Consider the following 72089-nt stretch of genomic DNA (forward strand, 5'->3'; position numbering starts at 1 on the left):
CCTGTCATGCGCTGCTCCCATCCTGCGTCCCCATCCTGTGATGCGCTGCTCCCATCCTGTGATGCGCTGCTCCCATCCTGCGTCCCCATCCTGTCATGCGCTGCTCCATCCTGCGTCCCCATCCTGTCATGCGCTGCTCCATCATGCGTCCCCATCCTGTCATGCGCTGCTGCATCCTGCGTCCCCATCCTTATGTGCTGCTGCATCCTGCGTCCCCATCCTGTCATGCGCTGCTGCATCCTGCGTCCCCATCCTTATGTGCTGCTGCATCCTGCGTCCCCATCCTTATGTGCTGCTGCATCCTGCGTCCCCATCCTTATGTGCTGCTGCATCCTGCGTCCCCATCCTTATGTGCTGCTCCATCCTGCGTCCCCATCCTTATGTGCTGCTCCATCCTGCGTCCCCATTCTGTTATGTGCTGCTCCATCCTGCGTCCCCATCCTTATGTGCTGCTCCATCCTGCGTCCCCATCCTTATGTCCTGCTCCATCCTGCGTCCCCATACTGTTATGTGCTGCTCCATCCTGTGTCCCCATCCTTATGTGCTGCTCCATCCTGCGTCCCCATCCTTATGTCCTGCTCCATCCTGCGTCCCCATACTGTTATGTGCTGCTCCATCCTGTGTCCCCATCCTTATGTGCTGCTCCATCCTGCGTCCCCATCCTTATGTGCTGCTCCATCCTGCGTCCCCATCCTTATGTCCTGCTCCATCCTGCGTCCCCATACTGTTATGTGCTGCTCCATCCTGCGTCCCCATCCTTATGTGCTGCTCCATCCTGCGTCCCCATCCTTATGTGCTGCTCCATCCTGCGTCCCCATCCTTATGTCCTGCTCCATCCTGCGTCCCCATACTGTTATGTGCTGCTCCATCCTGCGTCCCCATCCTTATGTGCTGCTGCATCCTGCGTCCCCATCCTTATGTGCTGCTCCATCCTGCGTCCCCATCCTTATGTGCTGCTCCATCCTGCGTCCCCATACTGTTATGTGCTGCTCCATCCTGCGTCCCCATCCTTATGTGCTGCTCCATCCTGCGTCCCCATCCTTATGTGCTGCTCCATCCTGCGTCCCCATCCTTATGTCCTGCTCCATCCTGCGTCCCCATCCTTATGTCCTGCTCCATCCTGCGTCCCCATCCTTATGTCCTGCTCCATCCTGCGTCCCCATCTTTATGTCCTGCTCCATCCTGCGTCCCCATCCTTATGTCCTGCTCCATCCTGCGTCCCCATCCTTATGTCCTGCTCCATCCTGCGTCCCCATACTGTTATGTGCTGCTCCATCCTGCGTCCCCATCCTTATGTGCTGCTCCATCCTGCGTCCCCATCCTTATGTGCTGCTCCATCCTGCGTCCCCATCCTTATGTGCTGCTCCATCCTGCGTCCCCATCCTTATGTGCTGCTCCATCCTGCGTCCCCATCCTTATGTGCTGCTCCATCCTGCGTCCCCATACTGCCTCTGACCCGCTCGGCGCCGAGTGCTGGGGGGCCTGAGCAGGCGGGGACACCGGCACGCTGTGGGGGTCAGGTGCCGGTATCGCCGCCAGCTCAGGCCCCCCAGCACTTACTATACTCACCTGTCCGGCGTTCCATCGCTGAGCGCCGCCATCTTCCCGGTCTCCTGGCTGTGACTGTTCAGTCAGAGGGCGGCGCCGGCGCGCATTAAGCGCGTCATCGCGCCCTCTGAACTGAAGGCCACAGACCGAAGACCGGGAAAATGGCGCCGCTCAGCGATGGAACGGGGACAGGTGAATATAGGCCGATACTCACCCTCCTGGCGGTCCCTGCTTCTGCGGTGGAGATCGCGGTGTGTGTTCAGTGTGAACGCACACCGCGATCTCCCGGGAGAGCGTCGCTCTGTGAGGCCCAGACTGCGCCGGCGCTTGCGCTTGCGCAGTCTATAGAGGCTTCGGACAGAGTGACGCTCCCAGCGTTATATTATAGATGGTGGCTCGATTCTAACACATCGGGTATTCTAGAATATGTATGTATGTATGTCGCGCTGCGAGTGGGGGTTAAATTCCGCACCAATAAGCGAAGCGTGGTTCAAATCTGGCGCCAATTCACGGCCGGACTGCGCCAGTTGCTGATTGGTCGCGACCGGCCGGGCACGACCAATGACCGAAGCGGTGTTTAAATACTGCGCCAATATCGCTGATTGGTCATGGCCGGCCGTGAGCTATCAATCACTGAAGCGGTGTTTAAATCCCTTGTCAATTGGCGGCTGGACTGCGTCTCTCGCTGATTGGTCGCTTGATCTCGGGAGCTCGGGGCGCTGGATGTCGGGGGTTCGGAGTGCGGGATATAGTACAGCCACGTAGTATATAACACAGCCACATAGTATATAGCACAGCCATGTAGTGTTTAGTATATAGCACAGCCGCATAGTGTATATAGCACATCCCATAGTATATAGCACAGCCACGTAGTATATATCAGCCACGTAGTATATAGCACAGCCCATAGTATATAGCACAGCCTTGTAGTATATAGCACAGCCACGTAGTATATAGCACAGCCACATAGTATATAACAACCACATAGTATATAACAGCCACATAGTATATAACACAGCCCACGCAGTATATAACACTGCCCAAGTAGTATATATCAGTCATGCAGTATATAACACAGCCCGCGTAGTATACAGCAGTGTGGGCACCATATCTCTGTTAAAAAAAAGAATTAAAATAAAAAATAGTTATATACTCACCCTCCGGCGTCCACAGAAGTTGTCCCGATGCGTGCGAGGCTGCCGCCAGCTTCCGATCGCAATGCATCTCTGGGAACGGAAGCTGGCGGCAGCCTCGCCGCTCGCACACAACGGCGGAAGGTGAGAATAGCACCATTTTTTTTAAATTATTTTTAACATTATATCTTTTTACTATTGATGCTGCATAGGCAACATCAATAGTAAAAAGTTTGTCACACAGTGTTAATAGCAGAGTTAACAGACTGCGTTACACCGCGTTATGCCGCGGTGTAACGCAGTCGGTTTAACGGACTGCTAAAACGCTAAGTGGGTGGCGGGCGCTGACTGGGGTGGGGGGGGGGGAGTACGGAGGGGCCACTGACTGCAGGGGAGTAGGGAGTGGCCATTTTGCGGCCGGACTATGCTCGTCACTGACCAATCAGCGACTTGGGATTTCCGTGACAGACAGACGGAAGTGCCCCTTGGACGATTATATATATAGATATATATATAGATATATATATATATATCTCTATATATAAAATACAATTAGAAATACAATTGGGAATAAAATATATATTGTGTTTTTTTTGGTCGAACTGTTGCAATAAAATTAATTAAATAAAAACAAAAGAAAAAATACAGAGAAAATATTTGTACAGACAAATGGCGATAAAGCTTTAAATAAATAAATTAGTTAAATAAAGATACAATTGAAAATACAAATAATGCAAATAAAACAAAACAAAAAACTACCGTGCTTAAAAAGTTGCAGTGCTTTTTACCCCCATATGAGAAGAAGTGATAAAAAATTGCTGATACTTCTGTCCTTTTGTCTGAATTCAAACAAGTGTAAAAAAATGGTCTGTTTTGCCTCCTAAAAAAACAACTACATATTTTTCATGTTTTATGCTACTGTTACATCGGTATGTGCTCTGGTTTCTCTGGTTTTACTTACAAATGGAAGATAAGTTTTATGTACTAGGAAAAAAAAAGATCAACTAGATCAACAAGATCAAAGATCAACAAGTTCAGTTAATAACCCTCTACTTCTGAGCTCAGGGCCGGACTGGGACTAAAATTCAGCCCTGGCATTTGCAGTCACACAGGGCCACTTGTCACATGGTGACTGTATAATATCTTTGTACACTTGTAGGTTACAAGAAGTGAGGGGAGAGTAACACGACTATATAACATATAATCACAGCTGTATCCAGCATTACAGATCAGTCCTATTTATTGCTTTTTACCAAGAAAAGCCGCTACTTTACCTCCATAATCGGATCTCGTAGATAATGAACGGATTGTGGAACCTCATTCTGATGCTCCATACTCTTTGCCTGCAGCCACTTTTGGTTCCGCTGCGCAGCACGAGACCCGGTGACTCTGAAGAGCGGTGACATCAGTAACGTCACCGCTCTTCAGATATTCCGGGTCTTGCGCTGAGCTTGGAGACTTTGAAGAGCAGTATTGTTACTACCGTCACCGCTCTTCAGAGTCGCTGGGTCTCGCCAGGTCTGGGCTAGTAGTGGGGGTGTCTGATAGACACCTCTCCATTACTTACACCAGGGATTGATAGCAGCTGACATTACACAGCTGACATCAACCCTAAACATCATTACACATACCAGAATTAAATGCTCTGGCGGCTGGGAAAAGCAGCAGAGTTAGTACCCGGCGCCTGGGAATAGCGCTAACTACAACTGTCATCATCCTTGCCTGGTCTCCCTGTGAAGTATTTCTGCTGTATTTACATGCGCTGATCTCAGGCCACTAAATGAGTGTGATTGACAATACTGAAGTCGTTCGCTTGTTTCCCGGCCTCTTTACACCAACTGAGAAAGAATGAAGGGAACAGAACAATCACAATTAGATCAATCTGTCCCCACACAGTATCATGTTATCAGCAGCACAACTACAGTTTACACCGGTGATGTGCTGCTGAGAACAAGGATTTCTGTTCCCACATAAACAATCCAATCACTCGATGAATAGGCAGCATTTTGCTTGTTTAGTATAATACACCCTCATAGTCCTCCACATATTATAATGTGCACCTCAGTCCTCCATATAGTATAATACGCTCCTCATAGTCCTCCATATAGTATAATACACTCCTCTGTCCTCCATATAGTATAATACACTCCTCATAGTCCTCCATATAGTATAATACACTCCTCATAGTCCTCCATATAGTATAATACAATCCTCAGTCCTCCATATAGTATAATACACTCCTCAGTCTTCCATATAGTATAATACACTCCTCAGTTCTCCATATAGTATAATACACTCCTCATAATCCTCCATATAGTATACTACACTCCTCATAGTCCTCCATATAGTATAATACACTCCTCATAGTCCTCCATATATTAAAATACACTGCAATTCCTCCATATAGTATAATACACTCCTCAGTCCTCCATAAAGTATAATGTACTGCCACAGTCCTCCATATAGTATAATACACTGCTCAGTCGTCCAAATAGTATAATACATTCCTCATAGTGCTCCATATAGTATAAAATAGTATAATGCCCCGCCATTGTCATCCATGTAGTACAATTCACTTCCCATAGTATAATGCACCCCATAGTTCTTAATATAGTATAATGTATTCCCCATAGTCCTCGATACAGTATAACACAGCCCACATATAGTATAATGATGCCACCCCAGAGTATAATGCAGCCACCACACAGAATATACTGTAGCCCCCTGAGTATAATGTAACCCCCCAGAGAATATAATGCAGCCCCTCTCATATAGTATAATGCAGCCCCTGCATATATAATATATGGTAGCCCCCTCATAGAGCATAATGCAGCCCCCCATAGAATATAATGTAGCCCCTCCATAGAATACAATGCAGCCCTCATTATATAGTATAATGCAGCTCCCCATAGAATATAATGTAGCCCCCTCATAGAATATGATGCAATCACCCCTCATAGAATATAATACAGCCCCCCATAGAATTCAATGTAGCCCCCAGAGAATGTGATACAGTCCCCCATAGAATATAATACAGCCCCCCATAGAATATAATACAGCCCCCCATAGAATATAATACAGCACCCCATAGAATATAATACAGCACCCCATAGAATATAATGTAGTCCCCAGAGAATGTAGCACAGCCCCCATAGAATGTAATACAGCCCTCCCCATAGAATGTAATACAGCCCGCTGCCCCCCATAGAATGTAATACAGCCCTCCCCTATAGAATGTAAGACAGCCCCCCATAGAATGTAACAGAGCACAGCCCCCATAGAATATAATACAGCACAGCCCCCATAGAATGTAATACAGCACAGCCCCCATAGAATGTAATAAGCCCTTCCCCATAGAATGTAATACAGCCCTTCCCCATAGAATGTAATACAGCCAGCCCCCATAGAATGTAATGCAGCCAGCCCCATAGAATGTAATGCAGCCAGCCCAATAGAATGTAATGCAGCCAGCACCCATAGAATGTAATGCAGCCAGCCCCCATAGAATGTAATGCAGCGAGCCCTATAGAATGTAATGCAGCCAGCACCCATAGAATGTAATGCAGCCAGCACCCATAGAATGTAATGCAGCCAGCCCCCATAGAATGTAATGCAGCCAGCCCCATAGAATGAAATGCAGCAAGCCCAATAGAATGTAATACAGCCCTCCCCATAGAATGTAATGCAGCCAGCCCCCATAGAATGTAATGCAGCCAGCCCCATAGAATGTAATGCAGCCAGCCCAATAGAATGTAATGCAGCCAGTACCCATAGAATGTAATGCAGCCAGCCCCCATAGAATGTAATGCAGCCAGCCCCATAGAATGTAATGCAGCCAGCCCAATAGAATGTAATGCAGCCAGCACCCATAGAATGTAATGCAGCCAGCCCCCATAGAATATAATGCAGCCAGCCCCCATAGAATGCAATGCAGCCAGCCCCCATAGAATGTAATACAGCACAGCCCCCATAGAATGTAATACAACACAGCCTCCATGGAATGTAATACAGCACAGCCTCCATGGAATGTAATACAGCACAGCTCCCATAGAATATAATACAGCACAGCCCCCATAGAATGTAATACAGCCCTTCCCCACATTCCCCATAGAATGTAATGTAGGCAGCCCCCATACAATGTAATGCAGCCAGCTTCCATAGAATGTAATACAGCCCCCCAATTGCCCCACAATCCAGTTATCACTCATTGATATATATTTAAAAAAAACAAACAAAAAACAAAAAAAAAACACTCTCCTCACCTCTCCTCGTACCCTGCACTGCTCCCGGCTCCGGTCTCAGCAGCCGCAGTCTGACCGCCTGACACACAGCAGGTGCGTGATGATATGACGTCATCGCGCACCCGCAGTGTCAGAGGCAGGCAGAGCGGGGAATGATGGGAGAGGGAGCGACAGCAGACGCTCTCTCCTCCATCATTGCATTCAACTGTACCGGCATCAATGACGCCGGTATAGTTGAATGCGGGGCGGGGAGTGTGTCGACAGCGGGGAGAGTGTGCTAACAGCAGGGGGAGTGTGCTGACAGCGGCACACTCGAGCGGCCCACTACTGCCACCGGCCCTTCTGGCATTTGCCAGAACTGCCCGATGGCCAGTCCGGCCCTGTCTGAGCTTCTTTCAGCTGATTTATGACCACAGATCACATAAAAGTTGAAAGTGCAGATAAACAAAGAGCCTGTAAAAGCCAAACGGTGCAAAATTTTTAATGAAACCCAATCGCAAAACAAATTAAACGGAAATTAAACGGTGGCCGACCCCTTTTGTGATCCTGTTTATTACAGTGTATTTCTAATATTATATTGATATGTTTCTATCACCAGGTTGGTCTAAATTTTCACTTTTGTGCTTCAGTGATCGATTTCATCCTTTCTATACACAAACAATGCAATCCAATCAATGACTAATTCCAGGCTTATAATATGTAAAAAAAAAATGTAAAAAAAGGGTATAAAATGTACTATCAATCCTATAGAAATACATTTCATTAGCACATAATAATTAAATCAGACAAGAGGTCTTTAAATTGGGTTTATAGTTATCAATACTCTCCCCGATTCATGAAGTCGGACAACCAAATGTTTAAAGGGATAGTCACATTAGGTTAGTATCTACATGGATACAGTGATAACAAGGACAATGGGTCTGATTGTAGCAAAATGAAGTCCCTTTATTATGGCGACTGCGCCTATTAATAATCATAATAGTATAATAATATTAATACCACTAATATTTCAGTATTTATTATTGATTTGTACAGGTGAAATGTGTGGGTAGACAAAGTGCCCTTGTACTACCAATTCATACTTTGAATATAATGCCACTGTCAAAGGGGTACATTGCAGCGGAAACTTTTGCACGCCACGCATATTTAACAATTTTTTTTCCAGTAATTATTGCAAAAATTGACACACAATTTGCAAATCACTAAATGCAAATATAAACTGAACGGCTCTCACTTAAAAAAAAAAATGTTTTATTATAGCGACGCAATTTTACCATAGAAATAGTGACACCTACAGGCCATTTTATGTACAACACAGTAAAAATATAATGATTTAGAACCTGTCCTGTTACAGTTTAATCGTCCTGATTTCATTGGATTTTACAAGTAAATATATATATAAATATATATAATATGTCGCAAAGGGGGCAATGAATGAAGCAACATGTAAAAGCAGTGTCATCACTTAAAAGGGTTTTCTCGATATCATAAATGGTTAAAATTGCAACGATCTTGTAAAACAAGCAACTATGCAATTCACGGTCTCAAAAATATAGGGATCTTTAATTTTATGGCTTACTGTCTAGGTTCCCAGTCACTGTGCACAGTTTATCAGCAGTGGTCGATTTCCTAAGCGAGGAGCACAGCGCTTACAAGCGCTTTCCAATAGAGCTTGTAAGCGCTGCTCTGAAGCTGGCAGGATCACGGCATCTGGCTGGCCTCGGTGCCCCTGTGCTCCAGAAACAAAGCTGCCTAATCTAGCAACATCAGAGCGCTCACAGCTAGGGCCTGTCGTGCCTCCATGTTATTGGGGCATAAAGACATCATAAAGGGGGCTCCTAGGGGCCATAAATAAGCATCTCCAGGACCCTTTGGACATCCATTCATCTGAATGGTCGCTATGTAATAATACAGTTCCCCTCCAGTGGCTGTCACAAGGGACATTCCTGGCTTTCCCATTGAAGGCGCTGGGATTCGCATTTTGACTCCCACTTTAAATAGGATTTTTAATGAAAGGTCTTGAATGAATCCAGGTCCCCGACTCGTCCCCATCTTCCCATATGTTGTCCTCACTCTTCCCCGGTGGTGTCAAATCCCATATTACTGTAGTGCGTCTTATAGAAGCTCAGATCCGGTTGGATCACCGGGAGACGCTTAGCCGGGTTGACCATGTTGTCATAAACGATGTCCTTGCTTGCGTGACTAATACGCCGGTAAATACTGGTGGTGTTCCACGTGGGTACAGGGACTTGTGTGGTCTCGGGTGCGTGACTCCTCTGTTCTCCCATGCAGCATATACATTTATTTCTGGAGAATAAAAATATATACGTTACGTTGAGGACGATCAGAAAGATGCTTAGCTAAGGTTTCTAATGAGAAACAGCGCCACCCTTGTGCAGAGGTTGTATGTGGTAATGCAGCTTAGCTCGTTTTATGTGATTGCAATACCATTCAAGACCCATCCATAAGGGTGGCGCTGTTTCAGGAAAAAAAAAAAAAGAACTGACGGTAATAAAGGAGCATTTTCTATTCTAATCCACCCTATTAACCTAAGCAAGGAGTAGCTCCGACCACCGGATGGAGCCGTGCAGGTTGTTCCTGCTACTCACCCTCTCATGAAGGCAGCGGCTAGAAGTAATATCACAAATATGAAGGCGATGATGCACCCGATGGCGATTTTCTTCCAGGCTGTAAATAACAAGAAGCAGAAGGGTGAGGAAGCGTCATCAATTACGCGGAAATGCAGAATTCTGCAGGTTTCCAATTCTCAGGGAGCAATGCATTGTGGGACTCTTGAGAACAGGGCTCTGTTCACATTGCATTGGATCCTTCCATTGGAGGTATATGAAGCGATCACTTTCTTGAACGAAAGTATGTGACCTGCACCACTTTATAGGCATACGATGGCATATGTTGCCCATAGGCTCCCGTTTTACACAGGGGCAATCTGTCAGCAACGTTTTAAGCGGCAGTCAGGAAGAGTGATGCATTGGTCACTGTTTAACGATTAAAACGATATCTATATCGTCCCGATCCGTTGTGTCGTTGCAGAGAAATCAGTATTTTTATCGATATGCAAATCAGACTGCAAGTGCACAAGACGTTGATAATGCACTTGCAGTCTATGACTCCTCCTCAGTTCTCCCTGTCCAGCGTCGTTCTCATCTGCTCGATCGGCAGCTGTTGTAAATAATATTATCTACAGAAAACATCATCGGTCTCTGCAGCCAATCGAGCAGCAATGCGTTGGCCAACTGCAGAGAAGCTGTGGACTGCAAGTGCACATGAAACGCCCAGTGCACTTGGAGTCCATGACTCCTCCTCAGTTCTCCCTGTCCAGCGTCGTTCTCATCTGCTCGATCGGCAGCTGTTGTAAATAATATTATCTACAGAAAACATCATCGGTCTCTGCAGCCAATCAAGCAGCAATGCGTTGGCCAACTGCAGAGAAGCTGTGGACTGCAAGTGCACATGAAACGCCCAGTGCAATTGGAGTCCATGACTCCTCCTCAGTTCTCCCTGTCCAGCGTCGTTCTCATCTGCTCGATCGGCAGCTGTTGTAAATAATATTATCTACAGAAATCATCATCTGTCTCTGCAGCCAATCGAGCAGCAATGCGATGGCCAACTGCAGAGAAGCTGTAGACTGCAAGTGCACATGAAACGCCCAGTGCACTTGCAGTTCATGACTCCTCCCCAGTTCTCCCTGTCCAGCGTCGTTCTCATCTGCTTGATCGGCAGCTGTTGTAAATATTATTATCTACAGAAAACATCATCTGTCTCTGCAGCCAATCGAGCAGCAATGCGTTGGCCAACTGCAGGGAAGCTGTGCACTGCAAGTGCACATGAGACGCCCAGTGCACTTGCAGTCCATGACTCATCCTCAGTTCTCCCTGTCCAGCGTCGTTCTCATCTGCTCGATCGGCAGCTGTTGTAAATATTATTATCTACAGAAAACATCATCTGTCTCTGCAGCCAATCGAGCAGCAATGCGATGGCCAACTGCAGAGAAGCTGTAGACTGCAAGTGCACATGAAACGCCCAGTGCACTTGCAGTTCATGACTCCTCCCCAGTTCTCCCTGTCCAGCGTCGTTCTCATCTGCTCGATCGGCAGCTGTTGTAAATATTATTATCTACAGAAAACATCATCTGTCTCTGCAGCCAATCGAGCAGCAATGCGTTGGCCAACTGCAGGGAAGCTGTGGACTGCAAGTGCACATGAAACGCCCAGTGCACTTGCAGTCAAATTTACATATGGATAAAAGTAAGGATTTCTCTGCAATAAAACAACCGATCGGGACGATATAGGCATCATTTTAATTGTCGAACAGAGACCAATTCATCCCTACCTTCCGTTGATGCTTCAAATACTTTATTGATACAAATAGAGAAAAGAAAAATAAAATAGATACAAATCGGTACAAAAACACCAACGTAAAATAATGAAAAAAAATAAAACTTTGAAGCTGATGTACTTGGCTGAATTATGGCGCTGGGCAGGTGGCATAGATTTAGTGCCAAGTTTAGTCCTAGATATACGGCCACACACTTGGTGTAATGTTTAATGTGGAATTATAATAACATAAATATATAAAATCACAACAAATAATAACAGGAACTTACTCCGGTTATCTTTTATTACGAGGACATCAGACACTGTAAGACAACAAAATGCATTACATGATGTTCCTTGCACAGGCTGCAAAAACGTACTAAGTCCATGTTCACACGATGCGTTCACGGTTTACTATACATTTCTGAAATTGATGCAAAAACTATTAATTTTTTTACAGCAATTTTACAAAATTGCATACAAAGCCTTATTCACATGATACTTATTTTTGTTTTACGAGATTCTTTAGCCTGCGTTCTCACGTTGTGATCTAAAATCACATTCACACATTTTATTTTTTTTACCATTTTTTTTTTATCTGCAGCATAGCCAATTCTTTTATCATTTTTACTGAAGTTTTTCTCTATTGAGATCAAAGTGAGATAGTAAAAAAGGATCAAAATATGCATCTGCAGTTTTCTTGTCATATGCAAAAAATGTTTAAAAACCTTATGTGTGAATGAGGCATAAACAATGCAGGACAAAAATAGTGCACCCAAGAAATGCATCATGTGAACAGACCTCTAAAAGGGTATAAATTAGCCCTAGATTGCGGGATCAGTATTACAGAACCATAACATGAGAATGATGGCTAAATACACATACATCATTTTTGGGGGGCCAGACTGAATCCTTAAAAGGGTAAATGGGTTTAGAAAATCTGTTTTCATATATTATGAATGGTAGATCCTGTGTTATCAGCTGTATATAGAGGTGTTATCAGTCATTGTACAGGAGGAGGAGGTGAGCTGTGACATCACCTATTGTGAATGGTGGATCCTGTGTTATCTACAGTATATAGAGGTGTTATCAGTCATTGTACAGGAGGAGGTGAGCTGTGACATCACCTATTGTGAATAGTGGATCCTGTGTTATCTACAGTATATAGAGGTGTTATCAGTCATTGTACATGAGGAGAAGGTGAGCTGTGACATCACCTATTGTGAATGGTGGATCCTGTGTTATCTACTGTATATAGAGGTGTTATCACTCATTGTACAGGGGGAGGAGGTGAGGTGTGACATCACCTATTGTGAATGGTGGATCCTGTGTTATCTACTGTATATAGAGGAGTTATCAGTCATTGTACAGGAGGAGGAGGTGAGCTGTGATATCACCTATTGTGAATGGTGGATCCTGTGTTATCTATTGTATATAGAGGTGTTATCACTCATTGTACAGGGGGAGGAGGTGAGCTGTGACATCACCTATTGTGAATGGTGGATCCTGTGTTATCTATTATATATAGAGGTGTTATCAGTCATTGTACAGGAGCAGGAGGTGAGCTGTGACATCACCTATTGTGAATGGTGGATCCTGTATTATCTACTGTATATAGAGGTGTTATCAGTCATTGTACAGGAGGAGGAGGAGGTGAGCTGTGACATCACCTATTGTGAATAGTGGATCCTGTGTTATCTATATATATGATAGGCATTATCAGGTTATTTCCCAATGATAATTCTTGTACTTATTGATTGTCTGGTGAATACTTACAGGCCGGATTATAGCAGAAGGCTGAACCGTAACTTAACGTATCATCACAGGAATTCTGTTCAAAAATCTTGCCGCTCACCTTTCCCACTCCCCAATTATACCAGGCAAGACTGATGGAAGAAAAAGTACCGACATGGTCACACATCGCACATCGCACGGTGTTACTATATGACACATATAACATTATGCAGGATTAGAGACACATGGCAGCTTTCTAAAAAAAAAAAAAAAGACAAAACCACAGTGCCCCAGCTGTCTGCAGGTTGTGTGCGGTACTGCAGCTATGCTCCATTCACTTCAATGGAGACCAGACACAAACTGTGGATCGAGGTGGTGCTGTTTGTGGACGAGGGCAGCCAAGTTTTTTCCCTAATTCAAGCAAACGTGTTGCTTTTGAAAAGAATGGTTGAAAAGTTACGGCAACAGCAAAAGTTTGTTGCATTTTTAGAATAAATCCGTTTTATTAAGACATTTGGAGAGAAGATGCCAGAGTTACGTTTTTGTTGACAACAAGAAGTCCGGCCATATCAGTTCTTAGGCTCACGGCTGTGACTTGTTACTGTACATCTATCTGAGATACATCCTGAGGGTCTCAGTAGTTCTAGGAGTCATGAACCAGGAGGATCAGGATGAACAGCACAAAATACCTCCCATTTGCACTCAATGGATCACATCTTACCTACTGTTTGCCATGAGACCTTTATTCTCCTCCATCTCCTCTTTGGTGGCTATGGTGAGTCCGCTGCCTGTGCAGGTTTTGCTGGCGTTTTCATAGGATGGGACAAGACCGGTAGGTATAGGAAGTATCTGAATCATCCCTGAATGTATGGAAAGGACCAAATTTCATCATTACGTCATACATGAACTGATTCGCTGTGCTCATACTGGTCTGCCGTGCTCATACTGGTCCGCTGTGCTCATACTGGTCTGCTGTGCTCATACTGGTCTGCTGTGCTCAAACTGGTCCACTGCAATCAAACTGGTCTGCTGCAATCAAACTGGTCCGCTGTGCTGGTCGGCTGCACTCCAATTAGCCTGCTGTGCTCAAACTGGCCTGCTGCGCTCAAAATAGTCTGCTGTACTTAAACTGGTTTACTGCACTCAAACTGGTCCGCTGTGCTCATACTGGTTTGCTGTGCTCATACTCGTCCGCTGCACTCAAACTGGACCGCTGTGCTTAAACTGGTTTACTGCGCTCAAACTGGTCTGCTGTGCTCATACTAGTCTGCTGTGCTCATACTGGTCTGCTGTGCTTAAACTGGTTTACTGCGCTCATATTGGTCTGCTGCGCTCATACTGACCTGCTGTGCTCATACTGGTCTGCTGTGCTTAAACTAGTTTACTGCACTCATACTGGTCTGCTGTGCTCATACTGGTCTGCTGTGCTTAAACTAGTTTACTGCGCTCATACTGACCTGCTGTGCTCATACTGGTCTGCTGTGCTTAAACTAGTTTACTGCGCTCATACTGACCTGCTGTGCTCATACTGGTCTGCTGTGCTTAAACTAGTTTACTACGCTCATACTGGTCTGCTGTGCTCATACTGGTCTGCTGTGCTCATACTGGTCTGCTGCGCTCATACTGGTCTGCTGTGCTTAAACTGGTTTACTGCACTCACATACTGACCTGCTGCGCTCATACTGGTCTGCTGCAGTCATACTGACCTGCTGTGCTCAACTGTTGAACTTGCCTGCATCTTACTGATCCCGATACATAAATAGAAAGTCTCGTGTACGATATCAGCAGCACCAGGAAAGCGGACAGGTTGTCTGAGAAGATAATAGTTTTGCAGATATCTCCGTGGATGGACTCACCTGAGGAGCTATTGACACAGAATGTGGATCTGATGTTCGGACAGTCTCTGATCAGAACACCAACGTTATAATCAGCACACCCTTTAAATGGCGTCAGACGGAGCATGACAAGTCTCTTCTCCTGTGTCCAGCCCCACCTGGTTAGAATAAAAAAAAAGAAAAAAGAAAGTTAAATATCAGCTTTACTATATATTCACCCTGAAACAAAGCCTCCCACCTCTCATTGTTGCAAACGATAGAGACTTAGTGGTCCTCCGTCTCTAATAAGAGTGTCTTTTTAATCCAAAAAGTTGGATAGGACCTCCAGGGTCCCTGTGTCCGACCCCCTGCTCAATGCAGGACTCACTAAACCATCTGACAGGTGTCTGTCCGGCCTCTGTGTGAAGACTTCCATTGAAGGAGAACTCACCACCTCTCGAGGCCGCCTGTTCCACTCATTGATCACAGCCATGGTCATAAATATATTACAGGCTTTCCCATATTGTCGGCCATACTTACTTGCAGAGCTCGTAGCCCTTTGTAAACGCAAAAGTGATATTCTCCAATGTCGCCAGTCTGCTGTAGTGCGCGGCACAGGCCACTTTGGCGCCATCATAATTAACTGAGATATTATTTGGCATGAACACTCCGGAAATTACTGGTAGGAAAAAAAAAAAAAAAAATATTTACAGAATTGTTTTTTTTTTAAAATAGATGTTAATGAAAGGGTTAACAATGCAGGGGTTGAGTTAAATTTGCCTGCAGTGCCTCTGCAGGAGAAACAAAGCATTACAAGTTCCCATTGAAGTCTATGGACTCCCTGTGCAATGCGTGGACGAAACTGAAAGAAAGGAAGGTCCATGAGCGCAAGATTTATTACATTGATGGAGAGATGCTGAAATGCATATGTTAGTGTAGCGCCACACTTGGCTGTGTTTGGTATTGCAGTCTGATCTATAATGCCTGATCCAATCTATGGGCAGAAATGGAGCCGATTTATGGGGGACGACCGGCTTCCAGGACCCTGGGAATTGTACTGGCTGTCTTTTCTGTGCCGTACTCAACATTTAATCACCTCTGTGACCCCTTCGTTCTCAGGATCGTAGGGGGTTCTCTGATGTTGGACCGCCACTGATTGTAAAATGATGGCCACTCCTAGCAATATGCTATCGCTTTATAAGATGGAAATATAAATGTTAACTACTTCTTGAAGTGTGACGAGCGTGTATGTTGGGAGTGGGAGTATACAGCGAGCTCAGGAGGGAAGCATACACCATTCACGGTCCATACCGGCTGTATTATACAGCCAGCACCTGCCTCTAACAGCAGCAACCGGAGCTAGCTCTGATTGCTGCTGTGTAACCACAGAGCAGAGCAATCGCGCCATGTAATTGTTACAGGGCCCATAGCATGGTCATTTCCTCCACAGGAGATTCTCACAAAATTAGAAAATCATTAAAACGTTAAATGTATTTCAGTTCTTCAATACAAAAAGTGAAACTCCTACATTATATAGCGTCATTACACACAGAGTGATCTACTTCAAGTGTTTATTTCTGTTAATGTTGAGGATTATGGCTTACAGTCAATGAAAACCCAAATGTCATTATCTCCGTAAATTAGAATAATTAACAAAAACCACCTGCAAATGCTTCCTAAGCGTTTATAAAGGTCCCTTAGTCTGTTTCAGTAGCTCCACAATCATGGGGAAGACTGCTGACCTGACAGATAGCCAGAAGGCGTCATTGACACACATGGAATAGATCACCCTGTTTGTAACATATAATACTACTATAATATATGAGTTTCACTTTTTGTATTGAAGAACTGAAATTAAATTAATGTTATCTTGATATTCTAATTTTGTGAGAAGCACCTGTATATACTGCAACACAGTGATATCACAGTATAGAGAATAACTAATCAAAAACAACTTCAGGTCCCATAAGGGAACTTAAAACTGAATTAGGTTTGGGGCCTTTTTATCCCGGGGGTGGGGGAGGTCTGTGATGACCCGTGACGGGTCCCCGTTTTTGCATTTTCTACAAAGTCTCCATTGCTTTAGGTACGGAGTATATAAACACAGAGATGCAAGGTTATTAGACAGGAACATAATATATAGACGAGAGGTAATAAGTGTATAAAACACAGGAGCACGCCTTTAAGAAGTTACCCTTAAATGGATTGTAGCTGGCTGATGCGGAGTGGGGTTGCAGTATTGTTAGTGAGGTGGAGAAGGCGGGTTTATTTTGTAAACCATTCTGTATATTGCAAATGCCCTTGGCTCTAATGCAAAATCTATAAAGGGGGCCGCACCCGCCATGTGCCACTTACAGCACTGGATTTTTTTATGTGCTGACATACCACTTGGACCCCAGGAAGAACCAATTATAAGGGGGCCACTAACACCCCCAAAGCAGGTAGAAATGTGCATTATGAGGAGCTACTGGACTGCAAAGGGGCCCATGTATTGTTTTTGTACAGGGGCCTCTTCTATCCGTGTCAGCCAGTGTGTAGAGGGGCTTTTAGGCCCCCTCTGCTTGAATTGTTAACTCTTCCCTCAATATAGCATAGCCCCCCCGGTTAAAGCCACAGTTGCCAATGTATGGTAGAAGAAAGCACAAATGTGCTAGTCAGAAGGCTACGGTAGAAGAAAGCACAGATGTGCTAGTCAGAAGGCTACGGTAGAAGAAAGCACAAATGTGCTGGTCAGAGGGCTACGGTAGAAGAAAGCACAGATGTGCCAGTCAGAGGGCTACGGTAGAAGAAAGCACAGATGTGCCAGTCAGAGGGCTACGGTAGAAGAAAGCACAAATGTGCTAGTCAGAAGGCTACGGTAGAAGAAAGCACAGATGTGCCAGTCAGAGGGCTACGGTAGAAGAAAGCACAGATGTGCCAGTCAGAGGGCTACGGTAGAAGAAAGCACAGATGTGCCAGTCAGAGGGCTACGGTAGAAGAAAGCACAGATCTGCCAGTCAGAGGGCTACGGTAGAAGAAAGCACAGATCTGCCAGTCAGAGGGCTACGGTAGAAGAAAGCACAGATCTGCCAGTCAGAGGGCTACGGTAGAAGAAAGCACAAATGTGCCAGTCAGAGGGCTACGGTAGAAGAAAGCACAAATGTGCCAGTCAGAGGGCTACGGTAGAAGAAAGCACAGATGTGCCAGTCAGAGGGCTACGGTAGAAGAAAGCACAGATCTGCCAGTCAGAGGGCTACGGTAGAAGAAAGCACAGATGTGCCAGTCAGAGGGCTACGGTAGAAGAAAGCACAGATCTGCCAGTCAGAGGGCTACGGTAGAAGAAAGCACAGATCTGCCAGTCAGAGGGCTACGGTAGAAGAAAGCACAAATGTGCCAGTCAGAGGGCTACGGTAGAAGAAAGCACAGATCTGCCGGTCAGAGGGCTACGGTAGAAGAAAGCACAAATGTGTTGGTCAGAGGGCTACGGTAGAAGAAAGCACAGATGTGCCGGTCAGAGGGCTACGGTAGAAGAAAGCACAAATGTGTTGGTCAGAGGGCTACGGTAGAAGAAAGCACAGATCTGCCAGTCAGAGGGCTACGGTAGAAGAAAGCACAGATGTGCCGGTCAGAGGGCTACGGTAGAAGAAAGCACAAATGTGTTGGTCAGAGGGCTACGGTAGAAGAAAGCACAGATGTGCCAGTCAGAGGGCTATGGTAGAAGAAAGCACAAATGTGCTAGTCAGAGGGCTACGGTAGAAGAAAGCACAGATGTGCAAGTCAGAGGGCTACGGTAGAAGAAAGCACAGATGTGCCAGTCAGAGGGCTACGGTAGAAGAAAGCACAGATGTGCTGGTCAGAGGGCTACGGTAGAAGAAAGCACAAATGTGCCAGTCAGAGGGCTACGGTAGAAGAAAGCACAGATGTGCCAGTCAGAGGGCTACGGTAGAAGAAAGCACAGAAGTGCCAGACAGAGGGCTAAGGCCAAGACCTGGTGGGATCGGCTCACCTTGTATGGGGTCTGCAGAAGATGAGATTCCGATGACCGAGATGAGAACGCAGAGGTGTAAGGTTTGGTGGATCATGCTGACGGCCTCCGCTCCTAGTCCCGGAGATCTGCTGTCTGGAGGGATCGTGCTTCTTCTGATACTACAGGGAGGATCTGGAGCCAAACTTGTGTGACACAGACCGGCCCACACCCCTGGGGCAGAACACGGGGCTGTGACGTGAGAACGCACCCGCAGCTGTGTCATCAGCGTCATTCTGTACCTAAGAAGTCACCATGTGGGATCTGTGACTGCAGCCATCTGAGATCCTATCACTGGATTATACCCTAAACCCTTATACAGCAGCCAGACCTGGAGATCAGTTTGAAGGGGTTGTCCCATTTAGAAAACCCCCTTAAATACACACTAGTCTGACCCTAACTTCTCGAACCTCATCCATTGGACCGAGTAGTTACAAAGAATGTCTCTCACTCTGGAGGAGACAACCTGCTGATGTGAATGGGCACTGTGCAATGCCTCATTTCTCCAGCGGGAGCGCTGTAGGGAAATCGAACACTTGCATACTGATGAATTGTTCCAAAAAATGGTGCATGTCTCTTTAAAATGAGAAAAAAATGTAGTCTATTGCAAAAAAGAGCCACACATCCCTTCCCAGAATATCCTATCCCCAGTGATTTCAGAAACCCCAAGATCACGTCCCTCTACGGCGCTCAGACTCTAATGCTGCCACCCGAATATTCACTCTCTCCCAATGAATATGGGAGAAAGCTCTGGGTATCGATGGATTATTTAACACTTGTCAGGTACATCCTAAGACATTTGATTCATCAGCCGTAAAGTATTTAAGGCTCAGCCATGTTGTACCGGGTCCTTGTATGAAGCATTCCTCCTGACGCACGCGGTGGTTAGACACCTGGGCCGAGGTCACATTCTGTACCGTGTCCCACCAACACCCAGATTCGGTGCGGCCCTGGAGGACGGACTTCCATCAGACGTCTGGAATCTGGTGGAACAAGTTCTGCAGTTTCTAGATCTAGCCTCCAGCGACATCATCACGTAAAGCCGTGCTCTTCCATCTGCGGCTGTTCAGTTACTGCAAACTACAACTCCCAGCATTTTTACAGTAGACAAGTTTCCATCACATCTTGGCGGATTCTGGCGTCTCATGATGAGAATAGTCATCATCAGCTTTGTTCCTGCCATGATGGAAATGTAACAACACCCAATCATCCGTGGGATTTGTACTACTCTACCTTGGTCCCCTAAACCATTATAGGGCAATGTTAAATCCCCCCCGAAAAAAAACAACAACAATCCTTCATAAATTTTATTGAATTCCTGCCTCCTTTGTTAATTACCAGGTGTCATAGAGAAAAATTAAATCTATACAGACATCGCCGGAGAGGGAACATATCACCCTCACTTTGAACATATGAGATTAATTATAACTTGGGAAGTGAGAAAGAGCTGACACTTCAACCTCCATTAAATTAGGGACCTCCTGCAGTGACCAGGTAATTACAACAGGGGATCTTCTCTGAGAACCAGACCAGACCAGACCAGCCCAGGATTCGTTTACACATAGGTAGAGAAGTAAAACTTCCAGTGTAAGAGCTTCCTCTGTTCAAAGCACTGGTCCCCAGACGTTTTGGAGCCAGTGGTCAGTGATGACTATTGGGGTTTGCATCTATCCAATATTTATGGGAGATATATTTTCGGCTTTATAGAGAAGGGACAAACATAATGCTTTCACTCACATCACCGTAAGGCCATTCTAACCCCTCCAGCTTAATAATGTTCTGATGAATGATGCTATCCATGCCTTGTTTCATAGAGAGGTAAAATTGCAATAGGAAAAATGACAACAATATCTACCACCTGTGACCTCCAGGGGGTGAAGATATCCCAAAAGTTGATGATCTCATAATTTTTTAAAACACCCAGCCCCCACATGAGTTCACCAAGGGGAGTTATGTGGGTGTAACCTTGGTCTAATAAAAAGCAGAATTTGAGTTATTGAATTTTGTTAGTCCTGGAAGGTGCAGCTTCATGTAGTTCTTTCCGTTTTCCATAGGAGTATCCCCTTCCGCTAAGCTCTGAGCCATTTCTGTGACATCAGATTTAGTACATTTTCTTTTGTTATCTCTTTTATGGTATGTAACTGTATATACCTTATTGCTTTGTCCCTATTTTGTATCATCTTTGTATATTTTTATAAACTCTGCCTACCTTTCCAGATTAAATATATAAAATGTAACAGCTCTATTCCTCTTGCTCTGTAAACCGCACTCCTGAAGCCATACACTACATGTAACAGGTGTCTGATTGACTTGTATAAATGATATATATATATTACATGTGTTGGAATTGGAGGTGTGTATACCATACGCTCACCGCGAGTTCCTCAATAACCGGCCTAGGATTGGAAGCAGCCTCGGCCCCGTCCATCAGTCCTGACAATTCGAGGCAGCGGAGTTGCGTCTACAGACAAACTGGTGGCAGCGGTGGGATCTGCCTGACTCCCCCTGCTGTTATCCTTGACACTGGTTTTCCGTTAAATGGGAGGCGCTGCTATTGATCATCTACTCAAGCCCCCTGGGAGTCTGATTGATGGGGTGAATTCTTCCCAATGTCACCACTTGTTTAGTTCACGGCACGGCATACGCAAACTTTGTACAGTGCGCAGCGTGACGTTGGGAACATTGATCAAATCCCAGTGGGCTGAATGGAGGCTCCCAAGGCCACATTTACACATTCAAAAACTGTATTTTTTTTACCGATGTCTGCACTGACATATGCAATATGCTTTGATTATTGCAATTGCAACAATTGCTGGTGGGGTTTTTTTGGTATTGAAAAGCTGGAATTCTAAGATAAAAAATGCAATTTTTTAAACTTTTTTTTGGCTTCCCATAGAAGCCACCAGAGAAAAATGTGCACCAAAAAGCGCACTTTTCAATGTCTTTAAATGCACAGAGAGCGCAAGGTTTAAATGAAATCACATCTACGATGATTGAATGGTTAGTGCTTTTTTTGCAGTTTTTTTTTTTACCAACATAAAAAAAGTGTCAGTGAAAACGCAGCATACATTACACGGCTTTTTCATGCATTTTTTTAATGCATTCAATTGAATTAAAAGCCTCAGCAAAATAGCTGAAAGCAATGATGTGGGGGTGTCGCGGGGTGGGTTTAAAAAAGAAAAAAAAAAGCTCCATAGCTCAAAAAGCATAGTGTGTGAATGAGATTAAAGAAATCTTTTATTTTACTTTTTGTAAAAGTTTTTGTTTCCTGCAGCAAAAAATCTACATGTGAACAAGCCCTTAATTGCAGATTTGCTAACAAAAAACAAAACACTCTTTTTTACGCTGCGTCAGAACAGGGACTTCGATTGAGTCTTCAGGGATCCAGTGCCTCCCACTTGACTGAAAACCAATAAGGATAGGAGGCGAACACAACTAGCGTTTTTTTATCTAAAAGTCTGCTGCAAGTTAGATTTTCATGCAAATGCTGCACAAAGTATCCAACGCTGTGGATCTGAACTCCCCAGCAGGTTAATCTGTGATTTGCAAACCAAAAAAAGTGAAAATGTGCCACGCAACTGCTACATTTCCGCAAACAAGTCACCACGGTAAATATCATGTGTGCGCACAATGCAAGAAAACCACAGCAAAAATCAGCAGGTAAATTTTGCTGTGGATTTGTCTGCAGAAAAGGTGCAGATATGAGTATAAAATAATGCAATGATAAAAGGCGCGTGTGAATTTAGCCTGAAGGGTGACGCTGTTACATTTTCATGACGAGCCCTTTGCCCTACAGTCACATTGTGCCCGATGCACCGGCAGAACATGTCAGAGCGGTCACATCGCACAGGACAGAGGGGTGAAGAACACTTACGGCGTGCAAACACTCAGTAACCCGGGCCTTGTACAATGCAGAAGTCATCTCACACAGGGAGTGACAATGAGGAGGCTGCAGACGATCAGCGGTGGCCGGGCTCCTAGGCAAGAAGCACATTAATTACGAGCAGTTTGCAATTACACATTTTTTTAATACACGTTTATTTCCTGTGTATATATTGGAACAACCCACACAAAAAAAAAAAAAAAAAAACAGAAGAAAAAAGGACAAATTGGACAATTTCACACAAAAACCCAAAAATGGGCCGAACAAAATTGTTGGCACCCTCAACTTAATATTTAGTTGCGCCCTTTGGAATAAATATCTGCAATCAATCGCTTCTTATAACCATCAACAAGCTTCTTGCACCTCTCACCTGGAATTTTGGAGCACTTTTCTTAAGCAATCGTCTCCCGGTCTCTCATATGTGACGGCGCCTTCTCCCAACAGCAATTTTCAGAGCTCTCCACAGGTCATCAATGGGATTTAGATCCGGATTCATTGGTGCCACTTCAGAAATCTCCAGCACTTTGCTTCTATACATTTCTAGGGGGCTTCTTGAAGTGTGTTTGGGGCCATTGTCTTGCTGGAAGACCCATGACGCAAACCCAGCTTTATGACACTGGGCACTACATTGCCACCTTACACACAATCAAGGCACCCAGTGCTAAAGGCGGCAAAATAACCCCAAAACATCTTTGAATCTCCACCATATTTGACTGTAGGTACTGTGTTCTTTGTAGACCTCATTCCATTTTCAGTAAACAGGAGAATGATGTGCTTTACCAAAAAGCTCCATCTTGGTCTTATCTGTCCACAAGACACTTTCCCAAAAGGATTTTGGGCTTACTCACATACATTCTGGTAAAATGCGGTCTAGCTTTTTTATGTCTCTGTCAGCAGTGGGGTTCTCCTGGGTCTTCTGCCATGAAGTTAGATTTCATTCACATGTGGATGAACAGTTTGCACTGACGCCCTCTGAGTCTGCAGGACATACTGAATTTCTTTGGAACATTATTGGGCTGCTTATCCACCATACGCGTTACAACATTTCAATTTTTCTCTGCTCTCCATGTCCATCGAGATTAGCGACAGTGCCATGGGTTGTAAACTTTTTGATTATGTTTCGTACCATGGACAAAGAAACATCACAATCTCTGGAGATGGACTTGTAACCTTGACATTGTTCAATAATTTTGGTTCTCAAGTCCTCAAACTGTTCTCTTCTCCATACCTAGTGTGGCACACGCAGACACACAATGCAAAGACTGAGTCAACTTCTCCCCTTTTTATCTTGTTTCAGGTGTGATTTTCATTATGCCTACACCTGTTACTTGCCACAGGTGAGGTTGAACGAGCCTCACATGCTTGAAACAAAGTTGTTTACCTACAATTTTTGGAAGGTGGCCACAATTTTGTATAGCCCATTTTTGGGGTTTTGGGTGAAATGTCCAATTTGTCTTTTTTAACTTTTTTGTTTGGTTGCAATATACACAAAGGAAATAAACATGTGTATAACAAAACATGTAATTGCAATAATTTTCTGGAGGAAATGCTTCTTTTTCTGAAACAATTTCAAAAGGTGCCAACACTTTCGGCCGTGACTGTGTAATAAAACACAAAACTCATCTCCCAGTGGTCACGTGACAGTGTTTGTCATGTGACCGCTGCAGCCCATCAGCAGCTATTATAAAATAAGCAATTTATTGTTATGTCACATAACCAGAGACCGCACCACATCATCACTAAAAGCGGTCCAAGAAGGGAATACTTATTTTTAGAGCATTTAAGAAGTAGCTTCCCATCCGCAGACAATCCCCTTAACTTATTTTGCTAAGTATTGTTTTCAAAACTAGACAACCCCTTTATAAAAAACAAAACAAAAACCTATATATAGGCTGAGTAACCACGTGACGCCTGCGGTATCCTAACTAATTGGATGTATGTGGCAGCGGTGACGAGATTCACCCACGTTTGATTTCTGGCTGCGATGGATTGTGCCCAGTCACTGAGCTCACGCACTGATGCAGAACCTCTTGTATCTTCACATTTGCTGAAGGCGTTAGTCCTCACTTCCCCAGGCTGCCGCCTTCAGGGTGGAGGCTCCTGCTTGACTGACAGTTCATATCTGCAGTATTGTGCTGCCAGGGTGAAGGCGCACGATCCGGACGTGGCTGTATGAGGTTTGCAGCGGTGACCCACCAGAACGACTTTGGAGCAGGATCCTTTCTATAGACCAGAATGGAGACGGAGCGATCTGGCCATACAAGGAGACCACACATGCACGAGAAATCGGCCCCCCAAGACCCCAGCTGGACACTGTACAAGGAGCAGCTGACAGAAGCGTCCGTTACTGAACTGCAAAGATGGCGAAGACCCCAGACCATTTACAACGTGTGGATAATGAGTTTAGAGCAGTGTTCCTCAACAGCTCATGTTCTCAGGATTTCCTTAGTATTGCCCAGGTGGTCATTGCATTACCTGGAAATGCAAGAATTCCATCACCTGTGCAATACCAAGGAGATCCTGAAAGCATGACCTGTTGGCGGCTCGAGGACCCGAGTTGGGGAGCACTGGGTTAGAGCCTTTTAGGAAACCTTTTCATAGCGCGACCCCATTAGACCCAGCACGGTTCACATTGACACATTTCTTAACCCCAAAAAGTTTATTTTCATTTACCAAAAAATTCGTATGCAGTGTGTATCATAAAAGTAAAAACCCAAAGCGTTTCTGTAAGCGGGTCTGATTTGACAGAAGCGGCGCAAACTGATCCCTTCTGACGTAATTACCAACAATAGGCAGGAAAGTAGTCGCATGGAAGTCAGGTCTCACACACCAGCGATGGCAGCCACCGAGCGCACATGATGGGCTCACTGCAAAAGCTCAAAGATCACAAACAGCTGATAGACTGTAGAAAATTAGAAAACAACATGGCGACTTCCTTCCAGAAACAGCGCCACCCTGCCCCATTAAAGTTAATAGGGAAGGGTGCAATACCAAGAAGCAACCTTTAAAACAGGGATGGCGCTGTGTGCAGGAAAGCCGCTGTGTTTTTGATCCTATATGGGAAGAATGAGACGTACAAGGATCGTACCGCAACGACTGGACTGGCGGGCAGCTCTCCTGACCCGAGCATGACGGCATGTTTTTCTTTGCAGCTGTCACTCTCCGGCCAGGAGGGCCGACAGCCCGTCCGAGCAATGCGCTGCGATCCTCATCCGAGTTACACAGCCGGGTGACTCTCCTTTAAGAATTACGTCCATGTGGGACGGATACACCGCAGATTCCATGAGGCAGAAAACCTGCAGATTAAATTGCAGATATTAAATGCTGCTGCATTTCTGTTGTAGATAAAAACCAGTCCTTAGATAAAGGAAATGGGGTCTCATAAGCTTTAAGACCAAAAGAGAATATAGACCCCTAAAAAATATATATTTTTTTTAAAAGCATATAGGACTCATAATTCCAAAACCAACAAAAACAGAAATCCTACAGAGTGTCTGGGAAATATGAACAGGGTTAGCCTCGCTTTACCAGGTAGCGCTACAACCGGACCCATCTAGTCCCCAGTCGTCCCTTTATCTTCTCCCTACCTGGCAGCGGAGGTTGGCACTCTACATAATGGTAAGTGTCCATAACCATACTATGTCAGATGCAATTGTTCGGATTGGGACAGGCGGGCCACAGTCACACAAAGGGACGACTGGGAACTTGATTGGTCCAGTATCTGGTGTCGCCATCTGGTCAAACGAGACTAAACCTGATCATATTCCTTTGACACCCTGTAGGATTTCTGTTTTTATATGATTGGGAGTCCAATATGCTTTAAAAAAATATATATATATTTTTAAGGGTCTATGTTGTCTCTTTGGTTTCTGTTTTACCAAGTTTGTAGAAAGAGTGGTGGTCACCTAACTTTCCTACAATCAGATCTAAGTAAATGGGTTGTTCAGAATAAATAAAAAAAAAAAAGAAATGATGGCATCCATCTTCTACGATCAGCACCACACGCCCGTTTGCAGCTCGTGTCTGGGTTTTGCAGCTCAGCTCTATTGAAAAAGAATGGCGCAAAACTGCAATACCGGGCACAACCTGTAGAGAGGGGTGGTGCCGCTTGTGGCAAAACGCAGCCATGATATTTTCAACCCTAGTTAACCTTCTTTAGTGAATGGGCTGCACAGCATTTTGAAGAACCTATAGATTATAGTGTTTGCATGCTCAGGACAACCACTGGATATATTTACAGTGGGGGTCTCAGTACATGTGTTACTGCACAGGGTAGGTGCTGGCAGCTTTCCCTGGCTACATTTGGGTGGGGGTTGTCTTTCGTAGACATCCCCTTTAAGAATTATTGGCACGGTCTGCATAAAAGCACCTGCCCGATAGAGGGCTGAGGGATGCACATATAATATATCCGATCATCTTCTTCGCCAAGCGTCCTGCAAAGATAAACCCCAAAAATTACAAGTCTTAGAAAAGCGAAAAATGTTCATTGCTTTGTCTCTTTCAGCTGAAGACCCCCAGCTCGGTGGTCACAATAAGATTTGTACATAAATTAGAAAAATAAAGCAGCCGGGAGCTCCAGGCAAGCGATGAAGGCTTGTGATGTCCGCACCGAGCAAAATCTCCCTCCATAGTAGTAAATGACAAGAGAATACGCAGACAGGACATCACTGCGTAGATACGCCGCAAGCAGAGGAAAAGAAATAAGGATCCTGGTGGGACGTCTCTGCTGGCTGCAGGGACCGCCGGCGCCTCTCAGGTGTTGTACCGGGTGCACCGGGCCGGAGGATGGGGCATGTTCAGTACTCGCCTTCTCTCCTCATAATCATCAGTGTCTGTGGAGTCGTCGTCATGTAGGAAGCAATCATTGCAGCCCTCCTCCTGCACAGGAGAAACACAAACACGCGTCAGGTGCTGCCCCCATCAGGAGAAGAGCAGAAACTACACTCATGATCTTCAGTGCTCCACAAAGGGTTAACACCAAGGAAGCAGACAGTGCATGGAGCAGTCTGGGTTTAGTGATTCCAGGAGCACGTTACCCCCTGACTGCATTGTGCCCCCTGTACTAATGGTGGAGGGGATAATGCCATGGGCTGTTATCAGCGGGTGGCCTCGGACCCTCAGCTCCAGTGATGGGAAATCTTCATCTTCAGCACAAGACATTGTGGTTAATTGTAGCTTCAGCTTTGTAGCAACAGTTTGGGGAAGACCCTTATCTGCCCCCCATGACTGTGCACAAGCTCCATACAGACATGGAGGGGGAAGTTTATTTTATTAGTGATGCCAACAACAAACAGTCACACTGCTACTTACTGTAGAAATGGTAGACACTCGAAATGTGGGGCATTTCATGTGAAATCGGGGGATGGTGACATTGAAGACCTCGCCTTTGTTGTCCATTCGGTGGAAGGTGTACGTCCCCTCCATGTACCCTGAGGTTGTGGAGAAAGTCGTGCAGCTGGTGTACTCGTATCCTCGCCCCGGCCTCAGCTGGGGGTAATCACCTGAAAGAACAAAAAGAAGCCTAGCTATGAACGGCCTTACGATAAGTCGTCAATATGTCATTGGGGGGTCTGAGAGACCACTGATCAGCTGTTTTCAGGTCCCAACTTTCTACACTGTCTATGCCTTTTTCAGTACTGCAGAACAATGATTTGAGATCGGCTTCTACATGGTGTGCACCGCCATGGTGGCCCAGATATCTGAACATTTGGAGACTTATCATGGAGCTTGGCCTTCTCCTCTAGCAGAGTTCACATGTGGAGTCAAGGCAGAGTTTGATACAAAGGGAGTCGGAGCTCACCGTTCTGCTATCATTTACTCTGGCGGCCGCCGGATTTATACACTTTGAACAAAGCTGCTGAGCACAACTGCATTCAAAGAATAAGAGCTTTGCTGCAAGAGAAGACGTCAGACCGGTTGTGGTCCCGGACCCCCACCTGCATCATATTGATGATCTATTCTATGTCCAGGTCATCAATACATGTGCCCGGATGGCCCCTATAATCAGCATCGTACACGTGTGTGCATCCTCTGTATGCTACATCGCAGCAATCCGTGCGACTCACCCACCACTCCCGGGCCCTGCACCTCCTCCACGTTCCCCTTTGCATCAGTGATTCTCCAGTAGCGGCTATCGAGCTGGCACGCTTTCTCCGGCAATGCATTCTTGGCCATCTCCATCCTAGGAAATAAAAAGAGCACAAGAAAACAAAAAAAAGACAGAAGGTAAGTCCACCGCTCCAGTTTCCTAGAATGAGAATATCTAAATATCCATTGATACAAGTATCAACTAAAGGACCCACAGGTGTGATACCCGCCCTTTATACCTTTTTGTTAAACTCTAAAATCGCATCCACTCAGCTCGCTGTAGAAAGTAAACGGTGACACCTAATCGCCACTATCCCTGATGATCAGTGGAATGATGATGCCCTGGAGGCTCACACAATGGTGTCATCAGCAGCAAATAAGTTAATTGTATATTCTTCACCAATCCTATCTGACCCCAAGAAGATTACATAAATTTGGTAGAGGGGCAACCGATGAATGTCATAGGTGTGGGGAATCCTTCTGACACCTTATTTGGAACTGTAGGATTATACGGAGATATTGGAGTGAGGTCATAGCTACATTGGAGCGGATAATTGGGATACCGATCGAATGTAGTCCGGAGTTGGGCAACCTCGGTGTCGTGAATCAGGAGATGTGGGTCCGCCATGATAGAATATTTCTTCGGGAAGTTCTATTTATGGCTAGGAAAGCGGTAGCATTGCGGTGGATGGTGGAGGAAATCTCCTTCTATTAATCAGTGGAAGAAACTTGTAAATGACATAATTCCTTGTGAAAACATATTATATAGGAACAGAGGATGTCCCCAGAAGTTCCATAGGATTTGGGAATGGTGGTGTGATTCACCCTTGACTCACTTGGCTCCTAATGCTATGGTCTCCTCGATTTCATGATATAGTCCCTGATGTATATCCCTTCCAAACCATGAAAGTGATGATTTGGGTAGATTACATAATATGCGTCTATTATAATCTGACCTGGTACGGGTTCAAAACTTTTATAAAGAATCTGCTGGTTAGGAAGTGCAACGTCTGGTAGAATATATTATACTGAAGGTTAGGTTTCATTTGTTTACTTTATTATTGAAAGTGTGATGTTATGTTTATGTGAATGGTGATCATACAGATTATTTTGACTTTATACTACATTGTCATATGTTTGTTATCTTATTCTGTGGAATTTTTCAATAAAAAGTTAAAAAAAAAAAAGATGCCGTATATACTAGAGTATAAGCCAACCCCCCCCTAGTTTTGCCACAAAACACTGGGGAAACTTAATGATTCGAGTATAAGCCTAGGGTGGGAAATGCAGCAGCTACCGGTAAATTTCAAAAATAAAAATGGATATTAATAAAAGTAAAATGAATTGAGACATCAGTAGGTTAAAAGTTTTTGAATATCCATTTTGAATCTGGAGCCCCATATAATGCTCCATACAGTTCATGATGGGCCCCATAAGATGCTCCATACTAAAATATGCCCCATATAATGCTGCACAAAGGTTAATAATGGCCCCACAAGATGCTCCATAGACACATTTGCCTCATACAATGCTGCATAGTGGTTGATGGACCCATAAGATGCGCCATAGATTATGCCCCATATGCTGTTGCTGTGATTAAAAATATTAAAAAAAAAAAAAAAAAAAAATAGATCACTCACCTCTCGTCACTCAGGCCCCCGGCACTTGCAATATTCACCTGTCCTCGTTCCATCGCCATGCGCCGCTCCGCCTTCCAGCTCTGACTGTTCATGCAGAGGGCGGCGCGCACACTGAACTCGTCATCGCACCTTCTGACCTGAACAGTCACAGCCAGAGGACGCGGAAAACTGAGCGGCGCTCGGCGGTGGAACGAGGACAGGTGAATATCGCGCAATGCTCACCCCCCGTTATACTCACCTGCTCCCGCAGCAGTCCCTGCTTCTCAGTGACAGATGTGCTCCGGGCGCCGGCTGCTTGTTCTGGTGTTCAGCAGTCACTGGTACCGCTCATGCGTCCATATTCATTACTTTAATGAGCGGTACCACGTGACCGCTGAACACAGGAAGAGCTGCCGGAGACCATTGGAGATGCAGAGACGTGCCGGTAGCAGGTGAGTATGTGACCGTCGCCGCTACCCCTCCCCAGCCAACCCCCTGGGACAACGACTCGAGTATAAGCCAAGAGGGACACTTTAAGCCCAAAAAATGGGCTGAAAATCAGTTTATACTCTAGTATATACGGTAAGTCCACCGCAGACGTGCAGGCCCCTGCTTTTACACATCCTGCTCAACTGTGCAGGTAACACTCAGGTGACTACACGACTGTTTTTTTTGGTGGCATTTTTCGGTTGTTCATTGCTTGGTAAAAGTGACCTGACAATTATGGACTAAAAAAAAAAAAACTTCTACAGTTTGTTTGGTTCATTTTATCTTACCGCTTAAAAAAAAAAAGAAAAATAAACAAATAATATTATATATACACACACACACTTTTTAATTAGTTTTGTGCTTTTATTTTTAGGCCTACAACTATTTCCATGGGGCTGTGAGCTTGATTTCTATTTTTATTGCACTTTTACAGATGTGGGACAAAATATGATTTCCTTTTTTTTAGTCCTTGCCAGGAGACCTGTACATGCGATCAATGATTGATAAACTGCAATACTTCAGTGCAAATAACCATCTCCCATGATGCCCCACCATAGCAGTAGCTGTGGCAGGAGGGGGGTCTTCGTTAGGTCCCTAGGGTGCTATGGTAATGCACTTGTATTGCAGGCGGGTTGCCCACCACTGCCCGAATGGACACCTGCATCCTTTCACACCATTTAAATGCCGCCGCAGGTGATCGACATGACTGAAGTAACAGCGATTGGCGCTAGCCCTGATCACTGCTGTTAGAGGCAGGTGCTCGCTGTACAGCACAGCGAGCACCTGCCCTGTATGGAGCAGACTTCCCTCCAGAGTCATCCTGTATCTGTCATATTTTCCATCACATACAGCCCGGCTCTGTGTACACACCGTATTCTGTAGGTGAAGAAGTAATGTGGAGGGTGGATGGAGCTGAGCTCAGGCAGGAAGGATGTGGAGACAGATATGGTGATGTCGTCCGTTGTGGCCACGCAGTCCTTTTCCCGCTCGTACCTGGCAGAGAGAACAGGGAATAGGTAAAACTAAGGGAGGCCGATGACCGATTGCACATGTGTACGGCTCTGTTTAAGTCAAAGGGAATTAAGTCACAGCCGCGCCAGCGTCCAATAATGATGATATATTCGAATATCTGAGTCTAGCGCCACCCGGTGGCTCCATCGCATACTGATCTGATGCAATTTCCAGACCGCAACAATTTTTTGCACTACACACGTATGGAGAAAAGCTCAATTACAATAATAATAATAAAAAAAAGTTCTGCAACTTTTCTAATAAAGTTTTGTATGTTAATTCTGCACCAATAAATATTCCAGCTTGCTGTGTGAATTGAATCCTTTTTTTGGGGAGCTGAAAAATCATAATCACAATTATCTGGCACAGCTCCAAGTATAAATCTGCCCGTAGTCACGGTGGTAATATGTCAATGTCACTTGGCCAACACTGTTTTACAGCGAATTGTCAGTTCTTGCAAACACTGCTTGTACTGGAGAATTCAGGCTAGAAGAAAAAAAAAAAAAAAAAAATGGCCACCAAAGGCTCCATGTCTGAGCACGTGTGTGTCAGCTGGACATTATCCGTATTCTCAGCCTCTGGGTGTGAACTATGCATTTATTCACTGACAGCAAGCGAAGATATTGAAGAGATTTACGAAATTTAGGAAAAACCTTAAGTACACACACAGTGAAACCAGAGAAGATCCACAGCAGTGACGACATCGATCCACCATACCTGAAAATCTGATCCCGGATGATGGGAAAGTCCTTGGAGACGACATGATTCACATACGACGTAAACCACTGGGTGAAAGAGGTGCCTGCGGCAGAGGAAACGACAACATGAAGACACAGCGACAAGCCCTCCGTACACATGCACGATCATTCCAGCAGAGCGCGCACAATGACAACAGGGGAGTCAATCGCTTCCATGGTCTCTAGTTGCGGATCGAGCAAGAAGAAATCCAACTGCTGACTTTTCTCTCGCCGCGCGTCATTAAGAGACTCCCCCATAAATAATCAATGCTTGGCTCAAAATCAGCAGATATGGCCGACCTTAAAGGGGTTGTCTACCACTGAACTAACCCTTTTGAATGCCTCCAGGGTCCAAAAGCAACACAAAACCTTTCTCCTCCTGGACTCAGACTGCTGCTCGCGCTCTGCCCCCGGCGATCTTGCGACAATGTTTGTCATAAGCGCTGCAACCTCCACAATTCAGTCACAATCTAACTGAAGTCATAGGATAGCTGGTGGTCACATTGCAGGAGGCCGGTTTGGAAGGTAATTTGCTTTTTCATACATTTTATTAGGCATAAAGGAGGTATTCAATAGCGGGCAACCCCTTTAATAAAGTTAGATTTTTTTTTTTTTTTTAAACGGGACTTAAGGCCTTTTCGCCCCTCGCAGATCCTACCTGTAATAAACATGTCCAGAGCCGCGGGGTTATGTGTCGTCTGGTCCTAAAACACAGAAGGGTCTGATTATCTGGAACATCTCATTACAAACGTTCTAATTATCACAGCAAGGAACAACACGAAACCCAGAACATCGATCGCATCCATGTATTATGTAAAAAGTCTTCATTTAAAGGGATAGACCACATGGTCAACACCTTCCTATATATTGCAGGCCCCAATAATGAGCCATCATCCGCTCCCTCACCACCTGATCAGCCGTTAGTGGAGATGGAGGACCCTTTTTATTAAAATTAACATCCATAAAAATCAGTGGGTTCCAAAGGGCTCTTTACTTTGGGGGACAGTCAATCATTCCATCAGTGCCCCCTGCTATAGACTCTTTTGCAATGGTCTGCGGCCGTCTAGAATTAACCATGTACATGCTGGAGCAATCAGATCACCCGAACTAAGGACGTGTCAATTGTGCAAATGGTCGTGTAATAGGGAAATGCTTATAGATCTCCAATTGTGGGACGTGGTAAGAAAGACCCCCCAAAGGGAACTATCAGCTTCAGGGCAGTAGTGCTATAATCAATCCAAGCCGCTGGGACTTGTAGTCTCTTACCGGACACTGATAGAAGATCTCGTTGCGACACCTCCCCTCCGTGTCCGCCAGAGACAAGTACTGACTGAGGCCGGTGTGGATGCAGAAGGTGATGGGAAGGCACTGATTGAGGCCGATCCTGCGCTGGTAGCCGCCCGCCGCCGTGTCTATGTCCAACAAGTCCTCGGACCGGTAGTGGTTGGATAATGCCATGCTGCCCATCAAGCTGCGGGAAGATCAAGGTAAGAGTCGCACGACGGCAAGAAGTAAAGCAGCAGCTGCGCCAACGGGTGCCGGCTCTTACCCGGGTACCACAAGCTTCTGCCCGTTGTGAATCCGCAGGGAACAGCGATAATCGTCAGGGAGTCTGGAGCCAATTCTTTCCTCGATGACGTTCAGATCCTCCTCCTGCACGCCGTCTGCACGAAGGGAATCAGGCTCCGGTTATATTAAGTCACAGCACGAAAAATTGCAAAAATGATAACGTGCAAATATCGCTCATAAATAGAAGCGATATAATACGACCATCACAAAACCCTAACCATGCAGACAGTCCAACATTCTTGCCAAGTTTTCTCTTTTTTGCATCTCATCCTATTGATCATGTAAAATGCCTGATTGTCTTGGCTTCTAGCCTGTTTTACCATTTGCTCCCATCCGGAGCTGCATTCAGAATTCGGCAGTATGACATCAGTCTGGAAGAAGCATTTTCTGCTGCGCTGCATTGTCAGGATGTAGTGAGCACATCGGGCTTGTACCAAACAATCGGTGTCATCCCCAGCACAGTGTATGTTTGCAGTGATCAGCAGAAGTTTGAATGCCGCTCTGAAGGTATAATGTAATAAATACCTTTCAGAGAACTGATCATCCTGGGGCAGTGTTCTCCCAGGTAGGCCTTCAGGGTGTCCCAGGCCGCCTTCAGCCTGGCGTAATGATGCATGTACCTTCCCAAATCATTATAATATTCCAAAAATGTGGCCTTCCAGCTGCAGTTCTTCTGGGCCTTCTTGTCCCTGGAGGAAGAAACTAGACTTTATTGGCCATCGTTGTAAGCTGAATTTTTCAGAGGGGCTTCAGAAAATAAAAGCCGCAACAAGACTGGATGGCAACAGAAAAGTTTGATAACCCCCCCAATATCGTAAACCCCCATAAGGCTGCGTTCACACGAGGTGCAGCCATGATGAAGCCATAATCTGATTCAAACCCTTTCATTATTAATGGTCGTCTTCACCACGCGGCCATTAATGTGGGTGTTCGCCTTTGAGGATTTATTTACATGCATGAACTTGTGGCGAGAGAAAAAAAAAAAAAAAACATTTTTGAAGTTGGATTCTTTTAGCCATTTTGCCCCTTTCCTTTGCTATAGCCTCTGTGTTGCTCGCTGCAAAATGAGTTAACTGAGAAACCACCAGTGAGCTTGTGCTGATGTCCGAGACTCTTCTTTTTCTGAGCTCCATTTAAATTTTAATGTCATAAGAAAAAGAGCCTGTAAAAAAGCCAAAAGGTGGGAAATCTTTACTGCAGCCCAATTACAAAAATTAGTTTTAGATCCACATCCATGCATTTACAAAAGGTAAAAAAAAATTGTGACCCATAGGAAAAAAAAAAAAAAAAAATAGAAAAAAAAAATAAAATAAAAAAGCTGCAAACTACAGAACCCGACATGTCAGGGCATTAAATCCGCTGTAAATATCGGGCACGTCTGCATGTGACGCCGGGTGGACTTACTCTGACACCAGCCAGTACCGCCGGCACGGCCACTTCCACAGAGGGTCATGGTTGCACAGTTGGTTAAATCTTCTGTTCAGGAGACTGCAGCTGGAAGAATATATATAAAAGAGGGAAATGATCATGGGGAACCCCAATGGCAGCCGCAGGGTTAATAAGGAGGTACACAGATCAGATTATTAACCACTTAATGCCTGATCCATCATGATCGGGGGCCACTGCCTCAATGTAATCCGCTCCAACCCCTCTTGCTTAACCCCCTAGGTGCCGCAGTCACTACTGATCATAGTGTATGGGTGGTCAGAGGGGCTCACGTCAACCCATCACCCCAGAGAGGGGGCACGGTGACTGCAGCCAGGGGAGAAGAGCTGGAATGGGGCCCGATGTGTGGAGGGGGACGGGGGCTGTTTACAGCTTCCAGGATCTGTCCCCACCAGATACCGATCCCTCAGGGGCCGCTAACAACAACAACTGCTTATCTCCGGGCTCCATGTGCAAACACTGACGATGCAGAACCACAGCCAACAGCAAAGATCAGGAGGAAGACTGGAGAGAATAAAGCCTGCATCCAGCAGAACAGCGCCACCCAGGTGCACAGGCAACGTCCGGTATTACAGCCAGGTGGGGGCAGGGGAGGTAGGAGAGGAAAGTAACGCAGATTTCAGGTCTTTGCAAGCTGGGTGTAAAGTCTGCAGAAAAACAGCAGAGCAGGTGTGTTGTGAGGTTCTGCAGCAGCCGGGGCGCGTACTGTGATGTCCCACAGAGAAACATCTTGTGAATCCATTTTACCCCCGGACTTGGTTTTCTTTCTCAATTTCTCGCCAGACGCGTCGCTATCATTCTAACAAGAAAAGGCCCATCGGACAGACACGGCCCCCCATACACAGCGACGGACACACACGGCCCCCCACACACAGCGACGGACACACACGGGCCCCCCCACACGTAGCGACGGACACACACGGGCCCCCCCCCACACGCAGCGACGGACACACACGGGCCCCCCCACACGCAGCGACGGACACACACGGGCCCCCCCACACGCAGCGACGGACACACACGGTCCCCCATACGCAGCGACGGACACACACGGCCCCCCATACGCAGCGACGGACACACACGGCCCCCCATACGCAGCGACGGACACACACGGCCCCCCATACGCAGCGACGGGCACACACGGCCCCCCATACGCAGCGACGGGCACACACGGCCCCCCATACGCAGTGACGGACACACACGGCCCCCCATACACAGTGACGGACACACACGGCCCCCCACACGCAGCGAGGGACACACACACACAGCCCCCCACACACAGCGAGGGACAGACACGGCCCCCCCTATACACAGTGACGGACACACACGACCCCCCCATACACAGTGACGGGCACACACGGCCCCCCATACACAGTGAGGGACACACACACACAGCCCCCCACACACAGCGACGGGCACACACGGCCCCCCACACACAGCGACGGGCACACACGGCCCCCCACACACAGCGACGGACACACACGGCCCCCCATACACAGCGACGGGCACACGGCCCCCCATACACAGCGACGGGCACACACGGCCCCCCATACACAGCGACGGACACACACGGCCCCCCATACACAGTGAGGGACACACACACACACAGCCCCCCACACACAGCGACGGGCACACACGGCCCCCCACACACAGCGACGGGCATACACGGCCCCCCACACGCAGCGAGGGACAGACACGGCCCCCCCCATACACAGTGACGGACACACACGACCCCCCATACACAGTGACGGACACACACACACGACCCCCCCATACACAGTGACGGACACACACGACCCCCCCATACACAGTGACGGACACACACACACGACCCCCCCATACACAGCGACGGGCACACACAGCCCCCCACACACAGCGACGGGCACACACAGCCCCCCACACACAGCGACGGACACACACAGCCCCCCACACACAGCGACGGGCACACACAGCCCCCCACACACAGCGACGGACACACACGGCCCCCCACACACAGTGACGGACACACACGGCCCCCCACACGCAGCGAGGGACACACACGACCCCCCCATACACAGTGACGGACACACACGACCCCCCCACACACAGTGACGGACACACACACACACAGCGACGGGCACACACACACACAGCCCCCCACACACAGTGACGGGCACACATGGCCCCCCCTATACACAGTGACGGACACACACGGCCCCCCATACACAGTGACGGACACACACACACGGCCCCCCACACACAGTGACGGACACACACGGCCCCCCACACACAGTGACGGACACACACACACAGCCCCCCACACACAGTGACGGACACACACGGCCCCCCACACACAGCGACGGGCACACACGGCCCCCCCATACACAGTGACGGGCACACACGACCCCCCATACACAGTGACGGGCACACACGACCCCCCATACACAGTGACGGGAAGGCGTCGTCATGGCGACAGTGCTATATCCACATGAATAAGCCCGGAATCTCCGCCGTCAGTAGTGACTTGCTGTCCGGCCCGGTCTGTGCACACGATGTCGCACGGCGGAGCGGCCGCCGTTACCTCAGCAGGTCCCGGAAGTCCAGGTATGACAGGATCAGGAGCAGCGGGTCGGACGGCAGCTCCGCCAGACTCAGCTCCGTGCTCCCCGCCATCTTGGAGCCGACCAGCTGAGCAGGCGGGACTTCCCATTGACAGACACCGCCTACCTAACCCTGAGACCACGCCCTATCTGACATTCTCAAAGCTAAAGGTGAGCGAAAGCTCCGCCCTGCCATTGACAGGCCACGCCTCCGTGCAAACCGAATCCACGCCCCACACTGGATTTCTAATATGAAGGACGAACTGCAGCCCCCGAACATCCTCAACACCTCCTCCTGATAGAGACCGCCCACTGCACGCTGTGACCCCGCCTCTCCGACAGTCCAAACGACAAGTGCGACACGTAACTCCGCCCTTTAGTAGACACAGACCACCCCTTCACCAAGGACACGCCCCCACATTTTATTACAGACTGTCAGATTAACCTTCGCCCCTTCTGATTAATAGCCACGCCCCCTACAAGGCAGGGACACGCCCCCTACAAGGCTGGGACACACCCTCTATCAAGAGAGAATCACAGAAAGGTGCCGATGGAGGACGGAGGAGGCGGTGCCGAGGTTTCTCCGCCTTCTGCCCTCAGAACGTCCAAGAACAGGGACATTCCACATGCTCCCAAAATCCACAAATCTGGAAACCCAGGAAGACCAATTATCTCCTGTGTGGGCACCTTACTGAGCAGGTATCTGGATGGGTAGAGGGTATTCTTAAACCCCTGGTAAAGGAGACACCCAGCTTCATTCAGGACACAACTGACCTATTGAATAAACTATCAGCAATAGGTCCTCTACCAGAAGGAACCATCGTGGCCACCATGGATGTGGAATCTCTGTACTCCAATATCCCACACCAGGACGGATTAAATGCCTGCAAATTCTTCCTGGAAAACACAGGGACTGATGCAGATTCTGTGGTGAAACTTATAAAATTCATCCTCACCCACAATTACTTTGAGTTTGACAAGAAGATCTATCTACAGGAGACTGGCACAGCGATGGGAAGTAAAATGGCCGCACAGAATGCAAATCTTTTCATGGCCAAGCTTGAAAGTGACTTTTTGTCCTCATGTCCCATCAGGCCTCTGGCGTACTACCGCTACATTGATCACATGTTAATCATCTGGACGGAGTCTGAGCCGCAGCTAAAGACGTTCCATCAACAGTTTAATCAATTTCATCCCACCATCAACTTAACACTCAACTACTCCTGCACTGAAATTAACTTTTTGGACACCATCATTAAACTGCAGAACAATGAAATAGAGACATCCCTGTATCAGAAGCCAATCGACCGCCCAAAATACCTTAAATGGGACAGTTTCCATCCAAAACACATAAAAAACTCTATTGTCTACAGCCAAGCCATCAGATACAATCGTATATGTTCCAACCCCATGGATAGAGATGAACACCTTGGTCGCCTCACAAATACCTTTTTGAATCAGGGCGACCACCCAAGAACAATTGACAACCAGATCACAAGAACCACCAGAATATCGAGGAATCACCTGCTACATTACAAAGCTAAAGAAGAAAATAACCGGGTACCTCTAGTAGTTACCTACAATCCAAATCTGGAGGTGCTGAGGGGAGCTGCACGGATATTACAACCTTTACTACAAAAAGATGCCCGCTTACAATCCATTTTTCCAGACCCCCCACTACTGTGTTTTAGGCAGCCCCCAAATCTAAGGAGCATCATTGTCAGAAGCTCCCTGTCCTCTCCAACAGCTGCCGGAACCTTTCCTTGCAAACAGCAAGAATGTAAAACCTGTCCATTTATAATGACCACGGACAAGATGAAGATCACAACTCACATCTGGACTACAAGTTACCAGGTACTTTCAGCTGCATCACTTCTAATGGGGTGTACTTAATTATTTGTACTAAATGTCCAACTGGGGGTCTGTATGTGGGGGAGACAGGGCAAAAGCTTAGAACAAGAATGAATTCTCACCACCACACAATAAGAGAAAAAAGAATGGATCTACCTGTAGCAATACATTTCTGTCTCCCAAATCATTACATTATGGACATGAAATTCCTTGTGTTAAAAGGAAACTTCAAATCGCAGAGAGACAGAAGAGTCTGGGAATATAAACTGATGACGACCTTTGACAGTCTCACTGCAGGAATGAATGTGTCGCATGGATTTATGTCTTTTTACATCAACTAAGGAACTTGCCCCTCAGACCATGTGGGGTCATCACAACAGAGACCCTAATCACAGGACAATAAAACAATCCTTATCTAAGAATTGGCCCAATATTTATGGACGTAACTGTTTATCACCCATGGTAATTCTGCTTCATGTCTCCTGTCTTACCCATGGTTTTTCCCTTTTTTTTTCTCTCCATGCCATGTTGTGCATAAATATGTGATTCTTCAGAATTTCTTTTAGTCTTTGCCTGATGAAGAGACCTGAGTAGTCTCGAAAGCTGCAATTTGTTACCATCTTTTCAGTTAGCCATTAAAAGGTATCAACCACTGAGGACTCTCAATTCTAAATATTTTTCTATCTACTGGCTAACACGGTACCAAGATATATTTCTTTACTGTATGGAAATATTTGGTGTTTTTTTATATCTCAATCTGTAGATAATAGAAGCAAATCTGTAATCTTCACACTGACTTACTGTACTTAGAGGAAGAGTTTTCAGCAGGTTCATTATCATCAGAGGCAGGATTACAATAGGTGATGTCACAACTCACCTCCTCCTCCTCCTGTATAATGACTGATAACACCTCTATATACAGTAGATAACACAGGATCCACCATTCACAATAGGTGATGTCACAGCTCACCTCCTCCTCCTGTACAATGACTGATAACACCTCTATATACAGTAGATAACACAGGATCCACCATTCACAATAGGTGATGTCACAGCTCACCTCCTCCTGTACAATGACTGATAACACCTCTATATACAGTAGATAACACAGGATCCACCATTCACAATAGGTGATGTCACAGCTCACCTCCTTCTGTACAATGACTGATAACATCTCTATATACAGTAGATAACACAGGATCCACCATTCACAATAGATGATTTCACAGCTCACCTCCTCCTCCTGTACAATGACTGATAACACCTCTACATACAGTAGATAACACGGGATCCACTATTCACAATAGGTGATGTCACAGCTCACCTCCTCCTCCTCCTGTATAATGACTTATAACTCCTCTATATACAGTAGATAACACAGGATCCAACATTCACAATAGGTGATGTCACAGCTCACCTCCTCCTCCTCCTGTACAATGACTGATAAGAGCTCTATATACAGTAGATAACACAGGATCCACCATTCAGAATAGGTGATGTCACAGCTCACCTCCTCCTCCTGTACAATGACTGATAACACCTCTATATACAGTCGATAACACAGGATCCACCGTTCACAATAGGTGATGTCACAGCTCACCTCCTCCTCCTCCTGTACAATGACTGATAACACCTCTATATACAGTAGATAACACAGGATCCACCATTCACAATAGGAGATGTCACAGCTCACCTCCTCCTCCTGTACAATGACTGATAACACCTCTATATACAGTAGATAACACAGGATCCACCATTCACAATAGGAGATGTCACAGCTCACCTCCTCCTCCTGTACAATGACTGATAACACCTCTATATACAGTAGATAACACAGGATCCACCATTCACAATAGCTGATGTCACAGCTCACCTCCTCCTCCTGTACAATGACTGATAACACCTCTATATACAGTAGATAACACAGGATCCACCATTCACAGTAGGTGATGTCACAGCTCACCTCCTCCTCCTGTACAATGACTGATAACACCTCTATATACAGTAGATAACACAGGATCCACCATTCACAATAGCTGATGTCACAGCTCACCTCCTCCTCCTGTACAATGACTGATAACACCTCTATATACAGTAGATAACACAGGATCCACCATTCACAGTAGGTGATGTCACAGCTCACCTCCTCCTCCTGTACAATGACTGATAACACCTCTATATACAGTAGATAACACAGGATCCACCATTCACAATAGGTGATATCACAGCTCACCTCCTCCTCCTGTACAATGACTGATAACACCTCTATATACAGTAGATAACACAGGATCCACCATTCACAATAGGTGATGTCACAGCTCACCTCCTCCTCCTCTTTACACAATGACTTTTGCACACGCTCATTTGAGAATAATATTATCATTATTATATCAATATTCTATCATAATTATAATAAAAATAAAGTGTCAGAGTTTGGTTCTTTGTAGATAATATATATGTGAGTTTTTTTTCCTGAAACAACAGGAAGTTAGTTTATAAAGTCACAATAGCCTGTGTGAAAATAGGAAGATTCCTCATATTTAATGAATAAAGATTGTGATATGGGGAGAAAAACATTGTCTTTTTTTTAATACATGTAACACAAAAAGCTGATATAAGCAGCAGGCCCTTCTCTGACAGATTCCCTTAAATGACACTTTCTTTGCATTTATAACATCAAAAATCCAATAAATAACAGTTTAAAAAAGTAAATAAATAAGAAATGGGTCACTCCTGGTAATGATTCCATTGTTGCATTCATCTAATACTCCCAAACCTCAACATGGCGGCAGGAAGCGACAGACTTCGCAGGATATCTGAATTTACCCTATATACTGCAATACTGAAATGCCAGCGACTGGTGGAGGAATAAAGGACAATGCAACAAAATAAAATGTAAGAAATGCATTAGAACAGGGGAAAAAACACACAAAAGTCTGTAAAGTCCAATCTATAAAGAGAATAACATTATATATACAAAGTACAAAAGGGCGAGATAATTAAAAAACGCACAAGTTTGGTAATGTAATCATACCGACCTGAAGAATCATGCTGCCTGGTCAGTTTTATTGCACAAAAAAAAGTAAAACAAACCTACACCCCTAAAAAAAAAATGGATAAAGTGCATTTTTTCCACTATTGGATTTTTTTTTCCCATTTCTCAGTGCATTTTATGATAAAGTGACCAGTGTCATTCCAAACTACAATTGTCCTGTAAATAGAAAAATAAGACTACAGCATGATAAAATAATATACGTAACTCTTGGAAGAAGGGTAGGAATAAACAAAAATGCAGAAGAGGTACGATATCTGAGAAATGGGTTTTCAAAACCTTATAAACTTGTGTTGTATCCATTTGTTACCTGGGTCTAGCTTTGCACTGCCTGCATAAATGTGATGCTGTAGGACCTCATTTCTGCCACTAGATGGCAGTCACTGTTACCAGATTGGCGCAGTGGCGCTAAATATCACCATGGTGGCACTGATGGCCGGTGAAGGGGCAATACTATGGGCATAGAACCAAATCCGGGACTGTCCGCTGTATCTGGGACACTTGGGACTAGAGATGAGCGGATCGATTCAGGGTCTTGGTCCAATGTGCGGGTCAGTGGTAGCTGGCAGCAGATACATTTTTTTGTGCAGATGTGAAGCCGCGTTTTTAATGTGTTTTTATTTTATGGTACAGAAAAGTTATTATTCTGTACTTAAAATGTCCAAGCAAAGTAAATGTGATTTCGTGAAAACTGTGTCTAATGACGCCGCTGAACTGTGCGGTTTTGGTGCTTTTTATCTCAATAAGCTGTATTATTAAAAAAGGCTTTAAAAACGCGGCTTCACATCTGCCCCCCAAAAACGCATCAAATAAAGGGAAAAAAACGCATAAAAGAAGCGCAGCAAACACGCAATAATCAGAGAAGATTCTTTTGGCAGAAAAACCTGCGGAAAATGTGCAGCAGAAAAAAAAACGAGCATTTACGCTACGTGCGAACCCGGTCTCAGCGCATTTTCATTACATTTTTTATGGGTTTAATATAGAAAAAAATCAATTTCGCCTTTTTTAATGCAATTTACCGATCCTCGTAGATATTCTGATTGCTGTGTTGTGCGGATCGCTACAATTACAGGAGAACCAAATAGGTCCATGTTATTTGCTGATTTGTGATATTTAATAATAATAATAATAATAATCTTTATTTATATAGCGCCAACATATTCCGCAGCGCTTTACAGTTTAACAGCTTCAAACACAACAGTCATAAGTAACAATGTTAACAATACAATAATAAAGCCCAATAAGCCGCCCCTGCTCGTGAGAGCTTACAATCTACAATGAGGTGGGGGAGATACAAAGTACAGGTGTGCATTTACAATGATGTATTTACAATGAGGGCCCGGCCATCTTCAGGGGGTGGGGGGTAGATGGGGATAGTGAATGGCTACACACAAACATAACATGACTTTGATAACTGAATGTGATAGGCCGATCTGAACAAATGTGTTTTGAGCGAGCGCCTAAAACTATGCAAATTGTGGATGGTCCTAATATCTTGGGGTAGAGCATTCCAGAGGATTGGGGCAGCACGGGATAAGTCTTGTAGTCGGGAGTGGGAGGTACGGATTAGTGCAGAGGTTAGTCGAAAGTCATTTGCAGAGCGCAGTGGTCGGCTAGGCCGATAGACAGAAATGAGGGAGGAGATGTATGGGGGGCCGCACTGTGGAGAGCTTTGTGGGGGAGAACAAGTACTTTGAATTGTATCCTGTAATGAATGGGCAGCCGGTGTAACGACTGGCGAAGAGCGGACACGTCCGAGTAACAATTAGCCAGATGGACGACCCTGGCTGCTGCATTAAGGATGGACTGGAGAGGGGAAAGTCGAGTGAGGGGGAGGCCAATTAATAGAGCGTTACAGTAGTCCAGGCGGGAGTGGATCAGGGTGACAGCGAGGGTTTTAGTTGTCTCCATGGTGAGAAAAGGGCGGATTCTAGAGATGTTCTTTAGGTGTAAGCGGCATGAGCGGGCAAGAGATTGTATATGGGGGTGAAGGAGAGATCGGAGTCAAACATAACACCAGACAGCGCACCTGCTGCAGGGGTGTTATTATGGTGCCATCCACGGAGAGGGAAATGTCAGATTTAGGGAGGTTAGTAGATGGCGGGAGCAGAAGAAGTTCAGTTTTGGAGAGGTTGAGTTTCAGATAGAGAGCGGACATGATGTTGGAGACTGCGGACAGTCAGTCAGTGGCGTTCTGTAGTACAGCGGGGGTAAGGTCTTTAAGGTATTTATTATTTTTAAAGCGCATTAAAGATGACAATATTGTAATTGTTTTTCATTATTTTTAGCACCATATTTTTCGGACTATAAGACGCACCAGACCATAAGACGCACCCCAAATTTTAGCAGAAAAAAGATTTTTATAAGATAGGGGTCCATCTTATTGTTCGAATTTAAGGTGTCTTACCTGAGGGCCGACGGTGGAATAGCGGGGTCACAGAAGGCATGATCCCTTCCTCAGAAAGCCGGCAGCGGCAGAAGTGGGGCAATGCTGCAGTCCTGGGGTGCGATGCTGCGGGTCTGGTGTCAGTGGTGAGGCAGAGCTGGGGCAGGGTCCCTTCTTCAGGATGCCGGCGGCAGAAATGTGGCGACGCCACGGTCCTGTGTACACGGTGAACAGAGCCGAGTGCATCACTGGTTTCCCTACAGCAATCTTCCTGAAGCCATGGGCCGCCGGAGGCTTCAGGAAAATGGCTGCCAGAGGCCGCACGTATGCAGACTGAAATCTCGGAGGTTAGTAGATGGCGGGAGCAGAAGAAGTTCAGTTTTGGAGAGGTTGAGTTTCAGATAGAGAGCGGACATGATGTTGGAGACTGCGGACAGACAGTCAGTGGCGTTCTGTAGTACAGCGGGGGTAAGGTCTTTAAGGTATTTATTATTTTTAAAGCGCATTAAAGATGACAATATTGTAATTGTTTTTCATTATTTTTAGCACCATATTTTTCGGACTATAAGACGCACCAGACCATAAGACGCACCCCAAATTTTAGCAGAAAAAAGATTTTTATAAGATAGGGGTCCATCTTATTGTTCGAATTTAAGGTGTCTTACCTGAGGGCCGACGGTGGAATAGCGGGGTCACAGAAGGCATGATCCCTTCCTCAGAAAGCCGGCAGCGGCAGAAGTGGGGCAATGCTGCAGTCCTGGGGTGCGATGCTGCGGGTCTGGTGTCGGTGGTGAGGCAGAGCTGGGGCAGGGTCCCTTCTTCAGGATGCCGGCGGCAGAAATGTGGCAACGCCACGGTCCTGTGTACACGGTGAGCAGAGCCGAGTGCATCACTGGTTTCCCTGCAGCAATCTTCCTGAAGCCATGGGCCGCCGGAGGCTTCAGGAAAATGGCCGCCAGAGGCCGCACGTATGCAGACTGAAATCTCGGCGGCCATTTTCCTGAAGCCGAGTGGCGCCGAGATTTAAATCTGCGCTCGTGCGGCCTCTGGCAGCCATTTTATAGGTAGGAAAAAAATCTCTTTTATTCCTTAGAATATGAGGACATACATTGCAGACAGCAGTGTATCAGTACAACCTGCCTGCGGGGTTAGTGGCTGCAATTGCTTTAGCTCCTGCCTGTAATGTAATGTCATATCACAAGATGTCCAATTAAAAAATACCGGTACAAAAACACTCCCGTCCTCGTATATCAAAAATGTCTTCTGTGTTGACCATAGCGACAAATCAGAGCTCAGCTTTCATGTCTTAAACTGGTCTGGCAAAATGAAAGCTGCGCTCTGATTGGTTGCTATGGGCAGTCTAAAAGAAAAAAAGAAGAACTGTCATGGCTGCCCATAGCAACCAATCAGAGCTCAGCTTTCATTCCATAAAGGGCTCTGGTAAAATAAAATCTGTGCTATGATTGGTTGCTATGGGCAACAAAGAATTTCTTTTAGATAGTTTGGATAAATGAGGCCAGTGAAATTTAAAAATTGTACCCCCCAAAAAAACAGAAAAAAATGGCAGAACTATTGAATCGCTGAGGGCCATAATCCATAATCCGGACCTGTTTTCACTCACAGAACCACCGATAGCTGCAGATATCTGCCCGTCTTGCAGCGTGTGCTGTCAGCTATCTATGTAAATGGGGTCTGATAGCGTTGTCTGTAGATTAGGGATTGATTATCAGGAGTTGGTTCAGCCTCAGCAGATCAGGACACATCTTGATGCAGAAGTGTTGAAGCCCTAGCGGCTGATAACAGAGGACAGTAGCTGGCAGCGAGATCCGGGAGAAGCAGATATTTTGGGGTCTCTCACGCCTCACAAGGTAACGGCACATCTGAAAAAAATGGTGAATGTCACTGCCCCATATTACCACTCACTGAAGTCTGCCCGTTACCTGAAAATCTATTTTGTTATAGTCGGTTTCCAATGCACAAACTTCCTCCTCAGTTAAAGGGGTTATTATCACCTTCATGAATGGAAACAGTCAGATTGTGCTTGTAATTGCAACCACTTTTGCAATTTACTGCTCAATAAAGTTTTGAACCATTCTAGAGATATTAACACTTTTCTTTAGTTTACAGCTCGTTGCTAAGGAGACCGACCTCCACTGCTAAAAAGAAGAACATGCGGAGAGCTCACAAGCTCTTTTCTAGACAGCTTGTAAGCGCTGATTTGAAGCTGGCCAGAATCAAAGGAGAAAGCTGTGTGAGGCAGAGCCAGGTGTTATATGCGAGGGTCGCTATGTGTCCCCCAGGATGCGGTCAGAAGCGTATTAAGGCCATGGGAGTGCATTGCAGTCACAGGTATAGCTGTGATTGCAGTGCAAAATAAAAGTAAGTTTGGTCTTGGGCAAGCTATTTTCCCAAGGCAGAATTAAGAAAACCCAGCATGGGCTTTTATTTTTGGAGCGAACTACAGGGTGGTAGTGGGGCGGTTCGCTCCCTCCAGGCCGGGTCTTACAAGTGGCCCATGGCCACAGATCCCATTTTAAAAACCCTGCAGCAAAGGGTTGGGTGTGTCAGTCTTGGTTTGCAAACTTGCAGAGCAGGTTGCTCTGCGGAGCTCAGCCGGTGTGAAGTAACATGGAGCCAAGCGAAGCCAGAAGGCCTGGCACTCCTCAGCGTAGCACGGTGGTGCAGTCGCCCACAGCAACCGGTCTCGGATACGGACGGTGTTGTTTCCTGGCTGCGATCTAGAGGATACCATTTGTTTTCCATTTGTGAATACGTTGGACATTAAAGACACTTTGTTTTGAACTCTCCTGTGGTCACTGCCTGTCTGTCACACTGCACCAACCCCGCTGCACTACAGCTGCTACCTACTAATCCCGGCCAGCTTCAGAGCAGTGCTTACAAGCTGTCTAAAAAAGAGCTTGTGAGCGCTGCACATGTTCTACTCTTTAGCAGCGGTGGTAGGTTTCCTAGGAATTGAACTGTAAACAAAAAGAAAAATGTTAATATCTCAAGAACGGCTGCAAATTTTAAAAACCAGTAAATTGCAAAAGTAGTTATTTTTTAAAGCACTGTCCGACAATATTCGTCTGTTAAGATGGGAATAACCCTAATAAAAACAAACAGAGCTGCAGTGTACAGCATGGGGGAGGAACAGAACATCAGACTGCACCTCGATGAGATATAGTATACATGTACATTCCTGTGTTTAAGGAAAACATGGCACAAAGTTAAATGTATTGGCACATTGGTGCCCAAAATTGGGGTGGTGGTGGGGAGGCACTTGAGGTTCTTGGCTGCAAATTTAAAAACAATGGTAACAGGGTCATTTTATAATATTGGTCTCATTTTATAGGGTCCTCTGATGCTCCAGGACCCAGCGCAATCATCGCTAGTCGGGCCTCTTGTCCAAAAATACTCTGTGCTGCTGTAACACTCCCTCATACTTACTGACGCTCTCCTTCTACCCATTCCTCCACTGAAATATCTTCTGATGAGTATAGGTCACTGTCTCCAGGAACCTCAGCACACTCCTCTCCTGCTGCTGCTATCATTCCAAATGATCTGTAAGTATCAGCGATCTTAGGAGGCAATGAGTGCAGTGATCAAGTATCAGCCAGAAGTGAAGCCTGGGTTTGATAAGCTGCCGGGGCCGAATCCTGGCAGACAGCAGTCTCTTCTGATCTCACCACATTACTATCACTGGATCTCTAGAGCACTTTGATGTGAGGTTGATACTGGCAGCATTGATGTCCATGCATATATGTCACCTCTCACAGACTCATGGTGACCAGTGTCCACTGCCCGTCGATCATACTGGAATAGGGAATTTAAAAAAAGTTATTTGCCTCAAATTTGTATTTTTGCTTTATCTGGTGTAAACGCCACTGTTCTCCTGAATCCGATGATATTTTTCTTTTGTTCCTACGCCTCTCCGTTCCCGAGATATGGCCCTTTGTTCCCTGTATATACAAGAGGGTGTGATACTCAAGAAAGGTGTTAAGGGTCACGCCCAGTTGGCTAAAAAGGCAAGATTTATATACAGGTAAAAGAGGGCTATATCTCAGGAATGGAGAGGCGTAGGAACAAAAGAACAACATCGCTGGATTCAGGAGAAGAGCGGGATTTACACTGGGTAACAAAAATTGCATATTTATGGTATGTGACAGGTCATTTTTACGGCTATGTTCACGCTTGCATCATGTTTTCCATAGTGTCTGAGAGAGTGTAGCGTAATGTCTCCGGACACAGAGTCAGAGGAGGCCATTTACTTTATATAAATGCCAACCAAATCTGCAGATTTCAGTGCCACCATAGAGTCATCTAATTTTTATGGGGTGTTTACTCTTCGAGCGAAAAAAGGATCGGGCTGTTGGATTTCAATATGACCCATCTTCTTATTAGCTGTTAGCGACTTCTTCACCTCTCCCCATTGAAAACACGATGTGCTGAGCCCAGTGTGCATGTGTATGGGGCGAATAGGTATAAAATAGTCAGTGGGGGGTCCTACAGGTGAGACCCCTATCATTCAAACTGTTATAACATGGGCAAGGGTCCAGTCAGGCGGACCCCACAATCAGTAAGTATTTTACTGAGATGACATCTTTTACTACAATGCAAAAACATCTAAACCCTAGAAGCGAGGACTGTGCAGCATCGGATCCCCACTAATGCTAACTAGTGATGTTATTAAAGGGGTCGTCGACCTTTGGAGAGAATATTTGTTATTGTTGCTTAAATTCATGTATTGGTGGCTAAAAATCATTTTTTTAATTGGCTTTCATTAACCATTTTTACACCGTTTGCCTTTTACAGTCTCCATGTTGCACTGTCTATTGCTGGATGCAGAATGGGCTAACTGAAAATCCGTCAGTGAGCTCCTTCCATGGTCTGGCAGGAGACTTTGTAACTCTTATCTTTTTCTGACTTCCACTCAGCTGTTTTATTACCATAGACCACATCAAAGTTGAATGTGCAGGGAAAAAATAAAAAATCAGATTTTTTTTTTTTAGCCCCAAATACATTAATTTAAAGGGGTTGTCTGGGACTTTTATATTGATGGCCTATTCTTAGGATAGGTTTTCAATATCTAATAGGTGGGGATGCCACCAACCGATCAGATATTGATGCTCTATGGCATATCCCAGGCATATGAACGCTGCAGCCAGTGATTGGCTGCAGAGGTCACATGTGTATAAAACTGGAAACGGATGCTGCAGATCTGGCCATTCATCGGCTGCAGTAGTTGCATGATCATTCATACAGGATGAGTGCGATCGATAGGTGATTTTTTTTTTCATTAATAGGAGTGGACAACCCCTTTAAACATGATGAACGATCCTTATTCTCACTGATCCCCCTGCACTCGTGGACCCACACTGCCCGGATTCCCACTGCTCCGGGGACACGGAGAGGTGAGTATTGCTTCTTTTATGTACGATGTCATTAAATTGGGGAAATAATCTATTAGGACAGTTAGGACACAGGATACTGAAAGGAGACGAGAATTTATACCCGACTCACAGAAAATAACATTATTACATTTACACATCATTCAGTAAATTGTCTGCTGGCACAAAACAATACATCACATTTCACTTAGTATTTGGTTCTGCTCCTTGTCCTAGCAGGGTCCGGCCTCATTCATATTGACGAATTACAGATCCATAATACAGTGATCATATGTTTTAATGTGCACTGTATTATATGGCGGCATCATATGGCGGCACACATTGTACCGAGCTGTGTCAGATGCATAACACATTATAAGTTTGCCCTGTTATTCCAGAATCTAAAAGTATTTATGTTGTTTCCTATTTACTTTTTATGTCCACCTGAGAATCCGCTACCAACATCCATAGAATTCATCTAGGTAAAAAGTCGGTAACTTTGTAAATGCATTACTTATCCTGTATTATACCCCAGAGCTGCACTCACTATTCTGCTGGTGCAGTCACTGTGTACATACATTACATTACCCACCCTGAGTTATCTCCTGTATTATACCCCAGAGCTGCACTCACTATTCTGCTGATGCAGTCACTGTGTACATACATTACATTACATTACTGATCCTATGCACATAGTGCCTGCACCAGCAGAATGTAACTCAGGATCAGTAATGTAATGTATGTACACAGTGACTGCACCAGCAGAATAGTGAGTGCAGCTCTGGAGTATAATACAGGAGGTAACTCAGGATCAGTAATGTAATGTATGTACACAGTGACTGCACCAGCAGAATAGTGAGTGCAGCTCTGGGGTATAACACAGGATGTAACTCAGGATCAGTAATGTAATGTATGTACACAGTGACTGCACCAGCAGAATAGTGAGTGCAGCTCTGGGGTATAATACAGGATGTAACTCAGGATCAGTAATGTAATGTATGTACACAGTGACTGCACCAGCAGAATAGTGAGTGCAGCTCTGGAGTATAATACAGGAGGTAACTCAGGATCAGTAATGTAATGTATGTACACAGTGACTGCACCAGCAGAATAGTGAGTGCAGCTCTGGGGTATAATACAGGATGTAACTCAGGATCAGTAATGTAATGTATGTACACAGTGACTGCACCAGCAGAATAGTGAGTGCAGCTCTGGAATATAATACAGGATGTAACTCAGGATCAGTAATGTAATGTATGTACACAGTGACTGCACCAGCAGAATAGTGAGTGCAGCTCTGGGGTATAATACAGGATGTAACTCAGGATCAGTAATGTAATGTATGTACACAGTGACTGCACCAGCAAAATAGTGAGTGCAGCTCTGGGGTATAATACAGGATGTAACTCAGGATCAGTAATGTAATGTATGTACACAGTGACTGCACCAGCAGAATAGTGAGTGCAACTCTGGAGTATAATACAGGATGTAACTCAGGATCAGTAATGTAATGTATGTACACAGTGACTGCACCAGCAGAATAGTGAGTGCAGCTCTGGAATATAATACAGGATGTAACTCAGGATCAGTAATGTAATGTATGTACACAGTGACTGCACCAGCAGAATAGTGAGTGCAGCTATGGAGTATTAAGACATAATTCTGCATTCTGTGCAAATGTGAGCCTAACGTTCTGTAATGCAATATCCATGAGGTCAGTGGTTTCCCTCACCCTGGAGCTTCGGAGAATACTGTATATACTGTATACACCATTCCACGCAGGAAGTAGCATGTCAGTTACGTTTACATGGTCATTGACCCTTCAACAACAAAGAAAGATTAATGTTAAAAATCAAAAAGTGGAGACTAAGGACGGAGACATTTGTATTGCATAGATTATCCGGCATCGGCCAATGATATTTACAAATTATTCTTCCAGTCGCTGCCAAGAATTGCAGCATAGCCTGGCACCGGTGTCACATGGGTTTTCAGTAGCTGGTAGGTTTTCCACAATCCACCCAAATATATTGCCCCGTTCTAGTCACTGTAGAAGCACCATGGTGAGGCCTGAAGTCGGACCATCCTGTGACTGCGCTGGCCGAGACCACCTAAGTAACTCCATGTCAGTTGTGAATGTCATAGTGTGATGTACTCGGAGGGTCCGGCCGATGCTACATCATCCCGTTCAGTTTGGTCCATTCGTAGATGTCCTGTTCGCACACAATGTCCGAGTTGATGAGCAGGTAACGGTCACCGACGCAGAAATGTTTCTGACAAGCCGCGCACTTGAAGCACTCCAGGTGGTAGACTTTGTCCTTCACCCGCATGGTCATTTCGTAGGCTCGGATCCTCTTGTCACATGAGGCGCACAGACCGTCCTGGCCAAAAAGCCTGGAAATAGAATCACAGACAGGGTACAGATAGGGGCAGCACAAAATGATGAGTCACGGCGGCCACCATGGGAACGGTCCAATGGATGATACAATTTGTGATAACGGACTGTACGATGGGGGGATGACGGGCTGTATGATGGGGGGATGATGGGCTGTACAATGGGGGGATGGCAGACGGGCTGTACGATGGGGGATGATGGGCTGTACAATGTGAAATGATGGGCTGTACAATGTAAGATGATGAACTGTATAATGTGGGATGACGGGCTGTACAATGTGGGATGATGGACAGCACAATGTGGGATGATGGGCTGTACAATGGGGGATGATGGGCTGTACAATGTGCGATGATGTTGGATTGTACAATATAGGATGATGGGCTGTACATTGGGGGGTGATGGGCTGTACCCAGTAAGATGATGAACTGTATAATGTGAGATGACGGGCTGTGCAATGTGGGATGATGGACAGCACAATGTGTGATGGGCTGCACAATGTGGGATAATAGGCTGTGCAATGTGTGATGATGGGCTGTACAATGTGTGATGATGGGCTGTACAATGTGAAATGATGGGCTGTACAATGTGTGATGATGGGCTGTACAATGTAAGATGATGAACTGTATAATGTGAGATGACGGGCTGTACAATGTGGGATGATGGACAGCACAATGTGTGATGATGGGCTGCACAATGTGGGATAATGGGCTGTACAATGGGGGATGATGGGCTGTACAATGTGTGATGATGAACTGTATAATGTGGGATGATGGGCTGTACAATGTGAAATGATGGGCTGTACAATGTGTGATGATGGGCTGTACAATGTGTGATGATGGGCTGTACAATGGGGGATGATGGGCTGTACAATGGGGGATGATGGGCTGTACAATGTGCGATGATGTTGGATTGTACAATATAGGATGATGGGCTGTACATTGGGGGGTGATGGGCTGTACCCAGTAAGATGATGAACTGTATAATGTGAGATGACGGGCTGTGCAATGTGGGATGATGGACAGCACAATGTGTGATGGGCTGCACAATGTGGGATAATAGGCTGTGCAATGTGTGATGATGGGCTGTACAATGTGTGATGATGGGCTGTACAATGTGAAATGATGGGCTGTACAATGTGTGATGATGGGCTGTACAATGTAAGATGATGAACTGTATAATGTGAGATGACGGGCTGTACAATGTGGGATGATGGACAGCACAATGTGTGATGATGGGCTGCACAATGTGGGATAATGGGCTGTACAATGGGGGATGATGGGCTGTACAATGTGTGATGATGAACTGTATAATGTGGGATGATGGGCTGTACAATGTGAAATGATGGGCTGTACAATGTGTGATGATGGGCTGTACAATGTGTGATGATGGGCTGTACAATGGGGGATGATGGGCTGTACAATGGGGGATGATGGGCTGTACAATGTGCGATGATGTTGGATTGTACAATATAGGATGATGGGCTGTACATTGGGGGGTGATGGGCTGTACCCAGTAAGATGATGAACTGTATAATGTGAGATGACGGGCTGTGCAATGTGGGATGATGGACAGCACAATGTGTGATGGGCTGCACAATGTGGGATAATAGGCTGTGCAATGTGTGATGATGGGCTGTACAATGTGTGATGATGGGCTGTACAATGTGAAATGATGGGCTGTACAATGTGTGATGATGGGCTGTACAATGTAAGATGATGAACTGTATAATGTGAGATGACGGGCTGTACAATGTGGGATGATGGACAGCACAATGTGTGATGATGGGCTGCACAATGTGGGATAATGGGCTGTACAATGGGGGATGATGGGCTGTACAATGTGTGATGATGAACTGTATAATGTGGGATGATGGGCTGTACAATGTGAAATGATGGGCTGTACAATGTGTGATGATGGGCTGTACAATGTGTGATGATGGGCTGTACAATGGGGGATGATGGGCTGTACAATGGGGGATGATGATGGATTGTACAATATAGGATGATGGGCTGTACAATGGGGGATGATGGGCTGTACAATGTGGGATGATGATGGGCTGTACAATGTGTGATGATGGGCTGTACAATGTGGGATGATGGGCTGTACAATGTGTGATGATGATGGATTGTACAGTATAGGATGATGGGCTGTACAATGTGGGATGATGATGGGCTGTACAATGTGGGATGATGATGGGCTGTACAATGGGGGATGATGGGCTGTACAATGGGGGATGATGATGGGCTGTACAATGTAAAATGACTCTACAATGTGGGATGATGGGCATTACAATCATACAGTATATCGGTTGTGCTCTACAATGTATGATGACGGTATACAGAATGTAAACCATTTTCTCTACCTTAAGTAATCTCTCCGGCACAACTTGCGTCCTAATTTGTAGTAAAGTCTCCTCCCGACTTCCCCTAAGCGGCATCCACACAGGTCACAGCTTAGACAGTCCTCGTGCCAATATTGGTCGATGGCCTTTAGGAAGTAGCGGTCCCCAATATTTTGCTGGCAACCCCCACATGTCAGTAGTGAGGGTGGGATCTGCAGGACTTCATCCACGGGCTCACTGTCGGGAATAAATATTCACAGAGGTCACGGTGTGTGGACATTGTATGGCGTCTTCCCACATCCTTCTGTATCACCTGCCAAGGAGAAGTCATTAGCGGTGAGGACCACCAAGTGGCTGTCACCTCTGGATGAAGGTCACCCACCGGGGGCAGAATGGCCGCGTGCACACTGCACCACCCACACTTGGGAATTTTAGCACAATAGTGTGGCTCCAATATTTCTTTACCTAATGGGCCAGTGAGCGTCCTATTCCTGAAGCCATCGGAGAACTTCCTATCCCCCAAACAAAATTCACCGATCCAAAGAGCAAGACGAGTAAAGCACGTGGCCCGATGGAGGAACACATGGCGTCCGCTCTGCATCCTGACCTCAGGGAGGAATCTAGTAAGAACCCATTTATGGAGGACTGACGATATTGGCAAGAAACTTTCACTTTTTAAGAATAATTCCAAACAGCCACTAAATGTCTCACCTCTACCCTGGGGTCTTCCTGACTAATACTGGGGTACAGAATATTGACTTACCCCCCGGGAGTGTTTGTGCACTGTAGGCCATCAGTAGAGGTCTCTGGCAGCAGCGTACACCACTCTCCCTATGAAGAACACATGCGCACTCTGCTGAACTGAGCGTGCATGTGGCTACGACCATTCCCCTAAGTTGTATGTAGCATAGTGGTACTAAAGTATGGCACCAGTGTCAGATCGGAGGGGGTCTCCAACCACTATAGTCAGGGTTGCATGATTGAACTGGTTGCAGTGATCCTCAGAACGTATGGGGCCACTCCGCTTCTCATTTTACATGGTAGGGCAGTTACTATAAGGGGCCGCCTCTATGGCCCCCCAACTAAAAGCGGTCATCTGTGAAGGGCTTTGGCAACGAGTCCTCAATCTCCCTACAGGACAGGGCAGGACAAGAAATAACAATACACTAAATAAGTGAAGAAACTAAAATCCCGATGGCTCCTGAGATCTAAATCACAGAGCCTGGGATATTGGGGTCCAGAGGCAAAGACCACCCCTGGTTCTCACCCCCCGCCCCAGTCATGCATCAGCTTGGAAGATAGGAAACGATGGGAGCAGCAAAAACCAAAAATATGAAGTTCTGTTCTCCGCTGATAAGATGTTCAAAAGTTTATTCAGCTGCTTCATAAATGTATGGGAAGGACAGTGACCACTAGAATGACGGCATTACAGACTGCCGGACTGGGGGCCAAGGGGCCGCCACTAACCAACTCCAGGGCCCCACTTGTCAGCTACCTGCAAATGTGACATTATCCTCAATCACAAATCTATATAACAATGAACTGGATGGATTGTTAGATGAATAAGATGCTGAATGTCTGTACACAGTGATTCATGTATATTGTGCCAAGCACTGCTCATATAAGAGGGGGGCGGCCCACCGGAGGATTCTCCTGTCCTCCTACCGGCCAGTCCGAGCCTGATTACACATCTGGCAGATCTATCTCTCTGTTGTAAATCAATGTTTTCTATGTCATAACTATCTAATCCTTCATATACATGTATCTAATACTATCTATGTATCTATGAAAAAAATTGTAGAAAATGTAGGCAGCTCTCAAGTTCAAAAATGTATTTGCCCATGTGTAAAGTTTTACGCATGGGCCAACAACTGGTTGCATTGAATATTGGTTTTGTATTCCTATTTATATTAGTTGTTACCTACAATAATATTCAACTTGTTCTCTCTCTTTCTTTCTCTCTTTCTTTCCATTTAGTTTTATTTTATTTTTTTCTCCGTACGTCTATTTTTCTTGCGTTCCATTTTTCCTACTTTCAATGGCCATGAAGCTGTATGCCAGAACCCAACTACTTTCTGTCTGACACATCACCTTTCTGCCAGGCGATTCAGGGTTAATAACGTGCATACAGCCAAGGGGGGGGTTTGCATTTTAACCCTTTCATTTGAGCTCTTTGACTTTTTAAGATGACGTCTAGGTTTTACCTGCAATCCCCTCTATTGATTTCTTATTGATTTCTATGCCAAGACCCGGAGCGGACGACTGATACTTGTTCTGAGTTTTGGAGACGCTCCTGGTTGTGGCATTGAAACACTGATGTGTGAATATAGTCTTATAAATCTCCTAAGTATCAGTCTCTGCTACATCTCATCTCCCGACCCTGTAAACGGAACACGATGTATCAATCTCCTGCATTGTGTTCAGTGTTGGCATCCCATGGGTTACTATGTATCGTGGGCATTGTTGGGGTCTCATCTTACATGATATTGGGGCTCACGCATTTTGTAGCGCAAAAGTCAAGCCAAAACTCCAGCCTCTAGCGCGCCAGTCTTCTCTCTGCGCGCCTCAAACTGCCCGCTCAGCCCCGTTTAATGTACTGCAGCCCCAATGCAAACCATTGCCCACCATCTTTCGTTTTGTCAGTCATCTCTATAGCTGTAACCAGTCTCCAACGACCCTCTATATCCCGGCTGCCCCCCACATAACTGTTACCTGGGTCCTACGTCAAGGTGACACCTACGCACCCACCATGTGCTATAACAATAAGAACCCCCGCCGCCCCATGTGCTTACTCTGCAGGGTCCAGGCTCTTCCGCTCTATGGCTGATGACATTTGCCTTCTCCCGTGCGTCCCCCCTTAGTATCCAAATCGACGACCCGTTGTCTTCTTTGCACCGAGCCACGATCGAGGATTCCGCCGTCACGAGTCCATGGATCGGGGTCCCCTAATGACTGCGCCGGTGTCACTCAATGGAGATGGCCGCTTGCCCGTCTCCATCACTGAGCAGCCACATCTGTATTCCTGGCAGATGGAGGCGTCCTGGTACAAGAAGGGCAGGTCTGAGAGGGAAGCCTGTGTCGCTGTCACTTATATAGCGGGTTGCTGTCCCCTTTGCAGCATCGCCGCCTTAGCTCAGCCCCTTTGCTTTCATTTCCTTTTTCCTGATGACCATTCAAATACAATAGAAGGAAATGGTATTTAAAGGCACAGCTGCTCACTTCTCTCCAGCCCTCCAGGGCACCAGGCTCACAAGACTGTTATATTGCAGCTGTCTTATTCATTAACCCCCTGGATCCCTGGGGGGAGAAAATGGAGAGCTGCGTTACATTGCACGTAGCTTTTAGGATTGCAAAGGTTAACTCTTCCGCGGTTATATGGCGGTGTATATACAGTGCGGTATTATTATGGGAGCGCCGTCCTTGTATTGCGGAGGATTGGAGACGGCGCCGTCATCCGTAAAGTCGCAGCCTGACCTCCAGTCACAGCAGCGATACCTGCTGACAATTCCGCTGTCAGGACGGCGGTGGCCCCTAGATAGGGCCACATGCAGATACCAATGCAGTTATGGGATACGTCTCATTGTTCTCCTTTTTTTTTTGTCCATTTCTTCATTTTTTTTTTATTTTGCGACTGATGCGTCTTTTGTCGTATGGTGGAAAGGTTGTTACCGCCATCTCGCAAAAATAAGAATGGAAATAATGGAAATTCAGGGAACCGAACCCTCCGATAGGTATAATGCCAAATAGTACAACCGCTCAGTAGCCAAATACGACTTCCACGTGGCGCCAAAATAATAAAGTTATCCACTGACCGCATAATAATGCCAGACGGTATCCAAAATACACGAGAGCCATACTATACAGTTATTTAGTAATACCGTCATACAGTAGCCAAATTATACATCCACATAGGAGCCACATAATACATCAATTTCATGGCTAAATAATACCGCCAAATAGTAGTCAAAAATACTTCCACATAGAGACCACACAATAAAGCTATTCAGTGGTCAAATAATACCGACATAAAGCAATCAAAAGTATGTCAACAGACCGCACAAGAAAGCTATTAAATGGTCAAAATAATACCGCCATATAATAGTCAAATAATACTTAAGCACAGTAATATTTCTCATATGGGCCACACAGACTTTTACTGGGCAAATAATACTGCTATACAGTTGCTAAATGATACTCCCTTAATTCCACACAATACAGTGTCTAAATAATACCGCCATAAGGGAGCCAAATGGTAGTTCCAGATAGCGCCCACATAATACAAGTGATACCGCCATCCATTAGCCAAGCAATCCTCTCATATGGAGTCCACATCATATATGTGTCCAGTGAGTAAATAATACTGCCATTCAGTATCCCAAAAATACTACAATATAGTGCCGACAGTGATTTTCCACTCCACAGGGGGGTTATGTTTCCCAGGGGGGCTATGATGATATTCTCCCACACTGCAACTACCAACCAACTGGGCCAAATACTGCAACTATCAAGCATCCGTCTATGGGACTGTCGAGCACAGCGCTCTTGCTCCATTCCTGTCTATGGGACTGACGAGCACAGCGCTCGCTCCATTCCGGTCTATGGGACTGTCAGGCACAGTGCTTGCTCCATTCTGGTCTATGGGACTGACGAGCACAGCGCTCGCTCCATCCTGGTCTATGGGACTGTTGAGCACAGCACTTGCTCCATTCTGGTCTATGGGAATGTCGAGCACAGCGCTCGCTCCATTCTGGTCTATGGGAATGTCGAGCACAGCGCTCGCTCCATTCTGGTCTATGGGGCTGTTGAGCACAGCACTCGCTCCATTCCGGTCTATGGGACTGTCGAGCACAGGGCTCGCTCCATTCTGGTCTATGGGACTGTCGAGCACAGCACTTGCTCCATTCTGGTCTATGGGAATGTCGAGCACAGCGCTCGCTCCATTCTGGTCTATGGGAATGTCGAGCACAGCGCTCGCTCCATTCTGGTCTATGAGGCTGTTGAGCACAGCACTCGCTCCATTCCGGTCTATGGGACTGTCGAGCACAGCGCTCGCTCCATTCTGGTCTATGGGGCTGTTGAGCACAGCACTTGCTCCATTCTGGTCTATGGGACTGTCGAGCACAGTGCTCACTCCATTCCAGTCTGTGGGAATGTCGAGCACAGCGCTCGCTCCATTCTGGTCTATGGGGCTGTTGAGCACAGCGCTCGCTCCATTCCGGTCTATGGGACTGTCGAGCACAGGGCTCGCTCCATTCCGGTCTACGGGACTGTCGAGCACAGTGCTCGCTCCATTCCTGTCTATGGGACTGTTGAGCACAGCGCTCGCTCCATTCCAGTCTATGGGACAGTCGAGCACAGCGCTCGCTCCATTCTGGTCTATGGGACTGTTGAGCACAGCGCTCGCTCCATTCCGGTCTATGGGACAGTCGAGCACAGCGCTCGCTCCATTCTGGTCTATGGGGCTGTTGAGCACAGGGCTCGCTCCATTCAGGACGAGGTTGCAGCTCTCGTTATTCCTGTCCGTGGTTGGATCCCCAGAAATCCGCAAGTAACCTCCAGCCTACAGATGGGGGATGAATTTTATTTTTTGCAAATAATCCTTAAGCCAAAGGTTTCAATCCTTGCAGTGTCCGCTTACTCTCTTCTGAGGATAGCCATCTGCATGTGGCTGGAGCGGACATGGCGGGAATGTCGGGGTCACTTTTCGGGGGTCTCTTATGATGGCGCTGATCGGGTCGGGGACAGGCGCACCTCATCGGCTGGTATTGGTGTATGTTTGCTGTATATACACTTTTCCCTGTAGCTTCTCAGACATTAATCCTGTTACTGAATGCACCATGTAGCAGCCTGGATGCGGAGCATCATGGGTCACGTCGCTGAATCATCTCCATCCTGCGCTCTGCTGAGGGGCTGATGTGCGGGGGACGAACACGTCATCGCCAAACCACATTTTCCATAATGCATTTTTTTTGCAAAAGTAGGACATGAAGCTACATTGAGCTTTGTCCTTAGAAGTTGCAAACTTCAGATGACGCCATGAAATAAAATTCTTGGGAAATGAGCATCATATTCGTGATAAATGTGTAAAAATGAGAAAAAGGTAAAAATGTATCAGAACCAAAGCTGCAGAACATTGCAGCAGATGGGATCCCGCACGTCACCAGAGGTCTGTAGTGGACAAAGTGAGGTGCAACCGTTCCCTGATCTCACTAATGATTTTTGCAGGAAAGTATTTGGTCTTCAGCACCAAAAAGAGCTTGAATCTGGTATCTGATCCGGACCCAGAGAAGGTCCAAACCACACGAAGCCAGAAAAACCTAATTATGGTAAAATGCTTGTTAATATTCTGACTGCCTGCGGCCACCACTAGGGGGAGCTCTCGCTGACCTTAGTGTACAGGCCCCATTGATGTGTATGCAGAAGCTCCATTGCTCCCCCTAGTGGAAGACGGATGTATAACTTTATGGTGATAGAAAACAAAGGTTTTATAGCTCTGTATCAGGAGAATAAGCTCCAGCTAGAAAAGATATATCATGAAATGAATCTGTTCCGATTACCGGACTTTCTGTGGTCAGATGTGATCACAAAATAGGTGAGTTTCCTGCTGCATCATCACCCTAAATCTATGACACAAGCCGCCATTGCCCAGAACAGCCCCGGGGAAGGGCGGCTGTCAGCCGCGGTTCCTGGAGGTTTCGTCCACGGCGGCTTTTCCTCTGCCCCTGTAAGTATCCTACATTTATACAGGGCACATTAGGGCGTCTGGACTTGTTTTCCATTTCTGAATGTCGGAGGTTGTGTCAATCCAAATGTCAGACTGACAGATACGTGAGATGGCGGCTTTATGTATTGATTAACTGAAGCCGCTTATTTCGCTAAACTTTTAATCGCCCCTTTAAAATGTCAGTGTTCTCTGCTCACAAATTTCACGTTGGTTCAGCTGAAATGTCAGAACCTGGTGTGAGAAGGAGATAAAAGAACCTGGAAGCCGATGGAAACTTTCCTCACACTGAGGCTGCCGTCACACGATCAGTATTTGGTCAGTATTTTACATCAGTATTTGTAGCCAAAACCAGGAGTGGGTGATAAATCCAGAAGTGGTGCAGATGTTTCTATTATACTTTTCCTCTGATTGTTCCACTCCTGGTTTTGGCTACAAATAATGATGTAAAATACTGACCAAATACTGCTAGTGTGACGGCAGCCATATTCCCTTTCTCTTGGGACAATACGGAATCTGCATCTTCCTGCAAGTGCTCAGTGTCCTGTAGTGATCTGCACCCCAGGAAAAGCTGCATTGTAATGGCTGTAGTATTGGTGTAGGCACTCGCTCACTCCATTCACTGTCTATAGTACTGGTGGAGGCACTCGCTCACTCCATTCACTGTCTATAGCACTGGTGGAGGCACTCGCTCACTCCATTCACTGTCTATAGTACTGGTGGAGGCACTCGCTCACTCCATTCACTGTCTATAGTACTGGTGGAGGCACTCGCTCACTCCATTCACTGTCTATAGTACTGGTGGAGGCACTCGCTCACTCCATTCACTGTCTATAGCACTGGTGGAGGCACTCGCTCACTCCATTCACTGTCTATAGTACTGGTGGAGGCACTCGCTCACTCCATTCACTGTCTATAGTACTGGTGGAGGCACTCGCTCACTCCATTCACTGTCTATAGTACTGGTGGAGGCACTCGCTCACTCCATTCACTGTCTATAGTACTGGTGGAGGCACTCGCTCACTCCATTCACTGTCTATAGTACTGGTGGAGGCACTCGCTCACTCCATTCACTGTCTATAGTACTGGTGGAGGCACTCGCTCACTACCACACCATTCACTGTCTATAGTACTGGTGGAGGCACTCGCTCACTACCACACCATTCACTGTCTATAGTACTGGTGGAGGCACTCGCTCACTACAACACCATTCACTTTCTATAGTACTGGTGGAGGCACTCGCTCACTACCGCTCCATTCACTGTCTATAGTACTGGTGGTGGCACTCACTCACTACCGCTCCAGTCACCATCTATAGTAGAGGTGGTCGTACACGCTCACTACCGCTCCATTCACTATCTATAGTACTGGTGGAGGCACTTGCTCAACTGACTGTCTATAGTACTGGTGGAGGCACTCGCTCACTACCGCTCAACTGACTGTCTATAGTACTGGTGGAGGCACTCGCTCACTACCGCTCAACTGACTGTCTATAGTACTGGTGGTGGCACTTGCTCACTACCGCTCCATTCACTGTCTATAGTAGTGGTGGTGGCACTCACTCTCTACCACTCCAGTCACCATCTATAGTAGAGGTGGTCGCACACGCTCACTACCGCTCCATTCACTGTCTATAGTAGTGGTGGTGGCACTCGCTCACTACCGCTTCATTCACTGTCTATAGGAGGTGGTAACACATGCTCACTAGCGCTCCATTCACTGTCCATAGTAGTGGTGGTGGCATTCGCTCACTACCGCTCCACTGTCTATAGTAGAGATGATGGCACTCACTCACTACCGCTCCATTCACTGTCTATAGTAGTGGTGGTGGCACTCGCTCACTACCTCGCCATTCACTGTCTATAGTACTGGTGGTGGCATTGAAAGTGAATAGAGGTCGACTGGGACCCCATAAACCTGGAGCCGGCCTTGGTGCTGCAGAACACTCCTGGATCCGTAAGGCCCGGTTGGGATCACGCATGTGGTGAATATTCTGCCGATAATCCGCCCCATAAATCTATAACCAAGTCTTAATATGCCGCAGACTTTTGCATCATTTCTGCAGCGATGGTTCTGACTCCTCATCAAACCCATTAATTCCCCGGTAGGAGAATGTGAAGAGCAGTGAGATGCGCCCCAGGTCACAGTTATACACCGACTCCCAGGAGCCAAAACCAGAGCCGGTCCCACGTTTCCCCGAAGCTTCTGATGCAGGGAGCGGCTGAGCGCCCCATGCCTGCCACCCGCTGATAACAGGGGCTGGGCGCGGAGCTGACACATTTTGTGTGGTCTCAGCATGATTTGCTCAGATAAGACTTAATATTCCAGTCTCCATGATCTGGCCTTCAGCCTATAGGGTTCACATCATGTTTGGGGTCTTCCCATGTTATACTAGGAAAAATTAACCGTACCCCTAGACTTTAGTTCAGCAAATGTGTTCCAAAAGTGGCATCTGCTTGGCTGAAATGTGGCGGTATATGGTTACGCCCTATGACGTGGTCTAAGGCGATCGACTGGAGACATGTAGACATGTGACCCAACCAGCTTTACTCTTCAAACATGGGAAGTTAGCGCTCAATGTATAGCATCATTAGCACCGCCAATGCTTTATTACATCATATGTTTTGCAGCCGCACACCCCTCCTCCCCCTACAGACATAACTAGCTTTGTAAAAATCCCTAATTTTTTTTGCACTTTTTTTTAATTAAAAGCCCTGAACTTTACTCACCCTTACCAGGTCTAGAGCTAAGTCTCCGTCGCTGCTCTCGGTGTCTGCTATTGTCTGCAGCGCTGACATCACATTTACAGCGCTGCAACCAATCAGCGAGTTCTGGTGGCCTGTGCTGTTAACTCAGACAGAGCTTAGTGATTGGCTGCAGCGCAGCAGACAATAAGAGACACCAAGAGCAGTGGCACAGACTCAGTGCTGGACCTGGGGAAGGTGAGTTAAACAGCTTTTTGAGCAATGTCTATGATTGCCAATTTGCCAACTTGTTCTGCTGGTCCTTTTGGTGCCTTCCTATGCCCCTTTGGGTCGCCTTAGGCACTTGGACTTGGGTGCGACTTCGACCTCTGCCCCTTAGCTGGTTTTGTCCCTCAGCTGTAACCTCATGGTGGAATCAGTAGCACATTTCATGACTTGGATCTATCTCTCTCTTCTGCTGACTGAAGAAGATAGATAAAGCCATTACCTGTCCTCGCCCTATCTCACGCCTTGTAGATAAGACTCAGACGCCAGGACCCCTTCCCCAGACACAGCGACCCCAGATGTAAGGACTTGTGTCGCTGTCCGATGCAGACATTGAGGACTGTCTGCCCATCGCTATCTTGTCTACTGACCTACTGGCACCTCAGGGGGCAATAGTGTCAAGGTCGCATGGCCAAACTCGGTCCTAGTTTTGGTGCAGAAAACCAAACCTTGGGTCAATAGACAGGTACACTGACTTAATCAACGGTCGTAAGATGAGGGTATTCGGTCGGAGAAGCACACTTCATTGCAGACCAACAATTATTTCTACCACCCGTCCATACACACGAATGCTTTCTGTCGACGTCTGCAGTTGGGGGGCAATCAGGACCCTTCCACATTAGAACCTCAGCAATCCTGAGAACAGGACTCTAGATCTCGGAAACTGTGCTTTCTTGAATATAGTGGAGGTTCGCATGCTTGGCCTCCATTCATTGTCTTTGGGACCAAGGGAAATAGTGCAGCGCTGTACTCGACTTCGGCATCGGGATCAAGCGTGTTCAACTCTGCCTCATTCAAGACAGCGATGTTTACCGAACCCAGTTTTCTGGGATCCGGAGTCCTGTTGTCATATCGTTGTTGTCTGATTCATCAGTCAGAGGCCCAATATTATGGATAGGGAACAACTTACGAATTTTGAGAATAACCCTTTACACAACTGAAGCAAAAGTTTGCGAAACATCCTTCCCTGTTCCCATGAAAAAAAGCAAAGCTATAAAGATACGGGATGAAGAGTTTGACGTTGATGAACAGAGCCATGACCTCAACCCAATCCAACACTTTTTCGGATTAATTGGGATGCTAATCATGGAAATTATTTTTTGGTCTGAATGAGCACAACTACAACGTTTTGTACAAAGCCTTCCTCGATGACTCTAATTAATTAATTAATTATTTATTTAATGACCTTCAGCTCAATCCTGAGCCATGGTGACTTGATGGATCTTGTGCAAATCTAGATAGGTCCACCAGGGTCTTCTCTACCGCTACCTTGATGGTATCTGGTCTTGCTCTTGGACTTGTTCCTACTATTCTTCCCACCACGATGTCCTTCTCCAGTGATTGCTCTCCTCCTATGATATGCCCACAGTAGACAAGTCGTAGCTTGGTGATCCTTCCTTCGAGTGACATGCCTGGCTTGATTTGTTCGTTCTTCTTGCCTTCCATTGTATTGATAACATCTTTCTCCAGCACCACATTTCGACGTTGTCGATTCTTCTTCTGTCTCGTTTCTTTTTCATCCAGGTTTTGGATCCACAAAAGAGCGCCCAACTCCATATTCAAGCCCTTGGTTTTGGAATGGGATGTCTAACAAGTTGACATGGGTGTAACGGTGAGATGTCCTCATACAAAACATATACGTGAATTGTATCTGAGTTTCCGAATGCTTCTTAGCTTTTTCATTTTTTTTCCTGTTTACTCAGATGATATTCGTTTCCATGTATCGGATCCTCCGCTGAGCTCTGGAGCCAACATACTGTGCGTGCCCCAAGGCCATTCTCTAACGTGTCGGCTAATTAGGCTCAACGCTGCACAGTAATTAGCCGCTTCATTAGACGCAACTATGCTCTTAAATTGGATGATTCATTAAGGCACACAACGTCAAACTGAGAGGTGCCTAGATGAAACCATAGCTCTTAATTAGTTGCGGGAGGTAAGATTCATTTACATGGCACATACCAATTATCACTTCACCTCCAGCTCACAAGTAACGAGGAGACAAATTCATCTTATTTTTGAGAATTTACCTTAAAAAAAGACTGTCACGCCGATTACGGCGATAAGGGCAGGACGGCATACTGGGACCCGCACCTGTCCCTGCCACTATAATGGGCAATGGCTTTCCCTTATCTCCGGGGTACCTATGATGGTTAGGAGGCCTGAGCCGCCAGCGTATCCCTGTCTCCTGTGCAGGCCCTATCAATGGCCCCCTCCCCCCCCCCAGGGAGGAGGACTGCACCAGTGTATAAATACAACAATAAACAGGGTATACAGACAAGGTAACAAAAAGTCTCAAACTCACCAAATGCTCACACAGCCACAGAGGAAACACAGAGAAGGGAAGAGAAGGAAAAAAATAGGAAGGAAAACAGGTTTAACATGCAACCAAAACAGCAGACACCAATCTCTGTAAATAAACCTCCAAGCTCCTAATATCATGCTCCTTCAACCTCCAAGCCAGGCAGCAGAACTGATCACTGACAATAGCTGTAGTCAAGGCTGGGTCTATATAGAGGAGATGACAAAATCCACTTCAGCTGAGAGACCCAGCTCACAGCAACTCAGCAACAAGGTTAACTTCTGCACTGCTGGCACTAAGCAGTCAGGTCAGAATACAGGAGAAGAGCTTCTGTTCACTGTGTGTGAACGAGGCCCAAAGCGCTGCGGTTCTCTGGAACCTCTCTGTCGCGGTAGCCCCGTGACAAGGACTTAGACGATTTGCATTAAAGCTTTCATTAGGTCACCCCAAATATTTATTTCCCATTGCCTGTCCCTTAATATATTTAGGGACAGACTGGCCCAATGGGCGAATATTACAGTATATCAGTCATGTACGCTAAGGTCAACTTCGTACGAAACCAATAAACTCAAGGTTCTGTTTCTGGAGTATGGAAGGAAACCCACGAAAAATAGGAAGAACATTCAAACTTCCAGCAGATTTTCTCCTTGGTTGAATTGGATCCCAGGACCCAAGTTTTTGTCTTAGAATTATCGAATTGACTGCGGGAATCTAAAGTTGGTGGGCGAACGTTTGTACTGCGGCAATCTAAAGTTGATGGGCGAACGTTTGTACTGCGGGAATCTAAAGTTGGTGGGCGAACGTTTGTACTGCGGGAATCTAAAGTTGGTGGGCGAACGTTTGTACAGCCGGCAGCTATCTTTCCCGTCTACTCCGTACACATAACCACTTGGCCTGGCCGAGCGTTCATGTGTTGTCCTTGCGTCTGGACTCCTCTAGAGGTGGTTTATCACACATGAAGCAACAGGATCGGTTGTTGAAATTCCAACTGCCCGGAATAGTCGGAAGACTCACATACACGTCAGATGATGGGCCAGTCCTCTCTTGTAGAGATTTTCATCTCATCGGGGTCTTTAACCCATCCAGATATGGTGGCTTTGCTATGAAAATGAACTACAATAAGACCACCAAATCAGAGCTGTAGGACCACCAAAGGCCGACCATGTAATGGGTAAGCTGTGTCATTGGCAGACCTGCTATTGGTGAAAAGAATGATTGGGCTGTTGGATTCCATCATGCCCCATCCTTTTGGTTCCGTCAGAGGTATCTGGCAGCTACTTTTTCCCCATCTCCCTATTGTGAACACATGCACACTCGTCTGCTGCAAGTGTGCATATATTTACGGGCCTGGATACGACCGCTCCTTTGTAGCCCTATAGTAAATAACACACAGACTGCAATTTGGTTATTTTACAAGAGAAAACAGGAAAGGTTTATTAGGAGGGAGAAAAGTGATGGACGGGACGGCAGGATGTGGCCTTTCTTTCCTTGTAGGAGCTTCCTTTGACCAGTGACATTACACAGAATTGAATCTTTGGCTTCCATTAACCTCTGACATTAGAAAGGTCTTGATTCAGGCAGGCATTTCGCAAATTAGTTTTTCCATGCCATGATGTCAGCATTGAGTTTATCACCGTGTGTGCACGCGACCTGCGGACCAACATCTAACATGGTGTTATTTCGTGCTGAAGTGGCGTCAGTCACACGGACGATCATTATACGAGATATCATTATGTGACACTCTGATTTCCACGTCACAATGCAGCCTTACCGCCCAACGGCCCGCATCCAGTGGGGCATTCCCAGATTTGGGGAGCTGTCCTTCTGTCCCGGGAGGTCGTGGGTATATTCTGGTTTCAACTGTAGCTGCATCCTTAGGACACAGATACCACTGGATGGCCATCACCCCCCCCCCCGCCCCCACTCCACCATCTGGCCCATGCCCGCCCTCTGTGCCCTCTGAGGTTCAGGGCAGTAGGTCTGCTCTGCTACAGAGATAGGTGTCTGTTTTTTAGCCCATTTTGGCATGGGCTTGGGGGTGTAGATTGTGGAAGCATCGTCCTGTCTGGGGGCACTGTGAAGGCATTATAATATGATACGATACACTTTATTGATTCCGAGGGAAATTATAGTATTACAGCAGAGTTACAAACAGTATGAAGGGCACTGCTGGGGTATCAATGTATAGTGGGCACTGTGGGGGCATCATAATGTGTGAGGGACATATTAATGATGGATGTGTTGACATCATACAGTGTGAGGGGCTCTGTGTGGGCATCATACAGTGTGAGAGTTTCTGTGGGGGACATCATACAGTGTGAGGGGCTCTGTGTGGACATCATACAGTGTGAGAGTTTCTGTGGGGGACATCATACAGTGTGAGGGGCTCTGTGTGGACATCATACAGTGTGAGAGTTTCTGTGGGGGACATCATACAGTGTGAGAGTTTCTGTGGGGGACATCATACAGTGTGAGGCTATGTTCACATGCTGTGGATTTTGATGCGGATCCGCAGCGTTTCAGCAGCTGCAGGTCCGCAGCGGTTTCCCATGAGTTTACAGTACAATGTAAACCTATGGGAAACGCAATCCACAGTGCACATGCTGCGGAAAAAACGTGCGGAAACGCAGCGGTTTACATTCCGCAGCATGTCAATTCTTTGTGCGGAATCCGCAGTGGTTTTACACCTGCTCCATAATAGAAAACTGCAGTGGAATCCGCAGGTACAAAGCAGTGTCTTTTACCTGCGGTTTTCACAAATCCGCTGCAGAAAAATCCGCAGACCTCAGGAATACGTGTGCACATACACTGAGGGGTTCTGTGGCGGCATCATACAGTGTGAGAGATTCTGTGGGGGACATCATACAGTGTGAGGGGCTCTGTGGCGGCATCATACAGTGTGAGGGGCTCTGTGGGGGACATCATACAGTGTGAGGGGCTCTGTGGGGGACATCATACAGTATGAGGGTTTCTGTGTGGGCATCATACAGTGTGAGGGGCTCTGTGTTGGCATCATACAGTGTGAGGTGAGGGGCTCTGTGGCGGCATCATACAGTGTGAAGGTTTTTGTGGCGGCATCATACAGTGTGAGGGGCTCTGTGTGGGCATCATACAGTGTGAGGGGCTCTGTGGGGGCATTATACTGTGTGAAAGGCACTGTATGGTCATCTTAATGAGGGGAACTGTGCGGGCATCATTGTGTGATGGGCACTTTGGGGGTATTTTAAGGGTAATGGGTTGGCATCGTATTGTGTGAAGGGCACAATACTTTGTAAGGGGCACTCAAGGGGCATCATACTGTGTGAGAGGCACTGTGAGGAAATCATACTGTGTGAGGGGCACAATGCTATGTGGGGGCACTCTAGAGGCATGATACTGTGTGAGGGGCAGATTACTGTGTGAGAAGCACTCTAGGGGAATCATACTGTGTGAGGGGCACTTTGGGGGAATCATACTGTGTGGGGGCACTCTAGGGGAATTATACAGTGTGGGGGGCTCTGTGTGAGCATCATACAGTGTGAGAGTTTCTGTGGGGGACATCATACAGTGTGAGGGGCTCTGTGTGGACATCATACAGTGTGAGAGTTTCTGTGGGGGACATCATACAGTGTGAAGGGCTCTGTGGGGGGCATCATACAATGTGAAGCTATGTTCACACGCTGTGGATTTTGATGCGGATCCGCAGCGTTTCAGCAGCTGCGGGTCCACAGCGGTTTCCCATGAGTTTACAGTACAATGTAAACCTATGGGAAACGCAATCCGCAGTGCACATGCTGCGGAAAAAACGTGTGGAAACGCAGCGGTTTACATTCCGCAGCATGTCAATTCTTTGTGCGGAATCCGCAGTGGTTTTACACCTGCTCCATAATAGAAAACTGCAGTGGAATCCGCAGGTACAAAGCAGTGTCTTTTACCTGCGGTTTTCACAAATCCGCTGCGGAAAAATCCGCAGACCTCAGGAATACGTGTGCACATACACTGAGGGGCTCTGTGGCGGCATCATACAGTGTGAGAGATTCTGTGGGGGACATCATACAGTGTGAGGGGCTCTGTGGGGGCATCCTACAGTGTGAGGGGCTCTGTGGCGGCATCATACAGTGTGAGGGGTTCTGTGGGGGACATCATACAGTGTGAGGGGCTCTGTGGGGGACATCATGCAGTGTGAGGGGCTCTGTGGGGGACATCATACAGTATGAGGGTTTCTGTGTGGGCATCATACAGTGAGAGGGGCTCTGTGTTGGCATCATACAGTGTGAGGGGCTCTGTGGCGGCATCATACAGTGTGAGGGGCTCTGTGGGGGCATTATACTGTGTGAAAGGCACTGTATGGTCATCTTAATGAGGGGAACTGTGTGGGCATCATTGTGTGATGGGCACTTTGGGGGTATTTTAAGGAAGGGTAATGGGTTGGCATCGTATGTGTGAAGGGCACAATACTTTGTAAGGGGCACTCAAGAGGCATCATAC

At 46.2% G+C, this 72089-nt stretch overlaps 3 protein-coding genes across 3 annotated transcripts; all 3 read right to left on the reverse strand.

Moving 5' to 3' along the window:
• Nucleotides 1–7846: 7846 nt before the first annotated feature.
• LOC138649701 (uncharacterized) lies at nucleotides 7847–19747 on the reverse strand. Its single transcript, XM_069740328.1, has 8 exons — nucleotides 18790–19747; nucleotides 15345–15483; nucleotides 14847–14983; nucleotides 13712–13850; nucleotides 13033–13142; nucleotides 11547–11579; nucleotides 9532–9610; nucleotides 7847–9229 (listed from the first exon to the last, which is right to left on the reverse strand). The coding sequence occupies exons 1-8, from the start codon at nucleotides 19040–19042 to the stop codon at nucleotides 8992–8994; spliced, it is 1128 nt and encodes a 375-aa protein (XP_069596429.1). The 5' UTR covers nucleotides 19043–19747; the 3' UTR covers nucleotides 7847–8991.
• Nucleotides 19748–25330: 5583 nt separating this feature from the next.
• Nucleotides 25331–38531, reverse strand: FBXO3 (F-box protein 3). The gene is made up of 11 exons (XM_069739763.1): nucleotides 38206–38531; nucleotides 35607–35696; nucleotides 34728–34891; nucleotides 34183–34297; nucleotides 33900–34104; nucleotides 33292–33337; nucleotides 32614–32698; nucleotides 31756–31878; nucleotides 28756–28871; nucleotides 28001–28191; nucleotides 25331–27568 (listed from the first exon to the last, which is right to left on the reverse strand). The coding sequence occupies exons 1-11, from the start codon at nucleotides 38295–38297 to the stop codon at nucleotides 27443–27445; spliced, it is 1353 nt and encodes a 450-aa protein (XP_069595864.1). The 5' UTR covers nucleotides 38298–38531; the 3' UTR covers nucleotides 25331–27442.
• Nucleotides 38532–50998: 12467 nt separating this feature from the next.
• LMO2 (LIM domain only 2) lies at nucleotides 50999–58697 on the reverse strand. Its single transcript, XM_069740479.1, has 3 exons — nucleotides 58426–58697; nucleotides 55655–55870; nucleotides 50999–53291 (listed from the first exon to the last, which is right to left on the reverse strand). Exons 1-3 carry the CDS (start codon nucleotides 58464–58466, stop codon nucleotides 53072–53074), a joined length of 477 nt encoding a protein of 158 aa, XP_069596580.1. The 5' UTR covers nucleotides 58467–58697; the 3' UTR covers nucleotides 50999–53071.
• Between the last annotated feature and the right edge of the window lie 13392 nt (nucleotides 58698–72089).

Source organism: Ranitomeya imitator, chromosome 9, assembly GCF_032444005.1.
Source record: "Ranitomeya imitator isolate aRanImi1 chromosome 9, aRanImi1.pri, whole genome shotgun sequence".
Classification (NCBI taxonomy): Eukaryota; Metazoa; Chordata; class Amphibia; order Anura; family Dendrobatidae; genus Ranitomeya; species Ranitomeya imitator.

Bases quoted from the DNA above. Each gene is read 5' to 3' on its own strand.
- LOC138649701 (XM_069740328.1), bottom strand. From the start codon at position 19,042: ATGACGCTGATGACACAGCTGCGGGTGCGTTCTCACGTCACAGCCCCG. The intron at 13,851-14,846 runs GTGAGTCCATCC...CCATACATTCAG, and splicing joins CTGTGTCAATAGCTCCTCAG to GGATGATTCAGATACTTCCT. The intron at 9,230-9,531 runs GTGAGTAGCAGG...TTTATTCTCCAG, and splicing joins GCCGCTGCCTTCATGAGAGG to AAATAAATGTATATGCTGCA.
- FBXO3 (XM_069739763.1), bottom strand. From the start codon at position 38,297: ATGGCGGGGAGCACGGAGCTGAGTCTGGCGGAGCTGCCGTCCGACCCG. The intron at 28,192-28,755 runs GTGAGTCGCACG...TTGTTCTTTCAG, and splicing joins GCAGGGCCCGGGAGTGGTGG to GTGATTACCCCCAGCTGAGG. The intron at 27,569-28,000 runs GTAAGTAGCAGT...TCTCCTGTGCAG, and splicing joins GAGTGTCTACCATTTCTACA to GAGGAGGGCTGCAATGATTG.
- LMO2 (XM_069740479.1), bottom strand. From the start codon at position 58,466: ATGTCATCAGCCATAGAGCGGAAGAGCCTGGACCCTGCAGA. The intron at 55,871-58,425 runs GTAAGCACATGG...TATTCCCGACAG, and splicing joins AAGAGCCTGGACCCTGCAGA to TGAGCCCGTGGATGAAGTCC. The intron at 53,292-55,654 runs GTAGAGAAAATG...TTCTATTTCCAG, and splicing joins TGCCGGAGAGATTACTTAAG to GCTTTTTGGCCAGGACGGTC.